At 62.4% G+C, this 66748-nt stretch overlaps 4 protein-coding genes across 6 annotated transcripts; all 4 read left to right on the forward strand.

The window, feature by feature from the left end:
* Positions 1-8979: 8979 nt before the first annotated feature.
* On the forward strand, positions 8980-9535 carry ID3 (inhibitor of DNA binding 3). The gene is made up of 2 exons (XM_086479965.1): positions 8980-9300; positions 9479-9535. Exons 1-2 carry the CDS (start codon positions 8980-8982, stop codon positions 9533-9535), a joined length of 378 nt encoding a protein of 125 aa, XP_086336091.1.
* Positions 9536-22081: 12546 nt separating this feature from the next.
* E2F2 (E2F transcription factor 2) lies at positions 22082-29799 on the forward strand. Its single transcript, XM_086480284.1, has 6 exons — positions 22082-22360; positions 27630-27717; positions 28084-28303; positions 28437-28595; positions 28786-28900; positions 29216-29799. The coding sequence occupies exons 1-6, from the start codon at positions 22082-22084 to the stop codon at positions 29699-29701; spliced, it is 1347 nt and encodes a 448-aa protein (XP_086336410.1). The 3' UTR covers positions 29702-29799.
* Positions 29800-33511: 3712 nt separating this feature from the next.
* On the forward strand, positions 33512-51875 carry ASAP3 (ArfGAP with SH3 domain, ankyrin repeat and PH domain 3). Of its 3 annotated transcripts, XM_086480281.1 has the most exons (28): positions 33512-33637; positions 37562-37634; positions 38081-38226; positions 39970-40044; positions 40360-40409; positions 40634-40760; positions 42855-42940; positions 43750-43825; positions 43955-44041; positions 44360-44469; positions 45384-45453; positions 45972-46065; positions 46207-46327; positions 46467-46532; positions 46638-46825; positions 46957-47090; positions 47534-47628; positions 47935-48115; positions 49076-49161; positions 49298-49413; positions 49509-49576; positions 49726-49833; positions 49949-50192; positions 50292-50571; positions 50793-50795; positions 51073-51217; positions 51396-51518; positions 51801-51875. In XM_086480281.1, the coding sequence occupies exons 1-28, from the start codon at positions 33512-33514 to the stop codon at positions 51873-51875; spliced, it is 3153 nt and encodes a 1050-aa protein (XP_086336407.1). The 3 variants fall into 3 exon arrangements, with proteins under 3 accessions (XP_086336407.1, XP_086336409.1, XP_086336408.1); XM_086480283.1 differs by lacking the exon at positions 46207-46327 and having other exon boundaries at positions 45972-46059; positions 46484-46532; XM_086480282.1 differs by lacking the exons at positions 46207-46327; positions 50793-50795 and having other exon boundaries at positions 45972-46059; positions 46484-46532.
* A 2047-nt stretch (positions 51876-53922) lies between these two features.
* Positions 53923-61343, forward strand: TCEA3 (transcription elongation factor A3). The gene is made up of 14 exons (XM_086479378.1): positions 53923-53991; positions 55744-55806; positions 55920-56025; positions 56337-56508; positions 56836-56904; positions 57141-57209; positions 57339-57422; positions 57704-57781; positions 57882-58036; positions 58560-58616; positions 59508-59662; positions 60283-60429; positions 60549-60620; positions 61239-61343. Exons 1-14 carry the CDS (start codon positions 53923-53925, stop codon positions 61341-61343), a joined length of 1401 nt encoding a protein of 466 aa, XP_086335504.1.
* The last annotated feature ends 5405 nt before the right edge of the window (positions 61344-66748 follow it).

The following is a 66748-nucleotide window of genomic DNA, read 5'->3' on the forward strand; positions in this document are numbered from 1 at the left end:
CTCCCAAACCCTCTGCTCCCCTTGAGGGGAGCGACCCCTCTGCCCAGGCACCCGGAGCCCCCCCCTCCCCAACCCTGGTGACAAGGACACCTGCGAGGCTCACCCATCCTTCCTCCTCCTGCCCTGGCTCCCCAGTGGCTCCTGGTGCCTTCGGGTCGGGGTACCCTCCTGGGTGGGGGTCCCAAGGCCACCCCCCACCCATCACCCAGGCAGCCCATGGGCCCCGCGCACCCATCCAGCACCCAGGAGCCTTGGGCTCGGTCCCGGTTGGGGACGCCTCAGGGAGGGTCTGTGGCTGGAAACCATCCCCCAGGGGATGTTTTGGGGGTGTCATGATGTCCCCACCCCGGGGGGGGGGCACGAGTCTCAGTGTCCCCAGCACCCCTCTTGCACAGGAGATTTGGGGACTGGATTTGGTGGATTTACAGTGAAATGCTGACAAAAAATGAAAATAAAGCTGAACCCCCCCCAAAAAGGTTGTCAAGGATGAGTGAAAGCAGAGAAGGAAGACGCAGCTTTCGGGGGGGGGGGGCAGGGAGGTGACAAGGCCCGGGGGTGTCCCTGGGTGCTGCAGGTGCCACATCATTCTGGGGACATCCCAACCCCACCTTGGCCAGCGCTGGCGTCCCAGTGGGGTGCTGGGTGTCCCCTCCCAATTCCAGGGCTGGGTTCTACCCTGTCCCCAGGGGTGTGAGCAAAGCCTGGCGTGGGGCTTGTCCCCAAATCCGTGGGGGACATTTATTTATTATTTTTTTTTTTAGAAAGTGAAGTTCTCCGGGTCAATGGAGAGTGAAAAAAATAAATAAAAGCAGAGAGAAAGCGAAGGCAGGTCGGCTTCCGGCACCTGGCCCCGCAGCTGCCACCCGCCCGGCTCTGGAGGGGTTAGAGGAGAGCGAAAGATGGGGACAGGGCCGGGGACAGGGGACCCTGGCCTTCAGCCTCGCACCCCGGCGTCCTCCTCGTCCTCTTCACCCTGCGGGAGGTCGTGGGCACCTTCAGCGGGCTTTCACGGGAGGGGGAGATGGCTGGGATGGGGGTGCCAAAATCTGAGGATTTGTGGGCGGGTTTGGGGTTTTTTATCTATAAATTCCCAGCTGCTGGAGTCAGGGGATGGGATCAGGAGAGGAGCCAAAGGCTGGGGAAGCGCAAGGAAACGTCCCTTGGGATGATGGGCCTCCCCCCTGCCACCGCTGCCCGGGGACAGGAGGTGACAGCCACATCTCCCCAGGGTTTATCACTGAGGTTCTGACGGGGCTGGGGCGTCCCAAGGGACGGATCCTGCCCCGGTGTCTCCAGCCACACTCGTACCCACCAGCGCTGCTTTGGCCCCCGCACCCCAGGGTCCACCATTAGGTCTCTCTCCATCACCCCCCCCCCAGATTTAACCCCCCATCCCCTGTCCCTCGGGGTGCAGGATGGGGTCAGGAGCGCCCACGGCGGGGGGGGCAGGGGACGTTGGATTCTCTGTCGTGTCCTGGGGGATGAGCGAGGTCTGGGCTGTGTCTTTGGGTGGGGCGGCAGGATCTGTCCCCAGGGTGCTGGGGGGGGGGGCACAGGGGGACCCATCCCTGCAATAGGGACAAGACCCTTTGGGTCAGGCTGGGTTTTGGGGGTGTGGGTGGGCTGGGTGGTGGTGGTGGGGCAGTTTGGGGGGCCATGGTGGGTATGTGGGGAGGGACGGGGGCTGTGCTGGGGGTGTGTCCCCCCAGGGATTGAGGGGCAGCATGGGGGGGACTCCCATGGGTTTGGAGGAGCACTGGGATGTACTGGGACCTGCAGGGGTGCAGCTTGAGGAGAGGAGATGGGGGGGCCCTCCCTTGTGTGTGTGTGTGTGTCCCCCCCACCCCTCACCTGGCACCTGCTCTGGGCGGATGGAAACTCTGTGTCAGAGGAAGCGGGGAGGGGGCAGCCGGGGCAGGGGGGACACCCAGCTGTCCCCTGTGTCCCCCACCCATCCCCTGTACCGAGGGGCTGAGCTGTCCCGTCCCCCCCAGCACACCTGGGATGAGTTGGGGCAGGTCTCAGCCCCATCCCCATGGGGGTGGGTTCCCAGCAGGGGGAGGGTACACCCCTCAAACCACCCCCCCCCCACTTTGTCCCCCAGCCCGACACATCTCTCACCTCCTGCGGTGAGACAATCCCAAGGTGTACCCCCTCCCCGGGGGTTGAATTGGGGCTTCCCATCCCCGAACCCCAGCTCTGACCCCATCCCTGCCTCAGTTTCCCCACTCAGGATCTGAAAAGCAGCTGCTTTCCCCCCCACGTTGGGGCTGCAAAGCCACAATCCAGGGCTGGAAAGATGTGGTTCAGCCCTAAAAATCCACCAGGGTCCGAATCCCACGGGGATGCTCGGATCCCATTCCGAGAAAGCAGGGCGGCGGGGGGCCGGATGAGCGAGGAGGTCGGGGAGGGGATGCTCACGGGTTTATTTATACCGGGGGGGGGGGGGGGGGGGAGGTATCTGCAGGGCTCTTCGCCGAGCGAACAAAATAACAATTCAGGCAGGTTTGAAAAGCGCCGAAACCACGACAGGAAACCCAAATTGTACAAATGCAGATGTGAGTGGAAAAAGCTCTTGAGCTGGTTGCTCTGGCTTTCACCTTCGCTAAAAATAAAGCTGCCTTATTAGGGGCCGATGAGGGCCGAGATAAAGCATCTTCCCTCCCCCCCCCCCCCCCCCGTGTTTTTCCGTGGGGGGGGGGGGGTTGTTCCACGCGATACCGTGGGACGTGGCTTTCCGGCTGTGCCGGGGGTGATGGGGATGGGTGGCTGGGCCTGGGGGCTTGTGTCGTGGTTTTTTGGGGAGGATCTGGGGGGGTTTTAGGGTGTTGGGTGAAGGGGTGTCGGGTTTTCTAGGGAGGGGGTTGCTGGGGATGGCGTGATTTTGGGGCTGGGCAGCGTGGGGTGGGGGGGTGCGATGAGTTGTAACGGTCTCTCTGGGTGTAACGAGGCAGCCTGGCAAAGCCACATCCTGCAGCGCGGCAGGACCCCGGGGCGGGGGGAGGAATATGGGGGGGGGGAGAGCTGAGAAAGGGAGGGATTTGCAGTGGGGGGAACAGCAAAACCCCTCCTGGGTCCTGCCCACCCCTGCAAAACCCAGGCTGGGCTTGCATTCCTCGTGCCTCAGTTTCCCCTTCTCCAGATTGTGGCCAGGCTGGAGCACCCCACCTTTGGGGGGGGGGGGGGGGGGGCTGCTGTGGGGAAGGCGTTGCTGGCTTTGGGTGCCTGTTGCTCCCCCCCCCCGCCACCGCACCCTGGCCCCAGGAGGATACCGTGGGAGGGGGGAGGCGCTTCGCTTGCCACCCCGGAGCTGGTGGTGGCAGCAGGGCCCGGGCTCCTCTGAGTCACCAGTGTCCCCACACCCACCGTGGCGGGGGGCTGCGGGTTGGGATGCTCACACCTGTGGCCTTCGTACCGCCCTCCCCCCCCCAGCCCCATCCTCCTCTTCCTCCTCGTTTTGCAGGGGATGCAAGGGAGGGGTGTCAATCAAAGGGGTGGGGGGTGAAGGGGGCGGGCTAAGCACCAAATTGTGGGTGCACCCGCAGCGGTGGCACAGCACCTCGGCGCCCACCCTGCTGGGGGCACCCTCATGTGCCCATGGACCCCTTTTGGGCCTGGGGGGGGGGGGGGGGTGTCACATGGCACAAGCCATCCTTACCCCATGGTCAGCCTTGGGGTAGCATGGGGGGGGGGGGGTAACGCTCCAGCCCCCCCCCCAGCACTGGAGGGGGGGGATAAGACCCCCCCTAGGGGTGCGGATGGGACATGGGGGGGCTGCTGCGGTGTCAGGCCTAGGGTGGGCATGGGGTGAGGGGAAGTGGGGGGCTCTGGCTGGCCTTGGGGGGAGGCCGTGAGAACGGTGGCCGGGGCTGGGGCGGGGGGGGGGGTGGGGAGGGGGGGCAGTGCAGGAAGCGCTGGGGGGGGGCGGCTGCTCCCCGGCTCCCCAGATGCGCCCGTGAGATAGGGCGGCAGGAAGCAGCTGCGGGGAATCCCGGCGCTGGGAACGGCCGCTGCCGCCCGCTTGACGCCCCTCAGGCCTGCGGGACCCCCGGCCCTGCTGCTTCCCCCCCCCTCCCCATGACCACGTACCACCTGGGAATGCTCCAAATCTCCCGGCCTCTCCTCTCCTGGGGGGCTGGGGGGTGCTCAGGGTTTGCCCTGGAGAAGGGGTTCTGCTTCCCGGAGGGAGCCGTGGTTCCCTCTGGTTCTGCGGGGGACGGAGATGGAGTCACGGCTCCGCTGCTGGCTGGGCTTTGGAAGGGAGAAGGGGGGGGTTGGGGAAACTGAGGCATGGCTGCTGGCTGTTGATCAGGCTGGGCAGCTGGCCGAGGAAACCTCTGGAGGGTTGTGTGTGCTCCTCTCCCTCCCCCCAGGTGCTCTGGAACAAGTTAATGCTTCCTTGTGTTCACTCTGACCCCTAATGATAACCACCCTTCAGCCTGCAGTGCTGAGCGCTGCCTGCAGCCTCAGGCAGGCCGGGCTCACCCTGAGCGGCTGCGGGACGGGAAGCTCAGTCCCCTGCTTCGGCATGGGGGCCAAGGGGGGTCCCTGGGGATAATCCCCTGCACAAACAGCTGCACATTCCCCAGGGCGGGATGCAGTCTCCTAGTGACAGGGCTGGGGGGGTGGGGGGTGGGCTTGCTGCCCCTTTTTGGGTGCCCACTCCCAGCAGTGCCGTTCCTTCCCCATAGTTTCCCCCCCCCATTTCCCTGCACCTCCAGCCCCGAGTACAGCACAGCCCGGAGCCTCCGGCACTGCCTGGCTCTCACAGCGGGTGAAGAGGTAAACTGAGGCACGGAGCAAGGCAGGCGGCTGGGGCCGGGCTCCTTCCCATGCCACCCTGCCCGCACGTGCTCCTGTCAGCCTCGTGTCACTGAGGTACGTCCATCCCAGCCCGGCCACTCCATAATCCCCATCGACCCCGAAACACCCCAAATCTGGGGACATCGTAGCCCCGGACGGGGCTGTCACCGCAGCCACGGGGACCTCAAGGGAGGCCGCGTTTGCCAAACCGTGCTGGGGCCTTTTGGCACAAATGCCCGTCCCTGCCCATCCCGGAGCCGATGTCCATCTGGGAGCACTTGGCCCCGGCATGAATTGGGGCGTAGGGAGAGCCGGCACCCCGGGGAGGAGCGCGGTTACCAAACCTCACCGCGCGGCACAGCCCGGCGTGGCACCGGGCTGCCTCCCCGTGCTGGATACGGCCCTGGGGACGCGGTGGGAAGGAGATTTCAGAACAGATTTCAGGAGCCAGAATCCCTTTTTTTTTTTTTTTTTTTTCCCCTTGAGCATCCATCCGGATTTCTTCTCCAGCATCGAAACTCCCTCGGATCGCTGCCGCGCCGTGCTGTGCCGTGCCGGGTGCCCAGGCTGGGTGGTTGGCTCGAATCATCTCCAAAAATCGATGAATTAAAGCAGTTGCTCTGAGCTCTCGCTCCCACGTTGTGCCGAACCGGAGCGTGGCCGGCCGGGTCCCCCAGCTTCCCTTACTCCCGAAGGATCCTGAGGGTCTCCAAAGATCCCAGGGAGACGGGATTTATACCCCAGCCCTCTCCCGAAAGCGAATCCAGATGACCCCTGGGGAAGAGCCCTTCCCTTTGTAGCTGCCTTGGGCGCTCTGCCACGGCTCTCCGTTCCTCCCCTCTCCCGTCCAAATCGCTTCCCTGCAGCCAGCACTTCCAGGCAGCCTCTGCCTTCCAAAACACAAGAAATTCCCCCCAAAACACCAACGATGTCCCCCCGGGAACCCCACGCTCGCCCTCTCTGCCCTGCAGCAGCCGGGCTGAATCCGGCCCTTTCCACGCCGCTTTACGTCCTTCACATCCTGCCACCTGTACCGACTTATTTAAGGAAAAAAAAATAAATATATCAAGCCAAACCCAAGCCCGAGGGGTGGATTTTTTAATTTTTTTTTTTTTTTTGGGGGGGGGGCTGCTTGTGAACCCCCCCGCGAGCGTGACGAGCCGTGGGCACCTCCGCAGCTATTTGCAGCGCGGGCAAATCGCACGGGATTAACGACCCGTCCCCGGGAAAGGGGGAAAGGTTGCGGGGAGCGGCGGGGGGGGGGACACACACACACATACGACATGACACAGTCACACACCGCCCACCCCCCCCCCCCCGGGGGAGATGGAGGGGGGGGGGGCTTTGCATCGTTTTGGGGGGGCTCGCTGAGCCGGGTAAAGCCCAGCTCCTGCTCCTTTTTTTTTTTTTTTCTTTTAATAAAACACCCAGTGTGGGCCTTTTTCACCATGAAATCATCGCACTCCCGAGCATTCGCGCTCCCTTCCTCCCCCCCCCCCCCCTTTTCCCTCCTCCGCGCCAAGAAATCCGCCCCCCCCCCCCGCGCCAGCAGCGGAGCGAGGACACCCCCAAACCCAGCGCTGACGGCGCGACGACACCCCCCCCCCCCACCCCCACCCCCCCTCCTTGAAAGCGTGCGACCCCCACTCGGAGCTCCCGCAAAACCGGGGCGCCATAAAAAACCCAAACACAAACAAAACACCCAAAAAACATCCCTGCACTACCAGCTCGCTCGCACGCTTCGGGGGGCTCCCCCCCCCCCAAAAAAAAAAAAAAAAAAAAGGCAAGGAACCCCTTCGAAATGTGGAAGGGGAGTTGAGCGGCGGTGTGGAGGAGGAGGAGGAGGGGGGGGGTGATGTGGGGATTGGGGAAAGGGGGGGGGGGGGGGGGGGGGGAGGTTGCCTTGGCCACGCATCGCTGTGTGAATGCATGACGTGCGCAGGGCTGGCGCCAGGCTGTCTGGGGCCGGGAGTTAGATCAACACAGCTGGAGGGCCCGGGCCACAGCTGGGCAAAGGCAGCGGGTCCCGCCGCCCAGGCAGGGCCTGTGGGAACCGCCGCCAACAAAACCCCCCTGCAAACAAAAGCTTCCCTCCCCTTCCCCAAGCAGCCTTTCACCCGGGCCCCCCCCCCCCCCCCCCTTTCCCTTCTCCTTGGGAAATGGGGGGGGGGGGGGTATGGGAAGAAAAGGGGAGTGTGGAGCGGTGCGCTGAGGTTTTGGGGGGGGTTTAGGTGGGTAAAAAGTAATTTTGGGGGGGTGGGTTGAAAGTGGTTTTAAATGGTTTTGATTGTTGGTTTTATTTTTTTATTTTTTTTTTTTTTAGGTTTTAAACAAAAATGATTCATTTTTGTAGTTGTTATTTTTTAATTGTTCGGTTTTTTTCTTCTCATCGTTTTAGGGGGGGGGGGGGGGGGGGGGGGGGGGGGTGTGTGTGTTACCGGAGCACGTTAACGAGGGTAATTACGCCACCCTTCCCACAGAGGCGATTTCCCATGAAATTCGGGAGGGGGGGGTAGAAGAGAAAACTCGACAAAACCCCATCCGACCCCCAAAATGGCTGGATGCTGCTTTGAAAGGGGGGGTTTGGGGGGCCATCGAGCGGCTCCTGGGCTAGGGAAGAAGTGGGGAGGGTGGGTGACACACCCCCCCCCCCCGCCACGGCCTGCGGCCCCCAGACACCTCCCCCCCCCCCCCCCCCCGGGGGAGGGGGGGGGGGGTGTGTGTTGCAAATGGGGGAAACAAACCCCAGCGCCATCGAACTGGGATTTGGGCAGATCTGGAATAAATTGCTGCTGTGGGCAGGCGTAATGTGGTCCAGGTGCCTCTGCGCCCCCCCGCCCCCCCCCCCTCCCCCGCCTTACACCCCCCATTAGCTGAGACCCCCCGGAGCCAAGCAGGGTCTCAGGGTGCCCCCCCTGCCCCCCTCCTGGCTGTAACATCCCCTTCCTGCACCCACCCCTTCCCCCATAACCAAAACCTGTGGAAATTCCCCAAAAATAAGGGGGGGGGGGGGTGTGCGTTGCCCCTTGATTTTCACAATTGACAATCAGGGTGTTGTGGGACTGTGTGTCCCCCCCTCCGGGACCCCCTCCATGTGCCACCACCATGTGCCACCCATGGGCACCCAGTTCGCTCCGGCTTCGGGCTTTTTGAGGCAGCGACGGTTTGGGGAGGGGGTTTGCCTTCACCGCCCCCTCCTCAATCACTTCTCCTGAAATAACCCCCCCGGCTTAGAAATCTCCTCTCCCCCCAAAAAAATACCCCAAACTCCCCTCAAACCAACTCCAGGCCTCTCGCAGTCGCTGACCTAAATCTGGTTTCTCCATCGTAACCTCGGTTTTACCGCAATTAATTTTTTTCTTTTCTTTTTTTTTTTCTTTTTTTTTCTTTTTTTTTTTTTTTTCTGCTGGTCACAAGATAATTCCTGACGCCAGAAAGTCTGGAGGTCAGATGAGAAGCGGATTGAGGAACAGGGCGGCACTAATTTCCTTACGAGATCGCCCGGTAAAACCGGGGGGGGGGGGGGCACAAACACACACCAACCACCCCATCGCCTAAAAAATTGGGAGGGGGGGGGGATTCACAGGCATTATGGGGGGCAGTTTGGGGGGCTGGGGTGCCCGTGGGGTCGAAGGCGGGGGGAATCCCCCCCGCCGAGGGGGTGGGTTTGGGGTCCGGCTATGGGGTGGGGAACCTGCGGGGTCGTGTCGTGTTCTCCCCCCCCCCGCGTGGGGCCACCCCGGCCACCAAGGGTCAGATTTTAGGGGGGGACACACGACTGTGGGGGTGTCTCTCGCTTCATTGAGATACAAGGGTGGGGTTTAAGGCTTCATTTACATAAAAGGGGGTGGTGCGCAGCCTCATTTGCATACAAGGGGCGGGGCCCCGCGGGGCTGCCTATATAAAGGGCGGCGCTGCGCTCGCACCTCCCCAGTCCGCCAGCGAGCTCCGAAGGGTTTGGGGGTACAAGGGGAGACGCTCCGAAGGGTTTGGGGGGGTCCAAGCTTCGGTGCTGCCGCTGCTCGGAGGTCCCAGCAGAGCCCCAGCCGTCGCGGCACGCCGCCTCCGCCTCCCCCTCGACGGGACCAGGCATCCCCCCCCCTTACCCCCTCCATCCCACCCGTCCCCCGCCCCCCCATCCTTCTCCCGCATCCCCAGCCCAGCGCTGCCCGCACCATGAAAGCCATCAGCCCGGTGCGATCCGTCCGGAGCTGCTACGAGGCCGTTTGTTGCCTTTCGGAGCAAAGTTTGGCCATCGCCCGGGGGAGCAACAACAAGAGCCCGGCTTTGGAGGAGCCCATGAACTTGCTTTATGATATGAACGACTGTTACTCCAAACTGCGGGAGCTGGTGCCTGGGATCCCGCAAGGTACCAAGGTGAGCCAGGTGGAGATCCTCCAGCATGTCATCGACTACATCTTCGACCTCCAGATCGTGTTGGAGGAGGGGGCCAAGGGCCGCGACCCCTCTTCCGAGGCCACCCTGCTCTCCCTTAAGGTAAGGGCTGCTTTGGGCTGGAGGGGTGTGTGTGTATACGTTGGGGTTTTTTTTGGGGGGTGGGGGTGGGTGTGGGTTGGGCTGGGCAGGGATGCATTTGGGGGTGTGTGTGCTGACGCGGGGGGGAAAGATGGGGATCCCCCCCGCCGCCGTGACCCTGAGCCCTGTCCCTCTGCAGGCAGCCGAACTCGCCTCTGAACTCTGCTCCAAAGACGAGAGAAGTTTGTGTCACTAATGGCCCCTCCATCAGGTGAGTGTGTGTGTCCCCCAATCCTCCCTCTCAATCCCCCCCCCCACCCCCAGCACCCCCAGGGGACCGATAACGGGCTCCGGCGCAACGCGCTCCCCCTTCTTCCAGCGCCCCCCAAATCCCCAGCTACCCCAACACTGAATAATAAATATTTTTTTTTTCTCTTCCCCTCCTCCCTTTTTTTTTTCTCTCTCCTCCCGGTGCCAATTAGCAAACAGGCAGCGGGTGTCGGTTCCTGGTTCGTTATCAGCCGGAGGTAAATAGCAGCTTCCTCCGTGGCGCCGGGCTGTCTGCGACCTCCCGGCCCGGGGAGCGGCTGGTCCCGACCCCCCCCTTCCACCGCCAGCACCCCCCCGTCACCCCCTCCGTGGGGAGCAGCATCCCGGCTTCAGCAGGACTTCGGACCCGAACCTTAAAACGAGCTACTTTTTTAATGATAAGACTGATGAAGAAGCGGTTGTCTGTATATTTTTGGATTATAGCAGCGAGTCCTTTTTTTTAAAGGTGTTTTAATGGGAGTTGGGGGCGGGGGAGGAGGGGATTTTAGGGGGTTTTGGGGAGGGGGGACACACACATATCCTCGAGTATGAACCAAACTCTCTGGGGCCGCGGCCTCGTGTATTGTGGAGCTCTATACTAGAGTATAACGTTTTGTACCTTTTGTGCAGGAAGGTGAATTTCTGCGAACATGCCTTGTACTTGCTTTATAAACTTTTTATAAAAGTTACCATTTTTACATAATAAAAAAAAAACCAACCAACCCAAAACAGGTCACTTTGAATGTTTTATTATTTTTTTTCCCCATCCCTGGGGTGGAGATATACCCAGGGGTAGGACAGTAGCACCCTGGGGTTGGGAGCCCCCAAACCCTCTCCCCGATTCTAACTTTCTAGGGTTACCGTAGGAATCTCATTAATTGTTTAATAGCTTTGAAATGTCAACTCAGGTATGGGAGGAATTAACCCTAGGCTGCTGTCTCCCGGCCGAGGTGTCTGCCAGCTATTTTGGGTGCTGCTCTGCTTATCTGATAAGGAAAGAGTGAAGACGCTGCTGAGCCCCGGGGACCATCTGGAGGTGTAGCTGGAGCCCCGGGAGGGGGGTAAAAAGATGGTTTTTCCAGGGTTTTCCACTCTGCCTTACAGAAAATGTCTGCCGGGTGCCCTGGGGCTGGATTTGAGCTTCTCTGGGGCTGGAAGGGTTGATGCTACTCCCCCCCCCCCCGGGGAGTTTCTGGGCTGCAGCTGCCCTGGCTCTAATTTGGGCTGTTGTGAACCTTGTAGTTCTTCCCCAGGTGCCATCCACACTGCACACCCCTGCCTGCCCTGGAACACCTTCCTGCCCCCCCCGGGGAAGCACCGGGAGCAGCACCCTGGGGAAAAGGGGGTGTTGGGAGCAGAAATACCTTTTCCTTCCCTTGGATTAATGCTGCGGTTTCCCTTTGGCCCCCGAGCAGATGTGACCCCCTGGGCAGCTCAGCTGTGGAGCCCCAAGGCTGCAGCACAGCTGGGCCGGATCCTGCTCCCTGGGGAAGGTGCTGGCCTGCTTGCAAGCAGGGTCGGGCCTGGCTGCTCTCCCTGGGGTTCAAATTCCCCCCACCTGTAGCACCATCTTCTCCATTCTCTCTGCCAGGCTCCAGCTTTGCTGTGGTGGGCTTGCCCAGTGGCATCGGGGTGTCCCCAGGGTGCTGCAGCCTCCAGGTGAGTTGGGTCAGGGCCTGCAAGAGAGGAGGAGGAGGAGGAAGGCAGGAGGAGTCTTGGGGTACAGGGTGATGCAAACCTTCCCCCACATGCACCGACTTCAGCCCCCTTCCCTGTGATGGCCAACATGAGCTCGGGGTGCAGCCGGCACCCACCAAGCATCCCCTTGTCCAGGGGCATTTCCACAGGGGAAAAGCAGCGCGTGGGGCATCCGAAAACCAAGAGCTGGTCCAACGGGATCATGAACCCCTGGGAATATCCCCCCCATCCTCCCAGCTTGATGAACCCAGGCTTCCCAAGGGCAGGTTCCCCTCTGGCACCCCGTGGCTGGGGCGAGACGGGGTGACACGGGGCTGTTCGGCGCAGGTGAGGGTGTCCCGGGTGGAAACCACCACTTCTGGGAAGGGAGCTGCTGTTACGCTAAATGGCTAAAAATAGGCTTTTGCCATCTTTTACCTCGGTGTTGTGGCTAAAAATAGGCTTTTGCCCCGGTGTTGTGGTCCTCCAAAGGTGCCAAAGGGATTTATTGGGATGGGTGGAAAAAGCACCCCAGGAATAAGCCAGGGGAAGGGGATGGGTTTTGGTAGCTACAAAATGCAGCTCCCCGCAGTGTTAGCACCCCAGTTTACAGTGGGTCCCCCCAGCTGGGATGATGGTGGTGGAGATCCTGGACCCGTTGGAGCAGTTAATGAGCCCAGTTTGGGGCTGGGGTTACTGGGAGAAGTGGGGACAGACGCTGGTGGGGTGGGAGAAACCAGTCCTGCTGGGGTTTGGGGGCTGGAAATGGCATCAGGGAGGGGAGAAGGACGCCCAGGCCAGGGGAGCAGAGGTGGCCCCATGTCCCCGTCCCCTCGCCGCGGGAGGGGGGGGGGGGGGGGTTCAGGGCAGGGGATTCCCTCAGCTAAGGCTGGGGGCCACGGCTCCCCGGGGGCGCCGGGGTTTGGCAGGGCGAGGATTTGGCACCGGCTCCTGGGAAGCCTCCCAGGGCCATCACCGCCTCCCCCGGGGCAGCCGGAGCCCGGTGCCTTTCCTGGAACAGCCGCCCCGCCGTTCCCAGGCCCCAGGGGTAGCCAGGGCAGGGGGGGGGGGGGGGGTACAAGCCTTGCCTGGACCCCCAGCCTGCGCTGGGGCGGGATGCCGATGCTTTCCTGGGGTAAAAAAAAAAAAAAAAAAAAAGGGAAAAACTCAGACAACTAAAATCCTGGGGTAAAAAAAAAAAAAAGGAAAAAAAAAGGAAAAAACCCACACAACTAAAATCCTGGGGTAAGAAAAAAGGAAAAAAACCACACAACTAAAATCCTGGGGTAAAAAAAAAAAGAAAAAAAAAAGGAAAAAACCCACAAAACTAAAATCCTGGGGTAAAAAAAAAAAAAGGGAAAAAAAAAGGAAAAAAACCACACAACTAAAATCCTGGGGTAAAAAAAAAAAGAAAAAAAAAAGGAAAAAACCCACACAACTAAAATCCTGGGGTAAAAAAAAAAAAAGGGAAAAAAAAAGGAAAAAACCCACACAACTAAAATCCTGGGATAAGAAAAAAAAAAAAAAAGGAAAAAACCACAACTAAAATCCTGGGGTTAAAGGATAAAAACACGCAACCAAAAATAGACGCCGCTGCCGCGCCGGGGGTGGGATTTACTTTGCGGGGTAGATTTAGTGTAACAAAAAAAAAATGCCCCCCCCCCCCCCGCCCATCGACCCAGCTTTTCCCTTCCCAGCCGCGCCGCGCGGGTGCCAAAAGAGGCTGAGGAGAGAAAAAAAAAAAACAACCCAAACCCAAAACCAACCCCCCCCCCCCCCCAAAAAAAAAAAAACCCCACCCGAGGGAGGTGAAGGCCAAGCGCTCCCCAGCCGCCGTGCCGGTGGCCAGCCCGGCCGGCTCGCTCGCCTCTTGGCAAGCGGCGGCGCCTGACGCAATCGCTGCCGGCGGCGGCGGCTCCCACCTGTACTCGCCATTGTGCGCCCGGAGCCGCGCGCAGGTGTCCGCTGGCGCCGCGCTGTCTGCGCCGCGCTTCCCGCCTCCGCCGCCGCCTCCTCCTCCTCCTCCTCCTCCTCCTCCCGCCGCCTGCCCCGGCCAAGGCCGGCCCCGCTCCCCGGCACCCCCCCCCCCCCCCTCCCCTCCCCGCGCCGCTCCTCGGCTCCCCGCCAGCGGCCGGGGCGGGGCAGCGGGGCCGGGCGGGGCCGCGGGCACGGCGGGGCGCGCTCCCGCGGTGGGGGGGGGGGGTGGGGGGGGCGCGCGCGCGCGCGGGCAGGCACGGCCGGGGGCGCTTGCGCACGCCCCCCTAGGGGCCCTGGCGCGCGCCTGTGCGCGCTTCCGCACGGCTGTGTGCGCGGACACACTCCTCTGTGCGCTGACACGCTCGTGTGTGCGCTTACACACTCCTACGTGCGGTTACACACGCCTCTGTGCTCTTACACGCGCCTACGTGCACTTACACACACCTACGTGCACTTACACTTCTGTGCTCTTACACACTCCTGTGTGCACTTACACACGCCTCTGTGCTCTTACACGCGCCTACGTGCACTTACACACACCTACGTGCACTTACACACACATACGTGCACTTACACTTCTGTGCTCTTACCCACTCCTTTGTGCACTTACACACGCCTCTGCTCTTACACACTCCTACATGCATTTACTCACTCCTGTGTGCTCTTACACATACTTCTGTGCTCTTACACACTCCTGTGTGTACTTACACACACCTACGTGTACTTACACTTCTGTGCTCTTACACACTCCTAGGTGCGCTTACACAGTCCTACGTGCTCTTACACACTCCTACATGCATTTACACACTCCTGTGTGCACTTACACAGACTTCTGTGCTCTCACACACTCCTGTGTGTGTTTACACACACCTACGTGCGCTTACACTTCTATGCTCTCACACACTCCTGTGTGTACTTACACACACGTACATGCACTTACACACACCTACGTGCACTTACACTTCTGTGCTCTCACACACTCCTGTGTGTATTTAAACACACCTACGTGCACTTACACTTCTGTGCTCTTACACACTCCTACATACGCTTACATGGTCCTACGTGCTCTTACACACTCCTACATGCATTTACACACTCCTGTGTTCTCTTACACACACCTCTGAGCTCTTGCACACTCCTATGTGCTCTTGCACATGCCTGTGTGCACTGACACACGCCTGTGTGCGCTTATACACACCTGTGTGCACTTACACATTCTTATGTGCACTTGCATGTGCCTGTGTGCACTTACACATGCCCATGTGCACTTGCACACACCTATGTGCCCTCACACATGCCTATTTGCGCTTACACATGCCTGTGGGCACTCGCACACTCCTGTGTGCATTTACACATGCTTATGTTCACTTACACACACGCCTACAGACACTTACACACGTGCCCTTGCACACTTACACACAAACACACGCATTGATGGACGCACGCATGCAGGCGTGCAGCCACCCGTACCCCAGTGAGGGTACGCACGTGTGCACACACGCACGCTCTGGCAGACACACGTGTGCACACCCCCCACACCCCCCCCACACCCCCCGCCAGGCACACGTGCTCCTCCAAGACGCGTGGGCGCGCACATATGGATGCACACGGGCTGCAAGCAGGGGTGCAACATGCACGTGCACCCCCTCAACAGGGACACACGCATGCACACGTGCACACGCATGCACACGTGCATGCACACGCACGTGCACACGCACGCACACACACATGCACACAGGTGCATGCACACACACACGCACACACACATGCACACCCCGACCCAGCCAACAGGGACACGCAGCCACACGCGTGCACACGCCCGGCGCCCCAAATCCAAGCCCGCAGCCCCCACCCAGCACCCTGGGCCCCCCACCCCGGGGTGCAGGGGGTTTGCCCCCAGCCCTGGAAGCCGCCCTCCCCCCGGGGGGACCCTGCGGCCCTTCCAGATGGGCCTGAGCCCGGCCTGGCTCCGTGGGTGGGAATGAGTCAGGGCCGCCGGGGTATTTTGGGCCCCATCCTGCCCTGCGCAGGGCGTTCCCCGCGCCCTCGACGCTCTTGCTCACGCCTCGCCCTGCTCTAGTTCCCACGCCAGCGCGGAGTGGGGAAACTGAGGCACGCTTGGGATTTCCACTGTGGGGAAGGGGCGAACAAAACCCCGGCCTCCCCCATCACCCTCCCAGAGGGCCCCGAATTTCCGCTGGCACCCTCCGTCCCAGAGGCTCCTAATTGCCAGGGAGGGCTCATCCTGCAAACGGAGCAGCGGCAGAGCTCAGCACCCCTTTGGCTGGAGCTCCTGGGGGTGTTATGGGAAGGGGGGGGGGGGGGCGGGGCTAACCCTGTTGTCCCGCCTCATTTTACAGGTGGGCAAAGCAAAGCCCCCTCCCCATTCCCCTGCAGACCACCCCGCATCCTAGCAGCCACCCCGTGTGCTCCTGCCAGCCCCTCGCCTTCCCTTTCCCACGGGTGACACTGGGGCTCTGTCCCATGGAGGGACCAGGGCTCCCTACGTGCCTGAACGTGGCCCCAAAATTCACCAGGACCAAGCCTGCAGGGAGGCAAAGGCTGGAGCGAAGGTAGGAAAGCTCGTTACTGCTGGGTTTTAATTAATGAGGGGATTTGGCGCCTGGAGCTTTGTCCTGGGCTTGATCCCCCAGAAAGACCTGAACGCCTGACACCCAGGGGGACACAGTCGTGGCACCGTGGGCTCTCCTGGGGGTGGCCCTGGCCGTGGGTGAGGATCATCCCAGTCATGGGGCTGAATCAGCAGAGAAACCTGGTTCTCCATCCACAGAAAAATGGGGTCTTTGTGTCCCCGAGCTCCCTCCGTGCCTCAGTTTCCCCATTGGTATAGACAGAAGCTGCTGCAGCTCCAGGAAGCAAACTGGGACAGAGTAGAGGCTCTGCTGGAATAACTGGGAAAGGCCATGGTGGTACTGGCCCAGCCTGGCTCTGGGAGCGCTGGCATGTGTCCCTTGTCCCACCACCGCCTGCCACTGCCCCTTCCCCCTCTCTCGCCTTTTCCCCAGCCCTTTTGCTGCCTCTGGGATGAGTCCATGAAACTCCACAACCCCCTTTGGCGGCAGAGAGATGCCCCAACGTGGCTCCTTCCCCGCCAGCTTGGGGAGGGGGTCACCGTGCTCACATCTGGGCAGCGAGCTCATCCCTACTAGCCACTGGAGAATCCACAAGCCTTTGTGGTTTACACCTGACGTAGGCCTGATGGGACAACCTCGGGTGGTTTCCTGGTGGCCCATCGCCACGTGTCCCTCGGTCCTGCCCTGGGGCCCGGCGGTGCTCTCACCTTCTCCTCTTCTCCTTCCAGTTCCAGTTTGGTGGAGCTGTCACAGACAGCACCGTGCTGGTGGCCCTGGTGGCCAAGGTCCTGCTCAACTGGCTCAGAGGTTTCTGGCTGTACTGAAAGGTGGGAGCTGTGGCGAGCCGGGCTGGAGGCCTTCAGCGTCGCTCCGTCCCCATGTCCCTGTGTTCCTCTGTCCCCGAGTCCCTCATCCCTCCATTTCTGTGTCTCCCTCCCTGCATCACTCGTTCCCTGCATCCACCTGTCCCTAAGTCCCTCCATCACTTCATCCCTCCATCTCTGCGTTCCTGTATCCCTGTATCCCTCCATCCCTGCATCCCTCCATCCCTGCATCTCTCCATCCCTCCATCCCTCTAACCCTCCATCCCTTCATCCCTCCATCCCTCTCTCCCTGTGTCCCCCCTCCATCCCTCTGTCCTTGTGCTCCAGTGTCCCTTCATCCCTGCATCCCAGCTTCCCGGGGTCCCTCCATCCCTCCTTCCCCGTGTCCATCCATCCCTGCGTCTCTCCATCCCGCGGTCCCTCACCGACTCCGGCCGCGCCGGTGCCGGGGCCGCCGGGGCCGGGGGAGGGCCGGGGGGGCAGCGGGGCGGGGCGGGACCCGCAGCCGCGGCTCGCTGCTGCCGCCTCCAGGGGAGAGGAGGAAGAGCCCGGCTCACCGCGCTGCCGGGCTGCGGGGTTGCCCCCCGGTGAGGACCGGGACACCCTCCGGTGTACCCCGCGGGAAGGACCAGGAACCTCCTCCGGTGCCCCCCCCGGCAAGGACAGGGACCTCCTCCGGTGCCCCCCCGGCAAGGACAGGGACCTCCTCCGGTGCCCCCCCCGGCAAGGACAGGGACCTCCTCCGGTGCCCCCCCGGCAAGGACAGGGACCTCCTCCGGTGCCCCCGCGGGAGGGACCGGGACCTCCTCCGGTGTCCCCCCGGCAAGGACAGGGACCTCCTCCGGTGCTCCCCCGGCAAGGACAGGGACCTCCTCCGGTGCCCCCCCCGGCAAGGAACGGGACCTCCTCCGGTGCCCCCCCTGGCAAGGACCGGGACCTCCTCCGGTGCCCCCGCGGGAAGGACCGGGACCTCCTCTGGTCACCCCCCCAGAAGGACCGGGACCTCCTCCACTGCCCCCATCCCAGGCACAGGGATGTTTGGCATTGGGGCTGCTGTGGCTGCTGGCCACCTGTGCTCAGCTGGTGGCCCATCACCTGCTACCAGGCCAGTTGAGCCCCTGTGGGCAGCGCCATGGGGCACTTGTGCCCCTTGCAGCCCCCTCTCCCCCCCCTCCTGGGGGAGGAATGTTAGGGGAAGGGCCCTCATTTGGGGTCCACATGTTCAGCCTCAGCCCTCTGCTTCTCTTCCTGCAGGACAGCTGGAACATCTTCATCTTCTTCCTCATGGTCTGCCTCATGGTGGGGCCCCTGATCCCCAACCTGAATGTCTAGAAGACTTTCCAGATCCTGAGGTGAGCAAGGGTATGGAGTGCCATCCCCAAAAATCTCTGGTGACCCCATCTTGGTCTGAGCAGAAATGCCGTGGACCAGGCGTGGTGGCACCATCCCACGTGCTGGATCTGCACTGGGAAAGGCAACATCATCACTTGTTCTTCACCCTTGGTTTTTTCACCTTGGTTTGGGGGTGCAGTGGAGACCCTCAGGGGAGAAATCAGAAGGAGACCCAGGTCTCCTGGATCTTGCCCCCACCGCAGTCAGTGCAGCAATGGGACCTCTCGCCTATGCCCTGGGGTGATGAGGCTGCTGCCAGGATGCTTCAGGCCTTCCTCAAGGTCATCCCCAACCTCTGCATCATCATGTTCGTCCTCTTTTTCTCCGTGCTGGTCAGTGGCCAGGAAACGCCTGCCTGAGCTGGGAGCATCGGCCTGGGGAAGTGTCTTGGCCAACAGGGTCCAGCTCTGGCCGTGGCACCTTGGGGACAGCAGGCACAGAGCCAGCAGCAGGACAGTCCTTTCCCACCATGTTGGTCCATCCCACCTCCCTGGCAGGCTTGGGGATGCTGGAGGGGTTTTTCAGCTCGAGCACTGAGGCTGAGGAGCTTGGCCAGACCCTGTTCATGCCAGAGAGCCCAAGTGCTGGGGGCTGGAGGGTGCTGAGCACCCTTTCCAGCATGGGGAAGATACCAGGACCCCCATCACTATCTCCATGCAAATCTTCTTGGTGCTGAGCATCATCGATTTGGCAAGTCTGTCCCATTTTGGTGACCTGGGGAAGGCCTTTGTTCTGAGAGGCTCCCCTGGGGCTTGGTGCTGGGGAGGTGGCCAGCACCAACTGTCAACCAGGCGGTCCTTGTCCCCAACGAGGAAGATGGGCAGACCCTGACAATGATGGTGGCCATTTATCATCTTCGTCACGAGCAAGGCCTTCATCTGTGCCAACCTGCTGGTGGCTGTGGTGACATCCAGCCTGTGGGAATCCCGGTTCACCCACGCCAAGGAGGAGCAGAGGGAGCAGGAGCCCAGCCTGGAGGAGAGCCGTGACTGGGCACCCCGGGCAGGCTGGCTCTGTGGGCAAGGACGGGCAGAAAGCCACTCTGTTTTGGTGATCCCCTGTAGAGATGGCCCGGGTGGAGAAGAGCTGCATGGTTCTTCCTCCCAAGCCCAAAGCCAGGAGAATGTTGATAAAATGGGCGTTTCTTACAAAAAGCATTGACGGGAGGAGGGGAGGAGGCCAGAAGTGGAGATGTTCCAGCGGTTTGAAGCCGGTTGTAGCAGAGATCTGCACTTTGCACCCACCATCAGCATTTAAAAGCCGGGATTTCCATCTCCGTGGTGCTGGACTCTGGGCTTGGCTTGTTTGATGATGAGGGTTGGTCCTTGTGTGCAGCTGGTGGAAGAGAGGACATAGCCACATCGCTGCGTTAACCCTTCCAGCTGGATGGTGGAGAAGCCAAGATGGACCCTCAGCTCAGCCTGAAGGTGATGGGGGACGGGGTCTCCACATACATCTCCCAGGACCTGTTCACCTACAGCAAGTTGGACAAGCTGAGCCAGGAGAACTTGCACGAAGTCCAGCGCCTCATGGAAAGCAGGAAGAACATCAGGGAGCACAAACAGAGCCGTGAGGAGCTGGATGTGTGAGACCTGCTGCAAACTTCCTTCCTCTTTGCTGGCTTGGTCGTAGGGTGGATGTCCATTTATACAGAGCCAAGGCAAAGACCTCTCCAGAGAGAGCTGTCCCTTTTGGGTTGGGGGGTGGAAGCTGGTGGCCGTCACCCATCTGGAGGCATTGGTGTGACAGGGAGAGATCAGCCTGTGGCTTCTGGCATGGGAGAGGACTTTGCTGGTGGAAAGCCTGGAGAAGGCTTATTGAGCAGATATTAGGTACTGGGAGGGGGAAGGATGCTCCTAACTCCCCCCTTGGCTGTGCTCCCGAGGAGGTGAGGGCCATCGAGTTCGATGTCCTGCAGGAGCACGAGCTGAAGCTTTTCTACACCACCTTCACGGACAGCCCTTATCCCAGCGAGGTCACACTGATGACGTGTGGGGACACCATCTCCACTTTGTCCAAACTGGAGAAGACAGGGGCACAACCTGCCAGCCCGAGCCCCCAGAACCCGCACCCTCCCTCTACCCCAACGTCCCTGTCTGTGTCCCAAGGGTCACCCAGCTGAACCCAGCCCAAGGCAGCCAAGCGACACCGATTTCTCCACCCGGCTGGGCACGGCGTTGTCTTTGTGCGCTGAAATGGAGGCAGCAGTTGTCTTCTCCCCGTAGGGGGATGGATGAAGCTCTGGGTGGGTTGAGCTGCCAAGCTCAGCCGTGTTCCTGGCAGAGGGACTCGGTGCCCAGCCACGCGGTGGCTTTACTGCTGCCAGGCTTTTTGTTCTGCCTCAAAGCCCTTGTGTGGTGGGAGGCAAATGTCTGTCCTGGATTGGAGGCTCCTGGCAAATTTTTGGGGGTTCCCCCCCGCAACTGAGTTGGAGTCTGGAAGTTTGGTGTCCATCCTCATCCACAGCAGAGGCCATCGTGCTGGTGTGTGCGTCTGTCTGTCTGTCTCCCAGGAGGCTTCTCTGCAAGAGAGTCCATCTCCGCACCTGAACATCACCATCTCAGACCTGGACGTGAAGTGGCGTTATGCTGGAGAGGAGAACGATGGAGAGGGAAGAGCGGATGGAGGGCAACCAGGCCATGGAGGGCAACCAGGAGATGGAGAGGAACAAGGTGATGGAGAGGACCGAGGTGATGGAGAGGACCGAGGTGATGGAGAGGACCCAGCCACTGTGGCTCGGTGGCCTCAGCAGGATTGAACTGTGGCTCGACTCAGTGGCTGTGGTGGCCTTTTACTGGTCCCACTAAGTCTCAGAGTCATCCCCACCCAGCGATTCACCATTGCCTTGGTGCTTTCTGCACCCCGAAATATCCCCCCCCCCCGGGCCAAACGGGGAGCCTTTCACCCCCTCTTTCTCCTTCCGCTTTGCCGGGCAGCCTTGGGGCACCCCAAGGGACACGTGGTGGGTGGGCCGATGGCCGGGAGCAGAGGCAGTGGGTGGTGGGTTGGGTGGGTGAACCAGGGGCTCACACTGAGTCCTTCTGAGGTCCTGCCCCCCCCCCCACCAGCGCCGACCCCTGCCCGCCCCCTGCCTCCAGCGGCGGGGGTGGTGTTTGCTGCCAGATGGCACCTGGGTGGGGGGACCCCAAAAGGTTCTGTCTCCCAAACAGCTGCAGACCCCACCCCGAATGGCTGGGGCTGGGGAGGGGGGTGGTGATGGGGACCGGGGGGTTCCAACCCCCAGGCTGGAACCCACCAGATTGGGGTTGGGGGGTGCCCCTTAATAAAGAAATATTTCGTAAAAGTGTTATAAAATTAAATAAAATGAATGAAAAATCAATCCCAGTCCCGATCGCGACCCCAGTGACACCCCCCCCCCATCCCGGGCGCCGCCCATCCCCCAGCAGGTAGTCCCAAAGAGGCCACGCCCCGCTCTGTTTTGCATGCAGGGCTCCGCCCCTCCCCTCCCGCTCGCTGCCGCGCGGCCCCTTTAAGGCCCCTCCTGGCGCGGCTGCCGCGGGGGAGGGAGGGGGCGTGGCGTCGGCGGCAGCAGCCAATCAGCGCCCGGCGTTTTCCGCGGGAGATCTGAATTTCGCGGGACGGCGTTTGGCGCTTAAAAAAAAAAAAAAAAAAAACCGGAAAAAAAAAAAAAAGAAAAAAAAAAAAAAAAAAGAAAAGGAGCGATCGGGGCCGGGCGCGATCGGGCAGGAGCGGAGCCGGGCGCGGGGGGCAGCGGGGCCGAGGCGGGGCCCCGGCCCCACCCGGGCGAATTTTGGGGCCAAAGCCTCTTTTTCCGCCCGCTTTTGGCGGCGCTGCCGTCTTACTTCTCTGCAAAGCTTTTCGGGGAAGGGGGGGGGGGGGCGGTGGTTTTTTTGGAGAGCGGCCGGTGTCAGCGCCCGGTGGGACCCCCCCCCCCACCTCCTGCTCCCCAAAAATGCCACCGCTGAGATTGTGACACCCCTCCCCGCTGTTTCTCCTGGCTGGAGAACCTTCTGCCCCCTCCCCCGGCTTCTCGGAAAGGACTTTGCAATGCTGCGGCTCCCCAAGGGAGTGGCCCCCGCCTCGGGGAGGGGGGGCACCGCCCTCCCTCCCCCCCCCCATCACCCGAAGAAGGTCATGTCGGTGATGGGTTCCGTGGAACGGGGGGTTTCCAGCCTGGGCAGCTCCCCGTTACCCACCGGCTGTTTCACCCAGGTCTACACACCGGCGGCTGTCAACGTCCCTGCTCCCCGGGGGGGGTGTCTCTACGCCACCCCCCAGGGCCCGCAGCTCAGGACCCTCCGCTCGGCCTCGGTGGGACGGCTGCCGGTAAGGTGTCTGCGCCCCCACCCCCTCCCTGGGCACCGCTTCGGTGGGACGGGGGTCTGGGGTTCTCTGCGCTGGGTGGGGAGCAAGGGGTGGGTGACCCCAGGATGTACAGCTCAAAACCCTCCTCCCCTTTCCTTTCTTCCTAATTTTGCAGCTTATATTGGGGTCTTGCACCCCCCCTAAGGTGTCTCTTTGGGGTGGGGGAGGGTAAGAGTTGAAATCAGAAGTCGCAGTGAAATGGCTCATACATTTCTCAACTTCCCTTCGCCCCTGTGTGCCCACAAAGCTGGCTCCCGGCTTCCGCTTTTTGGCCTTTTTTGGCCCTTTTTTTCTTTTTTTTTCTTTTTCTTTTTTTTTTTTTTTGGCATGCAAGCCTTTCGGGTCCTGCCCCAAACCCCGGGCCATGGCGCTGAGGCCCTTTGCAAACCTCTTTGCACATTAAGGAAGCGAGGGCTGGGTGCAGGCAGTGCTCCTGCCTGCTCTGGGTGTGTGGGTGTGGGGAGCACCCTCCCTGCCTGCTGGTTCTCCCTGCTTTGGGGCTGTCACCCTTGGGCTGATACGTCACCCGGGGAGGTGGGGGGACGTGGGGCAGGGGTGTTTCAGTGCTGCTGCCCGAGCTTGGTTCCTGCCTGTGGTCACAGCGGCGCTTGCAATGCCTTTTTTTTTGGGGGGGGGTGTGGTGTGTGTGTGAATTTGAAGCAATCCCCATCCTCCATGGGACACCCCAAGGCTTTGAAGCAGGGGTGACGCTGGGAGCTGTGCAGGTTGGCATGGAGAGGGGGCTACCGGCCCTGCCTGTGTCATTGTCACCAAGCCAGGGGTCAGGGCTGCGCCCACAATGCCTGGTGCCCGCTGCCCCTACATAGGGAAACTGAGGCCCAAGGTTGGCCGCTGGCCCCGTGCCCAGCGTCGAGGTGCACGGGTGGCTCTGCCCAACCCCTCTCCCCTCCTGGAGGGCCCCCGCTGAGCCCCCAGCCGGTCGGCCCCGCTGGCAGCTGGCATTTAATTCCTGCCTGCCCCAGCCCGGGCGCGTGTCCAGCCCTCACTGTGAGCCTCTGTTCTCCCCGGGTCCTGGGAGGGATCCCAGACCCCTCTAACTTCAATTTAGTTTTTTCTAGACTTGATTTATTTATTTATTCCCCATCACCACCCACCCTTTCCCTGATCCCTGATGCTCCGTGCCAGCTGGGGACGTTGCCGAGGCTGGGGGAGAGGGGGTGTCTTCGCTCCCCGCTTCGTGCCATGGCTGCGGGGTGGGCTGGGGCCGTTGGCGAGCTCCATCCCGGGGGGCTCCGGGGCCACCTGTCTCCTCTCCGGCCTCTTTGTCTCCGAACCATGTGAGATGCCGCATCCTGCGCTGCTGGGGGCTGTTGTTTAAGGAGACAGCCGTGCCGCCACCCCCTCCCCTAAAGACACCCCACGAACTCACAGCCCTGTTTCCATGCGTTGCTGCGGAGCTGGTTTTGGGCTAACGGCCTCTTGGGCATCATCATCATCATTATCATCCGCACCAGGAGATGCTCAGGGTGCTCCTGTCTGTGGGTGTCCTCTGAATGGGGTCTGGGGGGGGGCGGGGGCTCGTGTGACACTTGGGGGCACAAAGTGCTTGTGATACTTGGGTGCAAGGGGTTTTGGGCTAACGGCCTCTTCGGCATCGCTACCATCATCATCATCCACGCCAGGAGATGCTCAGGGTGCTCCTGCCTGTGAGTGTCCTCTGAATGGGGTCTGGGGGAGCTTGTGTGACACTTGGGGACATGAAATGCTCCTGCCTCCCCCTTGGTGGCTGGCAAGCAATATTCCCCTCCGTCCCTATCCCATTCCCTGATGCCGCGATCCCGTTCCCAGCACTAGAGATCCCATTTCCAACCCCAGTGTGACGCTCGCAGCCCTGGCAGCTGGGGCTCCCCCCACCCCGTTTATGGGTACAACCTTTGTGTGCAGATCCGGGGCAATCAGATAATGAGAGTTTCCTCGCAATTCCCGAGCAGGGCAGTTGCAGCCGCTCCCACCTGCTTGCTGGATTTGTGCCGTATAAATGCTCTGGGGTCACCTCGTCCAGCTGGAGGGAGCCCATCACCCTGCGTCTGGCCGCGGGCAAGCGGGATGGGTTGTCTCTTGTGGCCCAAAAAAGACACAGATTTTCCCTTAGTTTCTAATTTGAGGGTCCTGGAGTAGGTAAATGCATTTTCCCCCATGAAAAAATGCGTATTTTGGAGCAGATTTAGCCCATGCCAATCCCATCCTGAGTACTTGCCCTGCTCCTGGCTGTATGGGATCCCCATAGGGGCCATGGGATCTCTACAGGGGCTCAGGGCTGTGAAGGAGCCCTGGAGAGAGCGATGTCTTTACTGTGGGGTCCCAGCTCTCCCTGCCTCCTCCGTGCTGGGACAAAGGCCGCTGCGGTTTCGGTTCGAGCTGGCAGGGCTGAGCCGCCCGTGCAAAGAGCACCCAGGCTGGGAGCCCCTGTGGGTGCTGGGCTGAAGCCCTTCCCCAGCGGGAGAGCTGCTCAGCACCACCCGGATTTTCCTGGGACAACCCAGGATGATCCCATGCCCTCCTTGATTCCATCAAGGGCTTTTCTGCAGGGGCAGGAGGGGGGATTTTTGTGGGTGCGGTGAGCTGGGGAGGGGGTCGCGATGGGTGGGAAGGTGGTGGCTGTCGTGTTGCCCTCAGAGGGGCTTTTTCTGGCTCTGGCTTTGACAGCTTTCAGCTCCTCTTCCCTGGGGAAAAATCTCCAGTCAGGCCTTTCTCCTCCCGGGCTGGGGCTGTTGGAGGGGATGGAGATGCCGGCTGCTTCCCGGAGCGGGGAGCCTTACCCAGGGTGGGGGTACAGCCTTCCTCCCCAGCGCAGGGTGGTCTCTCCATCCTGAGGCCAGGGCTGTGGTCAGCCTCCTTTCCCTGCCCACTGAAAACCCCCCATACCCCCTAAATCTGGGGGTTCTGCATCCCCCTGCCCCCCTTCTCCATACCCACTAACCTTCAGCCACCCCAAAGGCAGCGGAGGCTGCGCTTGGGGGGCCTGATCCAGCAGCCCCTTGGCATGAGCAGCATCCCCAGTGCGGTGGCACTGGGGTGCCTTCCCCCCGCCCTCCGCCGCCCCAAGCCAGCTCTAGGTGCCCGTCCCCGGGCACTGCGTTCCCACGCCCCGGGGAGGACGGGGGTGGCCCGGGGTGGGGGGGGGCCCAGGCAAGCCCGGAGAAGGCAGCGGGTGCTGTTGAAAGGAAGGGTTGGCAGGAGGAGCCCGCCATGGCCTCCCCCGGGGGGGAAAGGGCTGCTCTGATGCTTGGGCTGGGTGCAGGGTGTAGCCCCTGGCGCCAGGGCTGGGCCGAGGGCTGCTTGGCAGGCAGAATTGGCAGGGGCCCCAGCCTGCACCCCCCCACCCCAGCAGGCTCCTGCCCTCACCCAGGGCAGGGTCGAGCCTCCTTTCCCACCCCCACATCATATTGGGGTGTCGCTGGCATGGGGAGGGGGGGTGTGTGTGTGTCCCTGTCATGCCCTGGGGGATGAGGGTGTGTGTCTTGGGGGTTTGGTTCCTGCCCCCCCAACTGCTCTGGTTCATCTTCCCCCCCACCCCAGCCCTGGCAGGGTGCTGGGAGCCCCTCGCTGTGCCCCTCTCAGCTGTCGTGTGCCTAATCCTGCCCGGCTGGGGGGGGGGGGGGGGGGCTGGCAGCTGGGACACAGGAGGGACCCCCTTGTCCATTGTCCCTCGCTGGTGTGTCACAACACTGCCGGGTCTTGCCCCTGCCTGAGCCCACCGAGCTCCCCCAAACTGCACATGGGGGGAGCAGGGGTTCCCCCTTTCTCCCCTCCTGCACGTGGGGAGGGGACACCACCTTGGTGGCTGTGGCTGGGAGGGGGGGGGGAGGTGTCGGAGGTGGCCAGGGACACCAGGTTGCTTCTGTGCCTCAGTTTCCCAACTGTTTGAACAAGTTGCGTACAGCTCACCTCCCCGCTCCATCAGCGATGGGAACACATGGGTGGCCGCAGCCCTCGGTGTCCGGAGAAGCAAAGGGTTTGGGTGCCAGCAGAAAGGGGGTCAGAATGATGCCCCCCCCTCCCCAGTCTTGTCCCAAATCTTGCTGGCAGACGCGTGGGGTCTGATCCGGGGCAGGTGTTTCCCATGCGCTCGGCACAAAGCGTTGGGGGTGCCAGCAGCTCGGGGGCAGATCCGGGGGTGCGGGGGTTCGCTGGGGAAAACCTGCTCGGGGAAGGGAGGGAGGGAACAGATTCCCACAGGAGCTTGGGACCAACCTGGCTCCCTGGGGGGGCGGAAAACAGCCCCCGGCGCCTCTCCCGCCAGCCCCCTTGGGTGGGAACGCTGCCGAGGTGCCCAACCCTTCCCCGCAAAGTGGGGTGTGCTCCCCAAGGAGCCGCCGTCAGAGCTGCGCTGAGCCGGCACGGGGACCTGGGTGCCATGCGGGACATGCTGGGGGGGACCCTATGGGACAGCCCGGCCTGGGAGCAGGTACTGGGGGGGCATGTGGAGGTATGGGATGAGGCTGAGGGGGCTGCTTTCTGCTGCTGAGTCAAAGTGGCCCCCCTAAAGTCCCTCTGCTTGTATTTGGGGATGTAGGGGGGAGATCCTGGGGGATTTGCATGTGTTGAGGGAGGTGGTTGGGTGACACCCCCCCTAGCTCCTCTCTGCATCTGCTCTGCTGCACCCCCCCTCCCCCTTCCCTGGGGCTCTTTTCTCCCCCCCCACCTTGCCCCAGTTTCCCTCCAGTTGGGTGCACGTGTCTGTGGCACCCACGGGTCCCCGGGGGGGACTAAGCCCGGCTGGTCCCAGGTGCGCTGGTGGCAGCTGGGTGCCCTCGGCTGCCTCCAACCGTAGCTGGGGGGAGGGGGGGGGGGTGTGGGGGGGTGTAACCTCGCACCCCAACGAGCCAGCTGGCAGGGTGGGAGGGCAACGATCCGGCCTCGGAGCTGCCGCCATTCCCAGGGTTCAACCCCACGGAGCAGTGCCAGGAGCTGGGGGTGAGGGGAAATCCCGGTGGGTTCCCCGCGGCTGCCAGGGGAGCACCGGGGTGGGCTGCGGAGGAAGCGGGCAGGAAGCCACGGGGGGGGTGCTGGGACCCCCCATGTCCTCCCCACCCAGCTCTCCCGGCAGCTCCTCGCCCTGCTGGGCGCTGCAAAAGGGGGTTTTGCAACTGGATGATCCCCCCCAAGCTGTGGCACCCAGGGCTTGGCTGATGCCCCAGGGAGGGTCCGGGGGTCTCAGGGGAATGTCTGGCTCGCCCCAATGTGAGATTTTTCTCTCCTGCTCCAGGCCAAGAGGAAGCTGGACCTGGAGGGCCCTGAATTTCGCACGCCCAAGGGGAAGGGCAGGACATTGGCGCAGGTCCCCAGCCCCAGGAGTAAGTGGTGCTGGGCGAGACGGGGCAGGGGTGAGCTGGGAGGGGGACAGACCCCTTTTCTCTCCCCTCGGAGCTGCTGCAATGTCCCCTCTAGCACCACCCAAAGTGACCCGAGGTGGCACCGTGGGAGCAGTGCCCACCCCTCAGCCTCTCCTTGCTGCTGCTCGGCAGCTCTTTGAGCCGGTTCAACTCACCGTGCTGGCAGAAAGCTCTCTGGGGCGGTTGTTTCTGGGTTATTTTTCCACCAGGTTAGGGATCGTGCAGTGTTTAATGTCCCCAGTGTGTCCAGCCCTGTGTCACTTCCATCCCGTGGCCCACACTAAGGAGAGGATGGGGGGGGGGGTGGTGTCTCTCGTTTCCCTGCAGCCCCCAAGTCCCCCGGGGAGAAGACTCGCTACGACACCTCGCTGGGGCTGCTCACCAAAAAATTCATCTGTTTGCTGAGCGAGTCGCCCGACGGCGTCGTGGATCTCAACCGGGCGGCCGAGGTGCTGGAGGTCCAGAAACGTCGCATCTACGACATCACCAACGTGCTGGAGGGCATCCAGCTCATCCGCAAGAAGTCCAAGAACAACATTCAGTGGATGTAAGCGATGCTGGGGGGGGGGGGGGGGTGGATGTGGGACACGGGATGGGGCAGGGCGGGGGGGGGGGGGGGGCGCAGGTGGCTCGGGGACACGTAGGGTGTGCTGTCGCTCAGGTGCCACCTCCTTTGGCAGGGGGACGGGGATCTTTGAGGACGCGGCGGTGACGGCGAAGCAGCAGGCGCTGCGGGGTGAGCTGGCCGAGCTGGCCAGGACGGAGAGGACGCTGGACCAGCTCCTGCAGGACTGCGCCCTGCAGCTCCGGCAGCTGGCCGACGACGAAGCCAACCAGAGATATCCTTGCTGGGGGAGATAAGGAGGGAGGACAAGGCCTTGGGGACAGGGGACAGGGTCTTGGGGACCCTTTCTCCTCCAGTTGGCTTCCCCCGGGCTGGGGGGATGTCCAAAGGCAGCCGCTGGAATGGGGGGGTTGAGCCATCCCGCTCGCAGCCCCTCTTTTTTCCTATACCTCGTCCCCGTCCACGCTGGCGTACGTCACCTACCAGGACCTCCGCGCCATCAGCGACTTCCAGGAGCAGACGGTGATCGCCGTGAAGGCTCCCCCGGAGACGCAACTGGAGGTGCCGGACTTCAGCGAGGTGCGTGCGGGGTCAGGATGGGGGCTGGGAGCTGTTCCCCACCCTTTGCAGCGGGGTGCTGCTGGGGGTGCTGCTGTATCTGCACCATCCTCGTGGGGTTCGTCTAGGGTGTCCCGAGGGTGCAGCCCAATGTGGCCCTGGTTGGTTTCGGGGTGTCTCTGTTGGGGCTGTTTGACCCTGAGCTGGTTCTTGAGGGGTTGCAATGCCCCGCCTGGACCCCGCATGGGTTGGGGGCAGTGGGGTGGGATATGGGTGCGCTTCTGGGTGCCCCCTGAGCCTTGCTCTTCTCCCCCCCCCCCCCCCCCCCCTCCCCAGGACAGCCTCCAGCTCCACCTGAAGAGCACCAATGGCCCCATCGAGGTGTACCTCTGCCCGGAGGAGATCGTGGAGGGGAGCCCCACCAAGGACCACGGTGTCCCCTCCGCCGCCACCTCCCCACGGGACCACGCTGTAACCCCTTCCCCACTGAACAGCCCCGGGCCAGCCCTACAGCCACCTCATGCCATCCCCCAGAGCTGGGGGGGCACGGGAACCCCCTCCTCCCCCCCATCTCTGCCTCTCACCGTCCCGGGGGAGCCCAGCTCGCTGCTGGAGGTGGAGGCTGGGCTCCTGGGCTCACCCCCGCACCTCCTGCAGCAGACGGAGGACCAGCTGCCCTGTTCCCCCTCCCATCTGGACTCGGGACCCTTCGTCACCTTCTCGCCCCCCCTGGAACAGGACGACTATCTGTGGGGGCTGGAGGGTGAGGGCGTCAGTGACCTCTTTGATGTGTATGACCTGGGGGACCTGCTGAAGCACTGAGCCCCTCCCCCCATCTCCCCATTCATCGCCTTTGTCCCCTCCGGTCACTTGTGTCCCGAGTACGTGGGGGCTCTGCAGGGCGGCTGGAGAGTGGGGTGGCTCGGGGAGTGCTGGGTTTTCTGAGGGTGGTGTGGGGGGGGCTCGTGTTGGTCACCCTGGGTGGCTTCTTGCTCTCCTGGGTTGGTTGTCACCTTGGGGCTGTGTTTGTCACCTTGCTGGGCTCCGGGAGCGCCCTGGGAAGGATCCACCCAGGTCTCACCCCAGTGCTGGCCATAAAACCACGGGGTGCCAGCACCAATGCTCCCCACCATACCCCCCCCCCCCAGTTGCTGGCAGCCAAACTGGGGGTGCCTTTGGGTGCATGGGGTGGATTAGGGGCACCCCTGGGTGTCAGAGAAACCCCTGCCCAGAATGGGCTGCGTTGAGTGGTGGTGGGGTTTGTCATGTTTTGAGACCACTCCAGTTGCTCCCCAGTTAGACTGGTTCATGTTGGGTCATTTTGAATGGTGTTTACCCCCGCCATGGCTGGAATATCCTTAAATAATCAGGCAGAGAAGCTAAAGTCACCTTTGGGTGACGAGAGGATGAAGCTCATGTGTGGGTGCTGCCTCCAAAATCAGCAGCTCTCGCAAATCCCTGGCCAGGGCACGGAGCCATTATTTCCCGGGGCCTGTGGCCACTCTCCCCCAGTCCATACCAGCTCCTGCCAGCCTCTCAGAGATACTGGTATCAAAACTGGAGTGTACTGGGAAGAGGGATGCTATGAACCGGTGGCTAGAGCATCACTGACAGAAAGGGGCTTGGGAAGCAGCGCGGGATGAGCCCCTGGACGCGGGGCTGGATACAGCTTTTAATTGTGCCATGGCGAAATGTCTGTAATTGTTGCACTGTATTTATACGGGACCCCCCTTTCGGCACGGTGCTGGCGAGGGTCGGGTCGGTATTTTGATTTTTAAGCGAGTGTATTTAAGTTGTCCTTCCTTGGGTTGGTTCTTCTGCGGTTTGGCTCAGAGGCGGCGTGGGTGAGCGTGTGTTTTGGCGTGGAAAAACTTGCGGCACTTGGTGTTTTCTGCCTGGGGAGGGGATGAAATAAAATAAAACTTTGGAGTTGTAAGGGGCTGTTTTCCTCTAAGCAGCAAAGTGCTGCGGGGGTTTGGGAGGAGGGAGGTGTTGGACTGGTTTTGCTCCCATTTTCAGTGTAAAAAAAAGCCTGTTTGGGGGCCTTTGGCCAGCCTGCTCCAGCGGAGCTGGTGGAGAAGGGGGTTGAGATGAAGCCATGGCTGGAGTGATGGAAATGGGTCCGACCTGCTGCAGGTTGGTGATTTCCAGCCCAAATCTGTCTGGGATGAGCCTTCACCCAAGCTTGAGCCCCTTCAACCAGGAATGTGGAAAAAACCCCAAGGCTGGTGGCTGGGTCCCTATGGGCACCAGGGCTGGGACAGGCTTGGGTGCCCGGATTTGGGGGCAGGTTTGGAGGCTGGAGGGCGAGACTCTGGCAGGGCCGTGCCCGTGGAGGGTCCTTCCCCAGGGTGCTGCTACCCCAGGTCACCTGCTCCTGCCAAGATGGGCCATGACCTGGTGATGCCAACAGTGCTGGTGGCACGGTGGTGGCTGCTGGTACCTGGTAATGGCCGGGGTACCTGGTGATGCCCAGTGGTACCCGGTGATGGTTGGTGGTACTGGGTGATGTCCAGTGGTATCCAGTGGTGTCTGGTGGTACCCACTGATAGTCGGTGGTACCCGGTGATGTCTGGTGGTACTGGGTGATGTCCAGTGGCACCTGGTGATGGCCGGGGGTACCCGGGGTCGTGGCACACGTTGACATTGCATCACTTGTCTGGTGGGGCAGAGGAGGAGGAAGAGGAGGAGGAGAACCCTGGGCCAGGTAAGCCCGGTGAGGGGCACAAAGTGCTGTAGCCACGGTCCTGTCCCCATCACCCGTGGGGGCTGCGTGTCCTGGAGCAGCTTGGGGGTGCCCCCTGACCGTGTCACCGCCCCCCCCCCCCCCCCCGCAGTCCCCAGGCCGGCCAGGAGGTGGCAGGGCCACCCCAGCAAAGGGGCTGTCCCCAGCCTGGAGGGACCCCGCGGTACACCGGGGAGAAGCGGCGTGTCATGGGGGTCTCGGCTGTGCCCGGGGGAGGCTGCAGGGGTTTTTTGGGGTGGGGGGGGTTCAAGCCTAACCCGCGGTGCTGTAAAGCTCTGCCCTGGGCTGCCCCTGTGGCTGCTCTGCTGGGGCCAGTGTCCTTGTTGTCCCCGCTGCGTCCCCCCCAAAGGAGGCTCAGGGGGTGCCTGTTTACTGGGGGGCTCTTTACCCATCGGGAACCCCCAAATTCCTCCCGTTCCCGTCCTGCCTGGGCTGCAGCCTCTTAACCCTCTGTTTGCCAGAGCCCTGTCGAGGGAGATGTCCTGGGACCTCGGTGGGTGCTGGGCACCCCCCCCCCCCCAAATTGTAGTGGGCAAATGGCACCCATCCCAAACTGGGGTGGGCAGATGGCTCCCCAAGACCGAACCGTGGGCACCTCTGCATGCGGGTGCCTGAAGGATCGAATCTTTAAAGCGCAGCCTACGGCCTGCAATGGCCCTTCCCCCATCCCTGTCCCTCCCCCCCCCAGCACCCCCGTCACACTGGATCAGAGCAGGGCTTGGACCAGCTCTGTCTGGTTGGGCACAAACCTGAATTTTACTGAGCCCCACTCTAGGCTCAGTAAAAGGGACGGGGGGTCTGTCACCCCCCTGATCTGCCCGGGGTGGGGGGGTGCTTGGTGCGGGTGGCAGGAGCAGCCTCTCCCCCACGTTGTCCCATGTCATGGCAAACCAGCCCCACAGAGGCTTATTGTCCCCTTCTTTCCAGTTTGTCACCAGCCCCATCCCCATGGTGGGGTGTGTTTGGCATGTGCCTGGCCTCAGCACCTGCTTGTGGGATGTCTGGGCTCCGCCATTCCTCCGGCAAGGGCAAATAACCAGGGAAAGGGACACCAAAATCCAGCTCCTTGGACCTGCGAGGGGACGGGTGGCTGCAGAGGTCCCCTCCGGTGGGACCACGAGTGAAGAGCCGAGGTCTCCCGGGAATCACTCCCTGCCCAAAGAGGGATTGACCCCCTTCTGGGTCCGAGGATGGGCAGGGTGGGGGCGGCTTCCAGTTCAACCAGTTCTCGGGGAGGGAGGGGGGGGGGGGGGGGGCCTGGGTTGAATCCCAAACTGGGGGAGACCTCGCTCCCGGCCTCCCCTGCTCCTCTCCATCTCCCGTCGTGCCGGGATGGAAGGGTGCTGCCCTTTCTTCCGGTGCCATGTCACCCATCACTGGGTGCTGGCCTGTCCCTGGCCGAGGTGGGTGCTGGGGTGGCGGGGCGAAGCTGGGGAGGGGGGGGGGAGCTTGCGCATCCAGCGACACCCCGGGGGTCTCCCTTCCTCTCACCGCCGCATCGCGGGACCCTGCAGCTCCCGGTGCCCGGGGAGGGGATGGGGGGGATGTGGGGGGGCACGGGGCCGCTTCGCCTTTAACGGACGGGCGGGCGGGGCCGCTCACGTGACGACGACGACGACGGCGGCGGCGGCGGGGAGGGAGGGGGGGAGGGAGCGAGCGAGCGGGCGGGCGGAGGGAGAAAGTCCCCGGTGCGGCGGGGCGCTCCCGGTGCTGGGCATGGGGCGCTGAGCCGAGCCTCGCTCGCACCCCCCCTTTCCCCCCCCCCCTCCCCCCCCCGGGGTGCTCCGCAGGGGAGCTCCCGGTGCGCCTCCCCCCCCGGTGCGCGCTCCCCCCGGTGCGCCCCGCCGCGCGCTCCCGGTGCGCCCCCCGCCCCCCCCCTCCCCACCATGCCCGAGCAGCTCAGCGTGGCCGAATTCCTGGCCGTGACCGGCGAGGACCTCAGCTCCCCGGTGGCCGCCGCCTTCGCCTCCAAGATGCAGAAGTGCCGGGGGGCGGTGGGGGCTCTGGAGGAGGTGAGCGGGGCGGGGGTCGCGGGGGGGGGGTGGGGGTCGGGCTGCGCTCCCCGCCTGGGAACAGCCCCCGCACCGGGGCAGCTCCTGGCACCCAGAAGGTGCTGGTCCAGCACCCAGTGCCTACCCCGGGGTGGGCACTTCACTTTCTTGGTGTCGCCCTCCCCGTCCCTCACCCCCAGACCCCCGGGAGGAGGCTGGCACGGTCACCCGAAGCGGGTGCTTTGGGACCCTCGGGGCAGGGGGGCCGTTTGCATCTTCCGAGCAGCCCCAGCGTGGGCTTTTTCGAGGCCAAGGCGTGCAGAAATGGGCAAAACTCTCCTTTAAAGCCTTTTTGCAAAGTTTTGGTTCCAGCTCTAGGTGCCCTCCGGGGCCGAGGCATCCCCCCACCGCCCCGGGGCCAGGGCAGAGCATCAGCCCCATGGTCACTATCGAGTTCCTACGCTGGAGCCAGCCCTGATGTGAGGTGGTGTACCCCTGCGATTAAAGCCAAGGGATTATTTTTAGCCTTCCCCCCCCCCCCGAAATCCCCGGCAGCATTTGCGGGAAGGGGCGGAGGTGGTGGGGTGCCTTCGTCCCCCTTCTCCCGCCTGGAATAAAGGCGGTTTCCAGCTGGTCCCGTGGCTTTTGCCAACTCCTCTTAGCGAAGGAATGGCTTTGAAGGAGAGCCAGGGCTGGGGGGGAGCGGGGAGCCCCAGGTGCCGGGGCCGCCGGGATCCCCGGGGGGCAGCGGGATGGGTGTCCCCAGGCTGGAAATCTGGGGACGCACCGTGGAGCATCCCGGTCCCCGCCAGCACGTGCTGGCCACTGCCATGGATCTTCCTTTCAGCCAGGAAAGGGGAGGCAGCTCCAGCCAGGAAAAAACAGCAGGAATTTCGTTTGGCTGCCTGGAGAGGCTGCGGTTAAGGGGGACGGGGATGGGGGGAGAGGTGTCCCCCAGGAATGGCGGGGGTTTGCTTAGCGAGCCTGGCTGGGAGCTGGAAGTTGTGACCTCTGACATGCATGCCACGAGGGGCACAGGGCTGAGCCCCCCCCCATCCCACTGGAGGCTGTGGGGAGCCCCCGTGGGGGCCAAACTGCTGCCAGACCTTTGGTATCCCTGTGCTCCCGCATGAGGAGAAGAGGGAATTCCACCCAAAACAAGCCCCAGCCCCATGCCACCCTCTGACGCCTGATGGGGCGATAGTGTCAGGAGTTTGGGGGGGGGGGGGGCTGGGGCTGGGGAGTGGGAGAGGCTCTCTGTGACTGAACCGAGCCTTGGTCTTCCCCATCACCACCCAGGGTCTTGCTCCAGTGGCTGCTGGGTGGGATGGGGTAGCCGTGTCCCACCATGTCCCCAAGACAAGGCACTGCTGCCTTCGAGGCCCAGCGAGCTGGTCCCAAACTGGGAGCACAGGAGTGATGTGGGTGAGCAGGGCGAGGGCTGGAGGCTGATGCTCACCGAGGAAACATACTGGTGTTGGCCGAAGCTGCTCCATGCCTCAGTTTCCCTCCTGGGATTAAAGAGTGCTGTCCCCTCCCAGGGGGCTTGTGTAACTTTGTGGTCCTTTGGGATTGCTGCAGAGGCAGAACCTGAGGTCTCTGGAATGGGCTGGAAGGTCAGATCCAGCCCTTGGTGGTTGGGGCTGGGTGCTGTGCACATATCACACGGGAGTGGGGACCTCCGGGCTGAGGCAGGGTGACATGGCAGAGGCCACCGATGTGTTCGGTGGCAGAGCTGGCAGCCAGACACCCAGCTCCACCCCGTCATGGTGTAAATAAGACTGTGTCCCTGTCACCCACTGCCCTTTGCACCCAGGGCAGTGCCGCATCCTGCTCCCGGCCCGGCAGTGCCGCCACCACCCCGGCTCCTGGCACCCGCGGCGGCTCCTTCGCCGGGCGGCACGAGCCGGCAGCCGGGGGGGGGAGGCAGAAGAATGGCCCCCATTGAGCCTCCTGCCAGCGCTGGGCGGGGGGGGGTGGCGGTGGCTGCTCGGGGTCCCCAGGCTTTGAGCCCGGGTGGCTGCGGTGCAGGTGCAGATCCGTCCCTGTCTCCATCCCCACGGGGAATCCCTCGTGCTCCTGCCCCGCTGTGCCGACGTCCTCATCTTCCCCCGACCGGGAGCCCTCATCGTCAAGTTGGGATGGGGGGGCTGGTGGGTGCTGTGAGGGGCTCCAGACGTTGCTGCCCCCTACCCTGGAGGGCTGTCCCCATGCAGCCGGGGCCCGTGTCCCCAGCAGCCAGCCTGGTACCTCGGGGATGCCAGCGATGCCCGCAGCCAGGGCAGCACCGTGCAGTGATTTCTGCTGTATTTACCACCCCGGTGTTGGGTTCTGCCTGTCCTGAGTCCACCAGTTGACTCATGGACCTCTTCCTGAAAGCCCCCGTGTCCTTCCCCAGATGGTCCCCAGTCCCTGCTCCACACTGGCCCCACGTTCAGCCTCCTGCAGCCGTGAGCTGGCACTGGGGTGAGCTGCCCCATCCCAGACACTCGAAGCAGCTTCTTCCTCCACTTGCACAGTGATGCATCCAGAGCATCTCATGCTGCCTCAGTTTCCCCTTCCCGAGGCTACACCAGGTTTGGAAACCTGGAGCATCCAGGCGTCCAGCCCTGGCATCTCCCCCAAGGCAGGGGATACCTCTGCCCCAGCCTGCAGCTCCAGAGAGCCCGGGGTGCCCAGATTTGGTGCAAAAAGGGGATGTGGGGGCCTTTGGGGCACCCCAACATCCTCCCCATTGTCGATGCGTTGCAAGACCCCTCTGGGCAGAGGGTTTGGCTCTTGCCTCAGCCCCAGCCCCCTCCCAGCCGGCTCATCCTGGCCAAAGCTTGTCCGCAGCATCCAGTCCGACGAGGAGGGCCTCGGAGAGCGGCGCCGAAGCCAGGCTGACCCCGCTGTCAGGAAATCGGCCTTGACATCAGCCCGAAAACCTTCGGCGAGAGCTCGAGCGAGAAAGAGAGCCTCTTTCTTGTAATTCCTCCGCGGTTTCATCCCTCGCCCTTCTTGCTGTTCACGCCCTCTAAATATTTCCAGCCTGTTATCATGCCTCTGGTACCTGCAGCCAAGCCGCCCTTAACCCTTTCCTGATGGCTGGGGCCGGCGTGTGTTGGGCTACGATGCTCTGTGGGCGGGTTGGCGTTGGGTTGGCGTTGGGCTTGAGTTTGCCCTGGTGCTCGGTGGGGGCAAATGGGGGCTGCCTGGGTAGGGAGGGATGGAGCGAGGGTGGGGGGAGCAGGCTGGGGACGGGGAGTGCTCAGAGTGAGCGCAGGATGGGGCTGTGGGGAGGTCCGTGGTGCTGGGGGCCACGGCCAACACCCTGCATAAGCTGGGGAGGGGGGTCGTGAAAAACCACGTACGCAGTTGTGGGATTTAGGTGCTTTAGGTTCCTGGTGGGCATTGGCGGGAGGTGGGTCCCGTTTTTGGCTCTGCCGGGGGCTCCTGTGGGGAGCTGGGCACCCTCGCAGGTCTGTCCCACCATGCCTGGCCCCGAGCCATGGGGCTGCGTGCTGGGGTGGCGGGGACGGGCTGGTGTATTCGTGCTACGTGATGCTTCAGCCCCTCCTTGCTTCAAACAGCCCCTGCAAGAGCTGGGGAGGCGTTTTCTCTGGTTGCTGGAAGGTGCTGGGATCCAAAGAGATGCTGGGCCTGCTGGCCGAGCCTCTCACCCGCTGCTACCGACTTGCTCGAACCCGGCCTCCCCGGGGACAGCCAAAGCCCTGCCTGGCAGCCAAAGCCATGGGGACCGCAGGCCTGGCAGGGGACCGGCTGGACGCTGCGGTCCCTGGGATGCCTCCGGCTCCTCTCCCAGCCCTGGGAGCTTGGCCGCTGCCCCACACATCTGCATGGCAGAGCAGCCGCCTTTCCAAGGGCCAGCTGGGCTGGGGGGAGCGTTGGCCGGGCTTGGCAGGGCGAACGAGCTCCGTTTGTTTTCTTTCTTTGCTTTCGCAGAGCCTGGATGGGGACCAAGCCGTACTCCAGAGGATCAGGAAATATGTGAAAGCCATTCACGTCTCCGGGCTCAGTGAGTTGTGCTTCGAGAGACGATGGGCATCCCTGGGCCACCGGGCTGGGGAGTCTGTGGTGGTCCCATCCTCCGCCAACGATGGTCACATCCATCCATGGGGTGATGCAGCCGCACCGTGGGGTGGGCCGTGGGTGCTGGCCACCCTCGGGGGATGTGGGTGCTGGCCAGCCTAGATGGACGTGGGTGCTTGCAGCCAGCCAGCCTGGCGACACGGTAGGGTGCCAAAAACTGTCTTAAAAAGGTGTAAAAAGGGAAACTGAGAACGTTAGGGAGGTTGTTTAGCGTGCACGACTGCTGTCCTGCAGTAGGATCAGCCCAGCTCTGCCACGGAGGGATGGGGAGATGGGTGCTGGGTGCTGGTGGAACCTCATGATGTGACCATCTCTGGGGACGGGGTGCTGCAGGGCCACCCCCGTGTCCCTCACCGGTGTTTCCCCGTGCAGCCCATGTGGAGAACGAGGAGCAGTACAGCGAAGCCCTGGAGAACTTCGGCAACAACCACCTCTCCCAGAACAACCACGAGCTCTCCACCGGCTTCCTCAACCTGGCCGTCTTCACCCGCGAGGTCACCGCGCTCTTCAAGAACCTGGTGAGCTGCCCCGCGTCCCCCCAGCACGCTGCTGAGATCGGGGCGGGGAGGCTTTAACCACCCTGAGAGGGGATCGTGGGGTTCACAGCATCTCCAGTGCAACCTCAGGCTGTTCTTTACATCTGCGGAAAATCTCCAGGATCCATCTGGATTTGGAAGAACCACCCAGAGCAGCCCCTTCTCCTCCCAGTTTAGCCACCCTCCACTGTGGGCAGCAATCCCCAGTTCCCATGCCAGGCTCAGGGATACGGTCCTAGTGCTCCCAGACCACCCGATACCCCCCGTTGCTGGATTTACAGCTCATTCCCAGCTCCGCCGGGGACGCCGATGCTGGGATTCGATGGGCGGTTGGGGCTGCTATTTTCTTTTTTTCCCCCCCTTTCTTGCTATTTTTTTCTCACATCAATTGCATCTCTGATCTCGCTTGCCAAGAAGTAAATCAAAGCCACGCCGAGCTGCGCAGCGGGGCCTTGGGGAGCCGTGGCCGGGCGGGAAGCAGGCAGGCAAGCAGGCAGAGGTGGCTGCGAGCCCAGCCGGCACCGCGGGAATGGCTCCCGTGCAGAAGTTGGTTGCGTGCCCAGTGGTGAAGCCATGAGTGGGGGTGGTCCCATGCCGCTGGCCCCCTCTCCGGTTCCTTTCGAATCCCCCCCCCCCCAAATGGTGGTTTTGGCCGCCCCTGGCTTTTGTTTAACGAGATTTATTTCTGCTGCCCTTCCCCCAGCAAGAATTTCAGATACTGACGTCTTCCTCTCCCAGTTACCCCAGTCCGGGCCTCCCCGCTCCTCCCCTTCCCCATGCGGGCTGTCCCAGCCCGGCCAGACCCCCGTGCTCTGGGGGGGGGGGGATCTGCAGGAACCGTCCCGGTGGAACAGTTGGACAGGTTCCCGGGTGAGGGCAGTGCTGGGGATGGGAACACGTGCTGCCGGGGTGGGAATTGCCGCTGCCGTGTTCCTCCTGCTCTCCCCGGAGTGGGGTTACAGGCTGGGACCCTTAACTGGATCCAAAAAGCCAGGTTTTCCCCTCCCAGAGTCCCCCCGGAGCTGTTGGAAGTGGGGTGCCCTGTCCCCCCTTGTTTGGGGGCTGGTCCTGTTGCCCCAGAGCTGGGTTTCTCCTCGGGCGCTGCCGGGGAGCAAGACTGATGGGAGCCTTTGAAAGAAATGGGGGTGCAGTGGGGAGGTCCTGTGGGGGTGCTGGAGCTGCTCTCACAGCACTAAAATGGGGTGCTGCCCCATGGGGTGCACAGAGGGACACCAGGACCGGAGTGGGCTCCTGTGTCCCCACCACAGACCCCTGCATGGCACTGGTGGGGATGGCAGCGGCCACGTTGCTGTCCCCAAACCCCAGGAAAGGGGGACGTTTTGGGAAGCCCCTTTAACATCACGGGGGGGTCTTAGCATCACGGGGCCGTGGAGGGGCTGGTGGCATCGCTGGGTGCAGTGAGGGGACGGGGACAGGGACGGGGTGGCGATGGAGGGGGGGGAACAGCTTTGGTTTTGGCAGCCGTGGCGCTGATGTGGTTTGTGGGAAGGGCCCCATGTCAGACATCTTGCAGCCAGCTCTGACAAGCCCCAGCCTGCCCTGTGCCTGGATCCGGCCCTGCTTCCAGCCTCTTTAACCCTTCACGGGGCAGCGATGGAGCTGGGACGGGGTCCCGAGCACTGGGAAAGTCCTGGGGCTCCGGCTCTTTGACCTCCTCCGAGGTGGGGACCCCCATGAGGTGACCCCCATCTCTGCCCTTTGCAGGTGCAGAACCTGAATAACATCGTCTCCTTCCCCCTGGACAGCCTGCTGAAGGGGCAGCTGAAGGACAGCCGCCTGGTGAGTCCCCTCCAAACGCTGTCCCCGAGGCTTCACGTCACCCATTGGGGGACATATTGCAGTGAGACCCCCGTAAGGGGCTCAGCTTGTGCCCACGACCAGGAGAAGGAAGAAGCAAATACCCGAGGCTGGAAGGCAGCAGTGAGGGTTGGGAGTGACAGCAGAAAGGGGTGAAGACCCGATGGGGACGTCCCTCGTCCCCCAGGAGCAGGGCAGGGTGCAAAGCAAAGCGCTCGGCTGCGGGATGCTGCTTTGGTGCCGGCGGGTCTGTCCCCTTTCCTGACAGCTGCCATCCCCTCTCTCCTTTTGCCGCAGGACTCCAAGAAGCAGATCGAAAAGGCCTGGAAGGATTACGAGACCAAAGTGTAAGGAACCTGCTGCCTCCAGCAAAATCCACCTAATCCCTCTCCGCACAAAGGTGTTTTGTCCCGGGCTTGCAGCCGGGCACCGATCGATGCCAGTTTGCCATCCTTTCCCAGCTAGAGGGGCTGGAGATGTTCCTCCTGATCCCATCCCCACTGTAGCCCACCTCATGGGACACCCCTCGGGGCAGGGCTGTCCCCAACCTGCTGCTTGTCCCATCCCACAGGGGGAAGATGGAGAAGGAGAAGGAGCGAGCCCGCTTGGCGGGGGTCATCCAGGCCGAGCCGTCCGCGGCGGAGGTGGCCGAGGACACGCAGAAGGAGCGGCGGCTCTTCCAGCTCCACATGTGTGAGGTAGGGGCTGTGCCGGGGTGGGGACAGGGATCCTTCAGCCCCAGGAGGGGACGCAGGGGATCGCTCTGCCCGGAGCTGCGTGGAACCTGCCCTCGTCCCCGCCACCAAAGCAGCCCCACGTGGGACCCTCGGCTGTCCCCATCGTGTCCCTGCGTGGTCCCAGCTCAGTCCCCAGCTTGGGGTCCCCGCGGGATGCTGCAGTGAGTGGCACCCGTGGGTTACCCTGCAGTGAGGCACCTGGGGGGTTGCGCCCATGTCCTCCCAGCCCCGCTGCTAGCCCTGCTTTGCAGAGCCAGAGGCTGGCGTTTGGGGTAAAAAGCGAGCGTTTTGGATAACATCCCTCAGGTTGGCTTTGCAATTTTGCCCTCTTCTCAAAAACGCTCTTGGTTTTGCTTAGGGGGGCTCACGGGCACCCCCAGATCCCTGTCAGTCCCGGGGATCTGTGCTCAGGAGGCAAGATGGGAATAGGGGAAGGATGGAGACCCAATGTCAGACACCGCCCCCCCCGCAGCGAGGCGAGGACCCAGGTATCCCGACTCTGGACACCCCAGCAGCCCCATAAGCCTCTTGAGAGTGACCCAGAGCGGGGGGACAAGTCCCCAGTGGGTTGTCCCAGGGGTCTCCTGCAGTGTCGGAGCCTGGCACAGCCCTGTGCCCCCCTCCTCCCCTGGCAAAGGGCAGGCAGGGGGTGTGGGGAGGAGGCTGCACCCGCTGCAGCGGGGCCAGATGAGTCACCCCCTTGAATAGCCCCACTGTGAAATAAATAACAGCACATGGCAACGCAGGAGCTGCAGCCTGGCTGGAGAGCGGGCACACGTGCATGTGTGTGCTGGCGTGCACGAGAGCTGCTGCTTTCCCGGGGATCCTGCCTGGAAAGGCGGGGGGGGGGCAGCTCTTCTAGGGGGCTGGCCAGGGCTGGGGTGGGAGTGTTGCCTGTAGGTTTAGAGGTGGATGGTATTTGCTGCTTGCTGGGGTGGGGGCACGGTCTGGTTTCACCCCAGGGGTGATGTGTAGGGCGGTTGCATCTCCCCCGTCGTGGGCCATCTCCTACCCCCAGGGGCTGTGGGGTGGAAGGATGCAGCTGGACCTGGACCCAGGCGGTACTGGGAGCATCCCTTCGCTCGTGGGTCTCAGCTGGTGCTGGCCAGGTCCCTTCCCTGCCTCTGTCACCCCGGGGCGTGGGTGGCAGGGCAGGGAAGTCCCACGGAAGCTGGGGGCATGTGGCTTTTTCCAGCCGGGAGTTTGTCCAAGGGATGCAGCCTATGCCGGGCACCCCAGGGCTCTGGGTTGGATGCTGCGTTGGCTTTGCAGCTCCAGAGCGCCCGGGGTACCGGCAGGCTCCGTCCCGGGGGCTCTGTCCCACCGTGGTTCTTCCCCACCATGGAAAGCCCCTGGAGCTCAGGGCTGCCTTCCCCTCCTCTCGCCTCCCGCTCAAAACCATCCTCCAGCAGCTGTGCCGGCCTGGAGAGGAGCTCGCAGGGGGAAAAAAATCTCTTCCCCCCCCCCCCCCCCCCCGCCTTGTTTTTCTCGGGGTGAGCAAGGCTCTGGGTCTGTTCTGCCTGCAGCTGATGGATGGGTTTGATGCATAAAGCTGAAATTCCCCATCCCATGGGACACCTCCACGAGGACTGCAGACCTCCGGGGCTGATGTGCTGCTTGAAATCCGATTTTTTGGGAGCAAAGGGGTCACATCTTAAAAAACATTTGAAAACATTTGGGCTTTTTTTTTTTTTTTTTTTTTTTTTTTTTCCCCCTTCGTGACCTGCCTTGGGTTTTGGTTATTTATTAACTCCAGAAATAATGAGCAGTGGGAGAAGCATGCTCGGCTGGAAACCCCGGGGGCCTGCCTTGGTCCTTGAACTTTTCAGAGCTTGGAGGACTTCCAGAGCCAGGTTTTCTGAGGGTGGTCCCCCGCGAGCTGCCTTCAAATCCCAAAGTCGTGACTCGACTTCTTGAAACCCAGCCAGTGTTTTAACCCTCCTCCCTGCACTGGGAAGAGAGGCGAGGGCAGGGCAGGCTCTTGCTTTTTCCTCCGGGATATGTGCAGCCAGTCCTCGTCTCCGTCACCTCACCGGGTGTCTTCTCCTCCTCCAGTACCTGCTGAAAGCCAGCGAGTCTCAGATGAAGCAAGGACCAGATTTCCTCCAGAGCCTCATCAAGTTTTTCCACGCTCAGCACAAGTAGGTGCCGCCTGGGTCGAGGTGGTTCATCCCTGAGGTTGGTCGTCACCCCTGGGAGGTCCCACAAGGGTCTGGGGGCAACTTCTTCCATCCCAGCTCCTTAAAGCTGTTGGTGAAGATGCTGGGCAGAGCCCATCGCTCTCCGGTTGTATCCGAGGAGTTGAAACGTGCTTTGTTGGCTTGAGGAGCTGTAAACGTGTCCGTGGGGGCTGGGGGAAGGGGGTTGGCTCAGGATATATCCGATGATTTGGTTTCTGGATAGATTTCCAAGGATGAGTTCAGCCGAGCGGCTCCGCCGTTAGCTGTGGGGCTCGTAACGAGGGTGTTTGGAGCAAGGATTAACAACCCCTCGCCTTTCCCATTGCTCCACGAGGCTGGAGTAGCGTGGGGGTCATGTCATCTCCTCCAGCTCTCCAGTGAGGAAACTGAGGCAGAGAGGGAACAGTCACATTGGCTGCCAGCATGCCCTCAGCTGGGGCTGTGACCCAGAGACCCCCCAGGATCTGGCCTCCAGCAGGGCTGGTCCCCAGTGAGGTGAGCTTGGATTGAACAAGAGGCCAATCCTGCATCCCAAACACCCCAAATATTTGGGGTAGCCAGACCCTATGGGCTGGGTTTGGCCTTTGGTGGGGTGTCTCCAGGTCCTGGTAGCAGGGGAACCACAAAGCAAGAGCAGTTTCCCAGGGACGTTGCAATGGTCTCCTGCCACGTTTTCTCAAAAAAAATCCTCTTTTTTTTTTTTTTTTTTTCTTTTTCTTTTTTCTCTGTCCTCCCCATCTGCATCTTAATCACATTAAATAAATGCCCAGTTTCTTCCAAGACGGCTGGAAGGCTGCCCAGAACCTCTACCCCTTCATTGAGAAGCTCGCTGTGTCCCTCCACGCGGTAAGTCCCCCAGCCTGCCATCCAACACCGCTCGGACGTGTCCCCCGAGGTGCCACCTCCCCCCCGGCGCCAGCCCCTGAGAACGCCCGCATTCGGTGCAGCAGTGAGGGCAGCTGCCTCCCTTTCCAGCTCCACCAAGCGCAAGAGGAGGAGGTGAAGCAGCTCACGCAGACCCGCGATTCCCTCCGCAGCATCCTGCAGCTGGAGAACAAGGAGGTGAGACCCCAGGATGGGCAGGGGAGAGCTGGGAGGGAGGGTCAAGAGTTGTGCTGGGTGCTAAGGAAGGGGGGAGCACCCCCGGGGATGGGGAGCAGCAGGGAAAGGGGAGCTGGGGATCGAAGGGGACATCCGTGGGAACAGAGAAAAGAGACCTGGGAGATGCTCAGAGGCTGGGAGGGGACAGAGGGTCTCTGACATCCCGATGGACAAGTGCACCCACGGAAGGACGAGGTCACTTGGGGGCAGCAGCCACCTCTGCATCTCTCACTTTGCTTTTTAAATGTCTTTTTATTTTTTTTCCCCGGGTGAGCTCAGGAAAACCTGAGCAGGAAGAACTCTGGGAGCGGCTACAGCATCCACCAGCACCAAGGGAACAAGCAGTATGGGACGGAGAAGTCGGGGTTTCTGTACAAGAAGAGCGACGGGTGAGGATGACCGTTATTTGTGCAGAGAGCTCCTGGCTCCATCCCAGTGTTGCTGTGAGCTGGGAGAGCACCATGCTCATGGGAGGCCCCAGAGCTGGGAGATGCCGAGGTGGAACTGTTTGGGTGAGGTTTTGGGTCGCTGTTAGCCTGGTCTTTGGGTACAGTTGGTCCCATCTGGTCTTAAGCATCCGTCAACGTTTGGAGAATGGGATTTTTTCTCCCAGGCTGGAGGAGACCTGGTTGTCAGAGGTTGGTGGGTCTCCAGCTGCAGCTGGGGAGGGAGGTGGTTTGGAAGTGGTGCAGGGGACATTCCCCCACGACGGTTTGGTAGCATTGGCCCGTTTCTTATGTGGAGGCCCCCAGCAGGCTCTGATGTCCAGGGTGCTTCTCCCGTGATGCTCTGCCTGGGCAACTGGCTGGACACAGTGGCTGGTGCCATGTGAGTGTAGTGTCCTCAGATGTGGTTGGCCAGGAACAGCCACCCAGTGCCAAGTTCACTGTGAAGAGCTGTGAGCTGCGTGGCTGATGGGAGAAGAAGAAATTCCTTGTTTCTTGGGAGAAAGGATCCTGGTGGGATCACCTAGGGTGAAAAATAATATCCTCACATCCCCAAAGAGGAGGTCTTCACCTTCTCAGTGGGCCTCTGGGTGGTGGGCACCAGGTTTTGAGCGGGTGGTTATGTGCTTTGCTGAACTGGGGCTACCAGATCTGTGATGCTCTTGGCCAACACGGCCCATGGCCAGCCCGCTCAGCAGGACATTTTGTGCTCTGTGAGTTAGAGGAAGCACAACCCCACATCCAGAAAGCCGTCAGACCTCTGCTGAGGGCTGCCGTGGGGTGGTTTAGGAGGCAGATGGATGTGGGTGATCAGGGCTGCGCAACGCATCCTCACTCCTCCTCTTCCTCCTCCTCAGGATCCGCAAAGTGTGGCAGAAGAGGAAGTGCGGCGTGAAGTACGGCTGCCTGACCATCTCCCACAGCACGGTGCGGGGCAGCGGGGGGCTGCAGCCCTGACCCTTGGAGTCACCCTTTGAGCGCTGGTGTCCGTTGGATTTTCGGGTTTAGTTTCGCCCAAACTGCTTGCAAATCTGCCTGGCTTAAAATTTAGTACGAGCTGGGACTCGATGGCATAAACTGGGGCCCCCCGTGTTTGATAGGTGTCAATGGGAGGGGGACGGTGCGTTTGGCTGGGGCAGTGAGGTGGGCGTTGAGGTTCCAGACAAGGCCAAAGGGGCTGGGGTGGTTTGGGAGGGGGGCTGCTGCCCCCTGGCGGTGGAGGCTGAGAATGGCTGCGGGGACAGAGGACGTGGCTGAGGGACCTCTCCGAGCCCAGTTCTCCTGCAAAGGGTGGCAGAGGGTCCCACTCGCCTGGTTATCTCAAGAGGGACCGCCTGGGGATGGTTGTTGTCCCACCAGAGTTGCCATCGGAGGTACGTGCTGGGTGATGCGCACCCCACCCCTTCCCTGCCCTTTAACCTGCCTCTCGCCCTCGCACCCTGCAGATAAACCGTCCCCCCGTCAAGCTGAACCTCCTCACCTGCCAAGTGCGGCCCCACGCCGAGGAGAAGAAATGCTTCGACCTGGTGACGCGTGAGTGCCCGGAGCGGGATGCCATGGCTGGGGTGGGTGACGTTGACCCGGAGGCGGCCAAGCTGCGGAAGGGAGCTCCTTTGTTTTTTTTTTTGGAGGAGAGCACAGCGAGTGGGTTTTCCCAGCGGCCGGCTGGCCCTCCACCAGCCCTGCCGTGGCACCTGGGCACCCTTTGCCCTTTTAATCTGGCTCTGGGCATCTCCTCGGCTGCCTTTATGGAGGAAGGACCGACCTCTCCGAGGCGATCTAGCAAGCTCAAGACAAAAAGAGGTCACGACAGGGCTCGGGTGATGGAAGAGTGACGTGCAGTGATTTAATTTTGGTTTAAAGCAGCCCCTTTGGGGTAGTTTCAGCTCCTTCCAGCTGTCGTGGGCACCTCCGAGCCCTCCACCTCACTTTCTCCCCCCTCTCCCCATCCCTGCAGACAACAGGACGTATCACTTCCAAGCAGAGGACGAGCAGGAGTGCGTTGTGTAAGTGCCGCAGCCCACCCCCACTCCTTGTGGTGCCGGATCCTGCTCTGCCTTCCCCATCCTCCTCTTCCTCCTCCTCCTGACGGGGCTCCCCAACTTGCCCAGGTGGGTCTCGGTGCTGCAGAACAGCAAGGACGAAGCCTTGAGCAACGCCTTCAAGGGGGAGCCCAACGGCGGCGGGGCGGCGGCGGGCGGCGGGGCGGACGGCGGCGTGCAGGAGCTCACCAAGCTGGTCCTCAGCGAGGTGAAGAACATGCCGGGAAACAAGCAGTGTTGTGACTGCGGGGCCCCGGGTAGGTCGGGGCTTGGCGGGTGTCCCCACGCCAAGGTGGGGGGTTTGGGGACCCGGGGTGCGGACGCAGCATCCCGTGGGGCTGGGTGGTGGTGCTGAGCCGTGCGTTGCTCTCCCGGCCCCCTACCGCAGACCCCACGTGGCTCTCCACCAACCTGGGCATCCTGACGTGCATCGAGTGCTCCGGCATCCATCGGGAGCTGGGTGTGCATTACTCCCGCATCCAGTCCCTCACCCTGGATGTCCTCAGCACCTCCGAGCTGCTGGTAAGCCGCTCCCCGAGCCTGGAGATCTCATGGTCACCGGGAATCACCCTCTTGTGGCTCCCAAACCTCCTGGGATGCAGACTTGATCCCACCTCCTCCTTCCCTCCGCGCCCAGTTTGCTCCAGTGCTCACAAACTTGCCGCAGTTTCCCCAGTGGCAGCTTGCAGCCCCGCAGCGTGGTGGTCTGGGCGAGTCGGGGAGGGGTCTGCAAAGCCACTTGCTAAGTCAGGAGGGATGCTGGCAGCCCCCCCGGGATTTGCTCCCTTGTAAAACAGACTTTTCCTGCCATGGAAGAGCATCATCCCTGGGGGAGATGCTGCTCTGGGAAGGTCCTGGGTGGATCCAGTGGATTCCTTCCCTCTGCCTTGGGGATGGGGATCTGGCTGGGGCAGGGTGAGCATGGCCTGGAGGGCTCGTCTCCCCCCGTCCCTCTCTCGCCGTAGCTGGCCGTCAGCGTCGGGAACACCCGCTTTAACGAGATCATGGAGGCCACGCTGCCTGCGCAGGACTGCCCCAAGCCCTCGGCCAGCAGCGACATGTGAGTCCAGGGGGGCTCAGGATGGGCTTGGAGGAGGAGGAGGAAGAGGAGTGCACAGTGCATGGTCTGTCCTTGTCCCCGTGCCGCTGCCTGTCAGCTCTGAGACAGCCTGGGGATGGCAGAGGGGGACATCCTGGTGTCATGGCCTGGATTTTGGTGGGGATCTGCGCCTTGTTTGGAGGTTTCCCCCTGATCCCGAGGCTTCAGGAGGAGGCAGGAGCCCAGGGTGGCTCTGGCTATGGCAGGGATGGGGAGGGTCTGGTCTCCACGCCCGTCCGAGCCGATGCCCCGCCGCCCGTCCCGCAGGGCCGCCCGCAAGGAGTACATCGTGGCCAAGTACATGGAGCGACGCTACGTGCAGAAAAGCGGCCGCGACGACCCCCACCGCCTCTGGGAAGCCATTCGTGCCCGTGACCTCCTGGCCCTGCTCCAAGCCTTTGCCGAGGGGCACGATCTGGCCAAGCCCCTGGCCAGCCCCGAGGGCCAGGTGAGCCCCACGCCGCCACGGCCGCCGCGTTCCCTCTGCCTGGCGGCGTAAATGGATTTTCCCCCTCTGGGTGCCCACGCTCAGGGTTTTCCCGGCCTTTGGGTGGGAATGTGCCCTTGGGAAGATGAGCATCCTCAGGTGCAGCTCTCTTCTTGCCTTCATCTTGGAGGAGATGAAGAATCCTCAGCTTCATCTCTCCTCTTTGCTCCATCTTGGAGGAGATGAAGCGTCCTCAGCTTCATCTCTCCTCTTTGCTCCATCTTGGAGGAGGTGAAGCGTCCTCAGCTTCATCTCTCCTCTTTGCTCCATCTTGGAGGAGGTGAAGCGTCCTCAGCTTCATCTCTCCTCTTTGCTCCATCTTGGAGGAGATGAAGCGTCCTCAGCTTCATCTCTCCTCTTTGCTCCATCTTGGAGGAGATGAAGCGTCCTCAGCTTCATCTCTCCTCTTTGCTCCATCTTGGAGGAGATGAAGCGTCCTCAGCTTCATCTCTCCTCTTTGCTCCATCTTGGAGGAGATGAAGCGTCCTCAGCTTCATCTCTCCTCTTTGCTCCATCTTGGAGGAGGTGAAGCGTCCTCAGCTTCATCTCTCCTCTTTGCTCCATCTTGGAGGAGATGAAGCGTCCTCAGCTTCATCTCTCCTCTTTGCTCCATCTTGGAGGAGATGAAGCGTCCTCAGCTTCATCTCTCCTCTTTGCTCCATCTTGGAGGAGATGAAGCGTCCTCAGCTTCATCTCTCCTCTTTGCTCCATCTTGGAGGAGATGAAGCGTCCTCAGCTTCATCTCTCCTCTTTGCTCCATCTTGGAGGAGGTGAAGCGTCCTCAGCTTCATCTCTCCTCTTTGCTCCATCTTGGAGGAGATGGAAGCATCATCCCTGGGTCCAGCTCTCTTCTCCACTCCATCTCGGAGGAGATGAAGCATCCTCAGGTTCAGCTCTCCTCTCCCCTCCATCTCATGGCAGGACCCGGGCGAGCTGGCCCTGCACATGGCCGTGCGCCACGCCGACAGATCGTCCCTGCCTCTGGTGGACTTCATCATCCAGAACGGGTGCGTCCTCAGGTGCTCCTGGTGTCCCCTGCCCGCTCCGCTGCCCGCTGCCCTGTGGGAGGAGTGTGCAGGAGCGTGGGGGACCGATGCCTGTGTGCTCTTGAGCCTTGAACTTCTCGCTGGTGGCCCTGCGCAGGGGGACGCTGGACCGGGTGACGCAGGACGGGAACACGGCTTTGCACTACGGCGCGCTCTACAACCAGCCCAACTGCCTCAAGCTGCTCCTGAAGGGCAAAGCTGCCTTCACCACAGGTACGGGGCTGGGACTGGGGGGGTTTGGGGGCTCTCCGGTGGGAGCAGAGCGGCGAGGTTGTAACTGGCTCCGGCCCCTTTCGTCCCTCGGGCAGTGAACGCGGCGGGCGAGACGGCGTTGGACGTGGCGAGGAGGCTCAAGCACAGCGAGTGTGAAGAGCTGGTAGGTGGGGTGGAGGGATGGGGGGGATGCTTGGGCTGGGGAAAGGGGACTGAAGCGGCAGGGGAGGGCTGGCACGGAGGCGGGGGGGCTCCCAGGACCTGTCACCACCGTGCTGATCCCCCCCTGCCCCGACCTGCCCCATCCCGCAGCTGGAGCAGGCGCAGGCGGGGAAACTCTCCGGGCAGATCCACGTCGACTACGACTGGGAGCCCCCCCAGGAGTTCCCCTACGACAGCGAGGACGAGCTGGAGGAGAAGGTACCCACGGGACGGTGGCAGGGGGGGACCTCACATCTCCCCAGCGAGGGGGTGCAGACCCTGGGGGTGGACTGGTGGCGGTGGGGCAGCCCTGGAGCTGGGTGTCTGCCCCCAGGTGAGCCCCCTCCAGCGCTCCTTCAAGGGCACGTCGCCGCTGGCCGCCAGCCCCCTGCCTGCCTGCCCCCAGACCCGCTGGAGCTGCATGGGGATGGACATCACCAACAAGACCTACGAGAGCATCCTGGTGCCCTCACGCCCCGCGCCCCGCCGGGCCCACAGCGAGGAGATCCCCCCGCCGCTGCCCCTCAAAAACCCCACGCGGGGCGGCTCCCGTCCCAAACCCGGCCACAGCCCCACCGGTGAGTGTCGGGGTGTTGGGAGGGTCACCCACGGTGGGGCTGTCGCTTCACCCAGACAGCAGGTTTATTGTCCCCGCCGTGTGTGTCCCCCCCCACCAGAGCGCCCCGAGCTTCCCCGGCAGGCGTCGGAGCCGCACTTCCCCGGGCTGGCGGAGGCTCCGGCACCACGCAGCCTCCCCTCCGCCGGTGTCCTGGATAGCACCAGCAGCCCCCCAGCCCCCGGTACCCGCAGCCCCACCGAGAGCCGGCGAGCAGCATACTGGGAGACCCGCTCAGAGACGGACAGCAGCAGCACCCGGCGGGGGCCAGAGCTGAGCCCCCCACCCGGGCAGCCCCCACCAGGCAGTGTGGCCCCCGACATCCCCCCTGTCAAGTTTGGGTAGGGATACCCTCCCACCCTGACAGCCTGGGGGTGCACTGAGTGTTGCGGGGGGGGCGTCATTGCATGATGCTGGTGGGCACGGGGAACCCCAAATTTGTTCCTGGGGGGCATGGAGCAAAGGGGTCCTCACCCTGACCTGGAGTCCCCAAGGGAGCTGATGGGACTGGGATGCAGGAGGGGACAAGGGCAGCTGTGGGGGTGCTGGGCTGTCCGTGGAGAAGGTGACATAGATTATTTGGGGGTGACACCAAGACCTCCTGCAAGTTATCAAATATATTCTCTCTTCTTTTGGAAATTGGGGTGGGATGGGCTCGTTTGAGGGAGGATGGGTGGTGGGGCCCTTTGCCATCAGCGTCCAGGGGGCTGTGGGTGGGACCCTGGTCCCTTAGGTCCCATGGGGGAGCCCTGGCCCCACTGAGACCTTGCAGGAAGGGAGACGGGGCGAGGGGGAAGGCACCAGCAGAGAGGGGGTCACACTGTCCCCACTGTCCCTGGCAGCTCGGAGAGCACCCGCTCGTACCGGCGCATCAGCGGTGTGGTGGGCAAAGCGGGGTCGGCCGTGTCCCCCCAGAGCCCTGGTAGCCCCGAGGACCCCGCTCTGAGCAAGGTGCCCCCTGTGCCCATGCCCAGGAGATTTGCTCCGGTAGGTGCCACAACTCAGGGGGGTCTCAGAGGGGCTGCGATTGGGGGTGGGGGTGGGCGTCACCCTCTGCATCCCAATTCCCCTTATCCTGGGGTGGTGGAGGAAGGGATCAGGGGTGTCACGTCCCTACACCCCCCTTGGGGGGGGCCCTGTCACCCCCTCGCCCACCCCTTCGCAGGCCAAGGGGAGGCAGAAGCGGGTGAAGGCGGTGGCCGACTGCAAGGGGGACAAAGCGCGGGAGCTGACCTTCTCCAAGGGAGAGGTGATCGTGGTGACACGGGAGGAGGACGAGCAGAGCTGGGTGAGTGTCATCGGGGCACAGACGGATGCTGGGGTCCCAGCACTGTCCCTTCCCTCACCCCAGTTCTCTTCTGGAGGAGGCTGGGTGTTCACAGGAGAGGGGCATGGATGGGTGCCCCCTGCCCCCTCTGTGCATGGAGAAGGGCTGGGGTGACGTGTCACCATGGCTTTGCCTCTCTAAATCCCCTTGGCAATTGAGATACCAGCCCCAAAGCTTTTCCCTTGCCTGAGATGGGACTCCCACCCCGCCCCCCCCACCAACCCCACCTCTCTGCACCCCCAGGTCGGCTTCATCGAGGGAGATGGCTCCCGCACCGGAGTCTTCCCAGCCAGCTTCGTCCACCTCTTGCAAGACTGACAGGGTGGCAGTGTCCCCTGTTACCCCTGTCCTCTCGGCCAGGACCCGAGGCAGCTCCCCACCGGCAGAGCCAGCCCACGAGGGACACGTACCTGGGACCTTGGTGTGGGACCATCCAGCCCGGCTAGATGCTGCCCTCCAAGGGGGCTCAGAGACCCCCTCCCAGTTGGGAGGACCGTCCACGGACGGCGGCTGCAGGGAGCCGAAGGGCTGCTGCCCGCCCTGGGGGTAGGGCAGAGAACAGACACACTCACTGCACTTGTGGGCTGAGGTTTCTGTGCTGGCCCCCCGTGGCCCCTGCTCTCCCGTCCCTCTGTCCATCCCCGGGGCTTTCTTCTCCCCTGTCTGCAAGGACTTTGGGATGGGGGAGCTGCGCTCGCTGCCTCCCACCCTCCTCTGCTGGGGAGCCATGGACACCCCCCTTCCCCTCCCCAGCCTGGGGGGAGCAGGGCTGGGGAGCAGCTCTGTAACCCCCACTTTCGCCTGTACCCCAACTGTGAAACATTTGGGAGGGGCGAGGAAGAGGAAAGTGCTTTTAGTGACTTTGGGGGGGGGTGGGCTGGAGGGTCTGCGGCCTCCCCTGGGCTCTGGGAGCTGCCTGGGCTGGTGGGGCTTGGGGCTCCTTCAAAGCTTCCCCGAAACTGGTAGCGAAATGCCATTCCCTGATTTTGGAGGCGGGGGGGGGGGGGTTTAAGATGGGCCCCACAGAGGCCCTGCTCCATCTCCTGTGCCTGGGGTGGGTGCTGGATCACTGCCCCAGCCCTCGGGGGTCTCTCCAAGGGGATTTTGCAGCTTTTTATGGGACCAATGTCCGCCCCGTGCTGGTGTCTCTTGGGAACCACCTGCCTCCATACCCTCCCCCAATTTACCCTCTCCCCGTTCTCATTTGTCCATCAAATGTTTCATCTCAAAAAACCAGCCTTTTTTTTTTAATGTTTTCTGTCTCTGGTTTCTAATAAAGCCATTGTTTTTGTAAGCGCCTGAGTGCACGTGGGGGGCACAGCCCCTGCCCCGGGGGCTGCCAGTCCCCGTTCCAGGTGATGTTGGTGACATGCTGGGGTCTCTGTGACCTGCTGGTGCCCACTGGGGACATGACCCTGGGGTTTGGGGGTGCTGTGCAGGGGGAGCGCTGTTTTGGGAGGGGGTGTGTGTGTGTGTGTGTGTGCACCAGGTTGGGTGTTGGGCAGCCATGGGGGGGGGCTGGGCTGGGGCACAGGCACCCTCCCTGCACGCTGGGATGGATCTGGCACAGAGCAGGGTGCTCACCCTGTGGTGAAGGGTGGCACGCTTGCCACCCCCCACCCAGCCCCACCGCCGTGTCCCCCCGCTGCTGCCTGTGCTGGGGGGGCTCCTGGCACCCACCGCGGGCTCCCGGGGGGGCTCAGCAAAGCAAATGCCAGTGCAGCCTCAGCACCTACCAGGCTTCAAAGACCACGGGAGGTGTTGGGGTGGCCTTTGCCACCGCAGCGTGTTCCCCCAGGGGACTCGCCCCTGCAGGACACCGCGGTTTGGCAAGAGCAAGCCCTGGCCCCGCAGAACTCGCACCCGCGCCCGTCAGCGATTTCCCCCCCCCCCCCCCCCTTCAGCCATCCTGGTGGCAAAGCCACGTCCCAGGCCCTCTCCCTGCCAACACCATGGCAGGCAGCTCCTCCAGCCCCTTGGCACCCTTGGGCTCCCCTCCGGCACCGACGGGCGAACGTCCCGGTGCACCCCGGCACGCGCCTCCCCCAGCTCCTGCAATCGTGGCCCTGCCCGGCACTCTCGGCTATATTTAGCCCTTCCCCGTGCTATTTCGCCTGCCTGGCAGGAGTTTATAACTGGTCGGGACAGCCCCACCTCCTTTCTGCTTTCTCTCCCTTCCCTTCCCTTCCTTTTCCCCGTTTTCCCCCCGCTTTCTCTCCTCCTTTCCAGCCCTGCCACCCCTTCGCACCCGCTTGCCCTCCCACCCTTGCCAGAACCCCCATGCTGGCAGCGCCAAGCTCGCCCTGCTGCCGCCTCGGTTTTGCTCCGCCGGCCGCCGAAGCCCAGCGAGCCGCGAGCCGCCGGCATGGGGCCCGCTGAGGAGCTGGTCCGGATTGCCAAGAAATTGGATAAGATGGTGGCCAGGAAGAGCACGGTAAGGCGGCCGAGCCCCTGGGGGTGGGTGTGCAGGCGGATTTGCACACTTGCACACGCGTGCGTGTTTGCACACGCGTGCGTATTCACACGCGTGTGCGTATTGAGGCGCGTGTGCACGCGCGTTTGGACGTGGCGGCGTGGCTCGGGACAGGGCAGGGAGGGAAAGGGGGAGTCCGCTCTTCGCGCCCCCGCTCCTGTTGAGTTGGGTGGAGCGGGTCTGGGGGGTGCTGAGCACCCACAGGTGCCACCAGCACCCCAGGGTGCTGCCTGCGCCACCCCAGCCCGGCCTGATGACGTTGGAGCCAGCACCCAGGGGTATTTTATTTTACCTTCGATTTGGGACCCTCTTGCACCCCGTGGCTTCCAGCCGTTGCGATTTGGGGGCAAGGGAGTGGGGCGGGGGGTGGGGTGGGGTGTCTGTCCCAGGGGTGGTGGCTCGGGGTACCCCTCGGCGGCGCAGGATCGTGGGCAACCGTGGGCGACAGGTGCTTGGCCACCGGCCCAGCCACCAACACCCGATCGGGGCCAGTGCCGGTGCCGTGGGCTCAGCCCCGTGCAAGGGAAAACTCCCCGGGGGGGCAGGGGGCAGGTTTGGGGACACGACCCCCCCCCCCCCCCCCCGCCCCAGCCCCAGTCCTGCCTGTTGCACGAGCGTGTGCAAGCGTGCGACGGGAGGGGAGGGGGCTGAGCGACGGCTCCTGGGTGGCTTTGGCGACGGCGCGCCACGGGGGGAGCCAGGATCTGGCCCTGCCACCCTTTGTGCCAGGTGAGGATCCCTCCAGGGATCCTGGCGATCCGGTTACCCGCGAGCCAGCAGAGCTGAGCCCGGCCCTTAAAGTTAATATTTGACCGTTTCCTCCGGCCTTTGCCCCGACGAGGTGCAGGATCCCTGGTGGGGGCGGGGACAGTGCTGCCTTCCCCCCCCCCCCCCCCCCCCCCCCAAATCCAGTGACTTTTTGGGATGCCAACGCTTGGAACCGAATCAGACCCCATGGGATCCACACGGGCGCTGCTCCCCACCGGGAATTACCCCGGGGGTCAAGGGACTGATCCTGTCCAGCCCTTCTGCTCCACACCCCTGGGGTGCGGGGGGGACATAGAGTCAGGGTCCGGGTGCAGCGCGGGGGAATGTCCCCTGCACCCATCGTACACGAATGTCCCCTGCACCCGTCGTACCGGGGGGGGCCTGATCCAGCCCCTCGTGGTGGGGCGGGGGTCCAGCCCAGCACAGGGCTGTCCCTGCTGCGGGGGGGATACCTGTGAGCTGGCGTCCGCTACTGGGGCTCTAAAAATACCACGGAGGAGGAGGAGGAAGGCTCCGTGCCGGGGCTATCTTTAGCCCTGTGGCGGCTGGACGCCTGGGGATCAGGCTGAAACCCCGGGGGTCCATGTCCCACAGACCGCTGCGTGGGACACTGCGGTGTCCCCCAGCTGTCCCCGCTCCCAGCAGCCCGGGGTTTCCTTACAGAGGGGTTTTCCCAAGCTTTAAAGGCAGCTCCTGCTTTCCAGCTGGGAGATGTGACCCCGCGCTGGGATGGTCCAGCAGGATTTGGGGTTTTTTTCTATGAGGGCGTTGCTGCGGAGGGTCAGGTGGTCCCTGGGGACTGGCCCAGGGCTCCTTTGTGTCCCCCTGGGGTGCCCTCCACGGTGACAGCAAGAGGAAAGGGGGGATGTGGGCTGCCTTGGTGTGCCCCCCTCGCCCGTTTCTCTCCAGCTCCTCAAGGGCCCTCATGACTTCTCCCCGCTGTAGGAAGGGGCTCTGGATCTGCTCAAGTCCCTCACCGGCTACACCATGACCATCCAGCTGCTCCAGGTGAGGGGATCTGGGTGTGAGGGGGGACACCCCATGGGGTGGCTTGTCCTGTCCCCCCCCCCCCGTGCCAGCCAGCACATCCCTAAGGACGTGTCCCTGCCATGTGTCCCCAGACCACGCGGATCGGGGTGGCCGTCAACTCGGTGCGGAAACACTGCTCGGATGAAGAGGTGGTGGCCTCGGCCAAAATCCTCATCAAGAACTGGAAGCGGCTGCTGGGTGAGGGATGTCGGGGAGAGGCAGAGACCCCCCCCCCAAGCCCCAACCTTCCCCAGGCCATCCCAGCACCCCAACCCCCTGATGCTTGCCAGGGGGGTCGGGGTGGGATCAGTCCCACCAAGCGATGCACAGACTTGATGGGATTTCCAAGGGCTCGTTTTCGCTCCGGGGTGGAGCGGGGTAAACCAGTGTGTGCCCCCCCCCCCTCCAAGGGCTGAGCATCCCCCGGCCATCCCCCCACCCTGGGATGCAGCTCCCCAGGTGCCCTGCGCTGGGTTGGGCCATGCCTGACATCCAAATCCTTCCCCCAGAGTCCTCCACCACCTCGAAGAAGGAGAAGGACGTAGATGGGAAGAAGGAGAAGGACATGGATGGGGAGAAGGAGAAGAAGGAGAAGGGGCTGGATTTTCCCAGCTGCCCCAACGAAGGGGCAAAGCACCCCAAGAACCCAGCTGAGAAGCACAAGGAGAAGCACAAGGAGAGGTGGGGGCTCCTGCCCGCTCTCGGGGGGCACCAGCCACATGGCCAAGGCATCGGTGGGGCCGATAGGAGCCCACCCTCTGCTCGCTCCTTACGGGTTGTTTGGTTTATCCCTCTCTGCCTGTCCGTGGGTGCCGGCAGCACCGCTGGATAACCAAGGGGAGCTGCCTGCAGCCGTGGCCAGCGCCGGGGCAGCTTTTGGAGAGGGAAGGGAGAAATGGCAAATGGCTTTTTTTTTTCTCTTTTCACTTTTTTAATGCTATTTATTCCCCAGGTGAGGGCTGTTTGGACGGTGCTTATCTGACCCTGCCCTGCTCTCTCTGTCCTTAGGAAGCCCAGTAAGTCCAGTTCTCATGCCACCAACCCCCGGGGCCACCCTGCCGACTCCTTCTCAGAGAGGTACCTGCCGAAGGGCACACCGACGTTCGTGCCAGGCTCTGCCGGGCACTGCTGGCCTGGGGGGGGGGGCTTTGCCGGCAGCCGGGGGGGGGCTGGTGAGGGCTCAGGGATGACTTGGCTGGGGATGGGGTGTGCAGATGGGCAGGCAGGACCCGGCTCACCAGATCACAGTGGGGGATACTGGGGCAAGGCTCACTGAGAGCATCTCTCCCTTCCTTTGGGCTTCTGCGATGAAGAGAGTCCAGCGTTGGCCAGAGTCCCACTGCGTCCTCGAAGAAGTCACCTCTGGATGGCAAGAAAGAGAGGTGAGTGGCTGGGCAGGGTGGGGATGGGAGCAGTCAGACCCCCCAGCCCCTCGCTGGGCTGAGGACAGGGGTCTGGACCCACTGCCTGGTCCCTATCGCTGCCCTCTGACATGGGGCTCATCCTGGCAGGAGAGACTCTACTGACTCGAGGTCCTCCACCACCTTGGCCACCTCCTCCTCTTCCTCCCCACAGAAGAGACCGTCAGGGGAGAGGTAAGGAGGGGGCAGCCTGGGGACGCTTTGGGGATCCCCTTTGGGGATGCTCTGACCTCTGAGCCCACGTCCAGGGTGGGTAGAGATGGCTGGGAGCCCTGATCTTGTCACCAGCACTGGGACATCCTCCATGAGGAGCAAATCCTTTCCCCCGGGGGAGATTCCTGTCAACTTCCAAGCGCTGGCACTGATGTGCTGGTGCCTGAGGTCCTGCCACCAGCCCCTGACCCCTGTCCTGCCTGCCCCGTCTCTCCCATTGTCCCCTCCTGTGCCACCCCCAGGAGATCCTCTGTGGGCGCCAGCCCCTCGCCAGTGCCCACCGGCTCCCGGAGAAACTCCACTGATAGCAAGGAGGAAAGGTAGGAGAGACCCATCCCACTGCCATGGGACCCCCGGCAGGTCCCCTGGGGCTGCACCAGGACCCTGGCACCTACCTGTCCTCCCCGCATGCCCCTACAGAGCCAACAGCAGCAAGGCCAAACTGGAGACGCCACGGACCCCCACCAGCCCCTCCTTCGCACCCAGCCCCTGCCTCCTGGCCCCCTGCTATCTCACGGGGGACTCCGTGAGGGACAAGTGCATTGAGATGCTGACGGCCGCCCTCCGCATGGACGGTGAGCGAGTCTGGGGGGATGCTGGAGCCACGCGATGCTGGAGCTTGAGGGGTGCTGGAGCCGGGGGGTGCTGGAGCTTGGGGGGTGCTGGAGCTTGAGGGGTGCTGGAGCCGGGGGGTGCTGGAGCCCAAACTGGGCTGTTTCTCCTATGGGACAGCCCTAACAGGAGTAGCCCTATAATAACAAGCGTCCTGGGGCGCCCACAGCCCCGCGACAGCAAACTCAACCTGGGCTTGCGAAGGAACTGCAGCCACAGCTCATAGCTCAGTGTTCGGCCCCAAAATGAAAGAAAAGGGAGGTTGGCAGCGTCTTTGATAAGGGGTTGGGTGGGGGTTTCACAAGGAAGTTAATTCTGAGTTCAAGTTGGGTAAAAAATAGGGTTTTTTTTTCAGAGGTGGGGTCCCTGGGACAAGTTGAGGGGGGAGATGTGAGACTTTTTTGGGGGGGGGTTGTTTCTTGGTGCACGGTAAGACCCAGCTGATTTCATGCCAAAAAGTCACCCCTCGTCCGCTCTGCCCTTTAGATGACTACAAGGAGTTCGGTGTCAACTGCGAGAAGATGGCATCAGAGATCGAAGACCATATCCTTTGGGGAGGGTGCTGGGAGTCCCCAGGCTCCATCTTCTGGGGGACACACGTGCGGGCTCGAGTAGCGGTGGGGACATGGACAGAGAGTTGTGGGGACGGGACAGAGTGTGACAGGCTCTGCTGTCCTCGTTGCCTGCAGAGGGAGCCCAGACCCCGGTGAGAGGTTGATGCTGAGCAGAGCATCCCCTGGGCACCTGCCTCAGTCCAGGGGTCTGTGTGTCCCCCCCAGACCCCTCTGCTCATGGACCTGCCTTTGTCCCTGGGAAAATAAAACCCAAACCCAGCCAAGGTCTCTTTTTTTTTTTTTTGAGCCTGGTGTGGGTGTCTCTTGCCAGCCCCGATCCTGGATTGTGCCATGCTGGCAGGGATGGAGTCACCTCCATTCACCCCCGGGGATCTCCTGGCAGCCCCCTGAGATCAGAACCAGCCCCAAGGTGGTTCCTCCTCCTAGGCACGCTTCTATTTTTGGTGCACCCCAAACACTGGCCCTGTGGGCCTGGGGCCTCGTAGGACCCCAAAGCTGCCACCTCAGCCTGTCTGCCTGCATCCATGCAGGCAGCCGGTGGCTTTTTGGTCAGCCTGGGAGGACTAAGCCCCCTGCACCATGAACTCGTGTCCCAGCACAGGGCTTGGTGATGGTTCCTGTGCCCCGACAGCCTTTGGCTGTCACAGCAGAGAAATGCAAAGTTGTTTTCCACCCCACATCCCAAGCTGTGCTTCATCCTACTGAACCCAAGGAGGGGGAGACCTTCCCAACCTGGTCCCCCAGGGAGCAAAGCCCTGTTGAGATCACCCCCCCTCCATGACAAGCCCAGAGCAGCAGCGGGTGCCCATGGGGCTGACATCCCCCAGCCTTGCCCCCTGGATTCCTTGACGGACCCCACATATCTTCCAGGAGCTGAAGAGCACGGACATGAAGTATCGCAACCGAGTGCGGAGCCGGATCAGCAACCTGAAGGACCCCAAGAACCCCAGCCTGAGGAGGAACGTGCTGTGCGGGGCCATCCTGCCCAGCCTCATCGCCCGCATGACCGCCGAGGTGGGGAGCAGGGTGGGGGGCACGGGGCTGGCTCTTGTGGACCACATCCCTGCTGCCTTTGCGGGGCGGGGAGACTCTCCCCTCAAGCCTCTGCTCTTGAAGGCTGAGTTGGTGCCCAAGGGCTGACTGGGTCTTGGCTTGGTGGTGTCCACACTGGGCTTGTCCCAGCACCTCCCTGTCCCACCCTGGTGCTGGCTGGTGTCACAGGGAGCATCATGCACCGGGAGAAAGCAGGGGGCACTGCCTGGTCGCTCGCCCCCCGAGCCCTGCAGCTCCCCAGCCCATCACATGGGCAGGAGTCAGGTTTGAGGGTCCCCATTCCTGCTTCTCAACCAGGGTCCCCAAATCAGGCTCCTGGAAGCCCAGCTCCTTCCACAGGGAGCCAAGCCCTTGCAGGCAGCAGTTTTGATTTGAGGATGGGGTGATTTTTTTTTTCCATCTGGATGGGCCTGAGCCCTCCAGCAAGCACAAGAGAGCAGGATCAGGTCCTGGAGCCTGCAGGATGGTCCTGGAGAGGATGGGGAGGGTGATGGACCACGGCGGCTTGTGCCCTGTGCCGGCTTGGCTGCAAGCTCCTGGGCAGAGCCGTGGCAGCGCTGACCTTGCCTGGCCGGTGGCAGGAGATGGCCAGCGATGAGCTGAAGGAGCTGAGGAACGCCATGACCCAGGAAGCCATCCGGGAGCACCAGATGGCCAAGACGGGTGGCACCGTCACCGACCTCTTCCAGTGCGGCAAGTGCAAGAAGAAGAACTGCACGTACAACCAGGTCAGCCCCACAGAGCCCCCCCCCCCCCCCCCCGGGGCTTCCCCCCCTGTGCCCAGGGGACCCCAATTTGGGGGATGCTGGAGGTATCTCCGCTGACCCGGCTGCCTGCTCCCTCCTAGGTGCAGACGCGCAGCGCCGATGAGCCCATGACAACGTTCGTGCTGTGCAACGAATGCGGGAACCGCTGGAAGGTCTGTGCCCACCGGGGGGGGGGGGCTTCTGGGTTCCCCAAACCTTCCCCAGACCTGGAGGGGGGAGGGGTGACAGAGCCCCCCTGAAATGGTGCCGGGGCGAGGGGGCTGGGTGAGGGCTCACCGCCCGCCCTGGGCTCTGCTTCTCCTGCAGTTCTGCTGACGGTGCCCGGCGATGGGGACGGAGGGGACGTGGTGCGAGACGGGACGTTGTGACGGCCACGTCGGGCAGCCGGGGTGGGGAGGGAGGGAGATGGGGTGGCTCCGGTCCCTACACCCCGGCTCCCTGTTTCCTTGCACTGGGCTCCCTCGATTTCCCGGGGAGCCAGGCTCTGGTGACAGGCAGGTTCGCTCAAGAAGACCCTGGTGAATTCAAGCGGTTCCTCCCTGTAAAATACCTGCCCTTCGCTTGGGGTGTGCTGGGAGCCCACTGGGAACAGGCTGGAAAGCGAGACTGGTTTGACCTGGGCAGGTTGCCCTTCCCTGGAGGAAAACCTGGACTTGGGTGATTTGGGGGGGTAGCAGGGATGTTGCCCTGTGGACTTGGGGCTGTGCCACTGTCCTGGAGGGGGGGGAAAGGGCCAGGTTTTAACCCAAACACCTTCTTCCTCACCTAAGTGCGCACAGTGGGAGGACACGGAGGGAGACAGGGTGGTTGCAGGGTGTCAGGATGCCACCATGTCCCTCTGCTCTGTGACACGTGGACCGTCCATCCTGGCTTGAGGGCACCGTGTCCCCAGGAAAGAAGAAGGGATGGCGGGGGAGAGGAGTGGGGGAAAACCCTCCAGCTAGAGCAATAAAGGTCTGAACTGTCTCTGTGGCACAGCCTGCTTTCTGAAGGGGGGTCAGGACCTGCGCCCCAGTTCGCAACCCCCCAGGCTCGAGCCTCATGGTCCTCCAAGACCCCCCGGCCAGCTCCAGCACGTGTCTCGAGTCCACCAGCCCCCAGCTTGGGATGTAACGGTGGCTTGATGCTCATCCATCACCTGCCTGGTGATTAAAGACTTTTCATTAAGGCTGGAGCAGCTCCCCAGATGGGTCTGGGTACCGAAAGGCAGTCCCATGGCAGGGCAGCATCTCCACCAAACAGCCAAGAGGGTTTTCCAGGGAAAAGTCATCAGGGACCGCCTGGGAGACACACCTTTGGCTACACGAGGTGCGGGATGGAGCCTCATGGCACAGAGCCCGTCCCTCGCCACCACCAGCCTCTCCCAGCGGCTCCGGTTGGAGGCAGCAAGACGTGACGGGGACGCAGGTAAGGTCATGGTGACTGTGGGTGACCATGGATGGGGGATGAGGGTGCTGCCTCCGTGCCTACGGAGGCAGGGACAGAGGAGGACGCTGGAGCTGTCGGATTAACGAGCCGTTAATTTTTTAATCTTGAGCTTTTGAATTTTTTTTTCCCCAATCAGAGCTCAAGGCAGTTTGCACCCCGATTTGGGGGCGAACCCCCTCAGTCTCTGGGGTCCCAGCAGCCCAGGGAAGGGTCAGACACCCCTGAACCCCCCCCAAGAGCTTGCATTGGGCTGCGGTGCTCGTTAGCATGCCGAAGTCATTAATAAGCCTCCAAGGCAATTATTTACACTTGCAAAGTGCGTGTGGCTGCAGTTAAGTAATACAGTGGCTGGTGGGGGATGAATAAAACATCAACGTGACCTTGGGCAGCAAGGGGAGCGCAGGACGGGCAGCTCCGTGCCAGCAGCGTGCAGGACCAGGGCTCACGTGCTGTCCCCAAGGTGCAACCGGGCACTTTTGGGTGGGACAAGGCTGAAACGGGGGGATTTGGACCTATTTTTTTCTTTTGCAGTCGTAGAATCAAAGAATAGGAGGCTGGAAGGGAGCTCAAGGACCTGGTCCAATCTTTCTTGGCAGAAGTGTGGTCTAGATAAGACGGCCCAGCACACTGGGTCAGCACCCCAGCACCAGTCCAGCAAAGATATCTGAGCGATACTGGAGGGAACCTGGCCCCAAACACATTGTGATGGAGCTCCTGGCATCTCCATGTGTCCGTCTGTCCCGCAGGGGACATGTCACCCCCACGTACCCCCCTCCCCGCCCCAGCCAGGTCCCCTGAGAAATCCCAGAGGAGGAAAGGGAGTGGGGAAGGCAAACTGGAGAGATGGCGGCTCCCCCACTGTCCATGCAAGGTTCCACCCCCAGGGAGACTTTCCCTGGCCCTGAAGGATGCTCCAGCCTCTGGGTGGGGATGCAGGATCCGGCCCCCTGTGTCACAGCGAGTGGATGACACTGGGGCAGGGGACAGTGAGGGGCTCTCTGGCATCCAGCTGTTTCCAGGTGTTTAAACAGGCTCTGGGTGGCTCTTGGGGACAGTCCCCAGGGCTGAGCCTCCACTCCCCTCCACGAGGAGGGTGCAAACACAAAAACCGTGTTACAAAAACCCAGTTCCCAAATTTCCAGTCCCCAAACCGGGTTGGATGATGGCATTCGGGGTCTGGCTGAGCCCCCTGGGAGATCCCACCATCCTCTCCCCAGCCATCAGCCCCATAGGTGCCATGTCCCCAGGCCTTTCCCCTCTCTCCTCCACAGGTGACAGTCCCCTCCTCCCCTCCGCACCCCCCCAGCCATGCAGGGAATAAGTCCAGGCAAGAAATCTGGCAGCTGCCTGTCTCGCCAGCGCTCAGCCCGGGAGCTCTCTCTTCAACTTTTGGGGGAAGTGAGCACTTCGGTTCTGATTTTTCATCGGTGCTCGAGAGGTGTAGCCACGGCTTCAAGCAGCAAATGCTGATGCTGGCTCCCTCCCCTGCCCTTTTTCTGCCTGCACAGCCTCTGCAGGCAGGGAAGCTCAGACAAGAGCCCTCAGGAGCTCTGGGCTGAGCTGAGCTCTTAGGAGCGGGTGGCACGGCTCTACCTGGGGCTCTGCATGACCTTGCAAGGATGCAGAGGCTCCTGCTAGGAGCACGGAGAGCCTGGGAGGATCCTGCGGTGGCTTTGCCCCCACCCAGGGCTCCAGGTTTTGGATGCTCGGAAGCTTCAGCAGAGGCTGGTGCCTCTTCCTGCACGAAACGCTAAATCCTCGATGTGATGGAGCTGTTCTGTTTCACGTGCAACCTGCAACGCTTTAAACAACCCCACAGTGGACCCCAACCCAGCCAGGTCTCCCATGCCGCTGCGGTGACGGGGACAGCCACCACCAGTGCCACCGGACCCCGTCCCTTCCCCACAACCTGCCCTGAGCCACCCTCCCCAAGGGGACATTGGGTCTCGCAGGTGCAGGATCCGGCACACAAACAACTGAGCATCCACGTTTTGCTTTGCAATCCCAGTTTGCCCAGGGTTCCGATCGCCCTGTGCCCCAGTTCCCCCCCACCCCGGCTCGCCTGCATCGCGGGGCTTCGCCGCTGCCCTTCTCCCCCGCATTTTTTCCAGCCTTGATGAAAAAAAAAAATAGTAAATCAACGCTTTGCTGTTCAGTGGTTTCCGTGGCAACCCCATTTCCCCATCCTCTTGCTCGAAGCCTCACTAACCCCTCCCTGGCCCCAGTTGCCAGCCCCCGAAGCTGGTGGGTCCCTGTCCGCAGGGCTGGAGCGGGAGGTGGTGGGTCCTGACCACCCGCCCCACTGGGAGGGCTGGTCCTAGGGAGGGACCCTTGGCCAGGGCTCACCCAGAACCTGGGCTTCTTGGAAAGGGGATGAAGTGGCTGGTGGCGAGTCGGCGGTGAACCAAATTAATGCAGTTCTGGAGCTGGCTTTTAGCTCTCCATGCAGGTCCCCATGCTCCCTCCGCCCTGCGCTGGGCAGCAGGACCCCCCTCAGCACCGAGAAGGGGGTCAGGCCCCTCCAGACCCTCTCTGGGGTGATGCCGTGGCTGCACGGCCCCCCAGCAGGCTAGCAGTTTTTTGGGGGCTACTTCTGGCTTATGGGAACATCTCCAGATCTGCCAGTTAAGCCCAGTCCTGTGTGTGCCTTGGGCTGTGGTGCGTCCCTCGCCGGCAAAGCCCGGCGCTGCCAGGTTTTCAGTCTGGGGTGGGGAATCGTGGGGGGAGCAGCGGGGCTCACACAGCCTCTCACCGAGCCCTGGGGCATCCAGCGTGGTGCTGAGCGCCAGGTGCTGGGCTCACCCTGCACCGTCGGGGCTCGCAGATAAGCCCTGGACCCGGGACATGGCAGAGCCCTCGGCTCAAGGATGCACCCAAAAAGCTGTGTTCCACGGGAGTCTGACCCTCCTTAGGGCTGCCCCACAATTAGCCGTCAGGTCCTGACGTCCCCCCAAGCCACCCCGCTGGCTCGTGTGCCTTGCAGCAGCTGGAAACCCAAGTGACATTTATCCATAACTTCATCAGCTGTTTTGTTTTCCCTCTCCTTAAATGTCAGGAGGTTCTGCCTGATGTTCCCGCTGCAGAGCCATGGGAGTTGCCCTCTCCGGTCCCCAGCACCGGGGCAGAGCACCTTGTCCAAGTGACAACCTTTCTCCTCACCCCAGCGTCACGGGAGCCACGCGTGCACCCAGCTTTTAGCCTTGGGGTGTAATCCTGCTTCCTCCTCCTTCACTTCAGGGGTCCTCGAGTTTGTGGTGGGGGAAGAAAATGTGCATTGAATGGGTTAAACTGGCCCTCCGCTGGCTGAGCCGCGGGATGAGCCGAAGAGGTACCCAAAGAAAAGATTTACCTTCAAAAACTGGAGCAACCTACCAAAGCGAGCTGCAAGGGCGGAGGGAAAACCCGAGACAGCAGCAGCAGATAAAAAACTGGGGGATGCACGAGGTGAAGACCCCAAACCCCCCATCCTGGCTGCTTGAGCTCCCATTTGCAGGGATGGCCCTTCTCCTCCCAAGGGAATATCCCCCTCCCTGTAGCCAGAAGGACTCCCAGGTGTTATTTCCACACCTCCAGTTCCTCGCTTGGTGCTGATGTTCCCGTTCTTTGGCAGGGCTGGGCAGATCTCCCCCCCTCCCTGCTCGTCCCGTGTGGAGGTGCTTACACTGCAAGCTGAGCAATCAATAGGTAATTATCCACCAGGCACAGGCGTTTGCTGCCTCCCCAGACCTCAAAACCCCCATGAAATATTTATCTGCCCGACAGGCACGGGCTCTCTGCGTGACCCGCTTCGCTGTTGTCAGCAGGAAGGATTCGGCTCTCCTGGGAAAACCACCGTGGCTCCGCCGGCGCTGAGCCACATCGCTCCCACGCTTCGCATCGGGGCTGCTCCGGTGGGTGACATCCCCGAGGTGATGCTCGGCACGGCGAGGACTGTGCCCAGCGTGGGGGGACAGGGGAAGGGGCCAGCCCTGCTCAGGAATTGAGCTGATTTGCTTTAAAAAGCAGGATAATGCAGCGCTGGGGTTGTTTGGAGAGGGCCAGGAATGATGCTGAGGGTGCTGAGCAGGGTGGGAGGTGACCCAGAAAACTCCCTGTGCCCTGGGGTGCACAAGAGCATTGCTGGGCTCAGGGACACCAACAACTATTCCCCAAATCCCAAAGGGGTTGATCAACACCTCCAAAGCCGAGTGAGCCTGGCTCCACCCTGGGACTCGGTGCTAGATGAAAGAAAGAGCTGTAGAGACCCTAAATATTTTAGGGGGACCACGTCTGCTGCATCTCCTTCGAGCCGTGGCTCCGCTGGAGCCTTCCAAGCACTGAGCTGCTCTGCTGATGGGCTTTTTTTGTTCGGCTTTTTGTTTTAATTAAACCCCAAAGCTCTGCTTTTCTGGGGCACAGCGAGCATGGGAGGATGGGGTTGGGTCCCATGGGTACCGGCTGCCAAAGGATGTGGAGGTGTGGTGAGTCCCTAAATACCTGGAGGAGCCTGGCAGGGGTATACGAGGCAATCCCCTCGGGACACTCCAGGCACAGAATACCACACAAACACCACTAAAACAGGGGGGAAAAAAATAATTTCTGAGCCTCTCAGCACTGTCTCCAGCTCCAGGCTGGGATGCAAACTGAGCAATTTCCTTTCTCCTTCATTGTTCTGCATTGATGCGAGTGAATCAGCGGCTCCGGAGCAGCTCCGAAAACAATACGGTGATTGCCCAAGCCAGCCCCACAGCCCAGCCCGGCTCTTCCCCAGCCAAGCCAAAATACTCAGAGCAAAGCCATGGATTTGGCCTGACTGACTATTTGGAGGTTTTTCTTTTTCCTGCAAATCAAGGTGGGAAAAAAGCAGTTTGTC

The sequence above is a fragment of the Leptosomus discolor genome, chromosome Z (genome assembly GCF_034619465.1).
Source record: "Leptosomus discolor isolate bLepDis1 chromosome Z, bLepDis1.hap2, whole genome shotgun sequence".
In the NCBI taxonomy this organism is placed as follows: domain Eukaryota; kingdom Metazoa; phylum Chordata; class Aves; order Leptosomiformes; family Leptosomidae; genus Leptosomus; species Leptosomus discolor.

Excerpts from the sequence above, each read along its gene's own strand:
- ID3 (XM_086479965.1), top strand. The coding sequence starts at position 8,980 with ATGAAAGCCATCAGCCCGGTGCGATCCGTCCGGAGCTGCTACGAGGCC. Across the intron at positions 9,301-9,478 it reads CCACCCTGCTCTCCCTTAAG|GCAGCCGAACTCGCCTCTGA; the intron begins GTAAGGGCTGCT and ends GTCCCTCTGCAG.
- E2F2 (XM_086480284.1), top strand. The coding sequence starts at position 22,082 with ATGCTGCGGCTCCCCAAGGGAGTGGCCCCCGCCTCGGGGAGGGGGGGC. Across the intron at positions 22,361-27,629 it reads CCTCGGTGGGACGGCTGCCG|GCCAAGAGGAAGCTGGACCT; the intron begins GTAAGGTGTCTG and ends CTCCTGCTCCAG. Across the intron at positions 28,596-28,785 it reads GACGACGAAGCCAACCAGAG|GCTGGCGTACGTCACCTACC; the intron begins ATATCCTTGCTG and ends GTCCCCGTCCAC.
- ASAP3 (XM_086480281.1), top strand. The coding sequence starts at position 33,512 with ATGCCCGAGCAGCTCAGCGTGGCCGAATTCCTGGCCGTGACCGGCGAG. Across the intron at positions 38,227-39,969 it reads CCGCGCTCTTCAAGAACCTG|GTGCAGAACCTGAATAACAT; the intron begins GTGAGCTGCCCC and ends TGCCCTTTGCAG. Across the intron at positions 40,045-40,359 it reads AGCTGAAGGACAGCCGCCTG|GACTCCAAGAAGCAGATCGA; the intron begins GTGAGTCCCCTC and ends CTTTTGCCGCAG.
- TCEA3 (XM_086479378.1), top strand. The coding sequence starts at position 53,923 with ATGGGGCCCGCTGAGGAGCTGGTCCGGATTGCCAAGAAATTGGATAAG. Across the intron at positions 53,992-55,743 it reads TGGTGGCCAGGAAGAGCACG|GAAGGGGCTCTGGATCTGCT; the intron begins GTAAGGCGGCCG and ends TCCCCGCTGTAG. Across the intron at positions 55,807-55,919 it reads TGACCATCCAGCTGCTCCAG|ACCACGCGGATCGGGGTGGC; the intron begins GTGAGGGGATCT and ends ATGTGTCCCCAG.